The 57,920-nt window shown below is 37.9% G+C and overlaps 1 protein-coding gene across 1 annotated transcript; it reads right to left on the reverse strand.

Moving 5' to 3' along the window:
• Nucleotides 1-3,426: 3,426 nt before the first annotated feature.
• Nucleotides 3,427-51,491, reverse strand: DHX9 (DExH-box helicase 9). The gene is made up of 28 exons (XM_014866715.3): nucleotides 51,343-51,491; nucleotides 48,184-48,316; nucleotides 47,395-47,535; nucleotides 36,412-36,523; nucleotides 35,315-35,427; nucleotides 34,574-34,722; nucleotides 32,152-32,198; nucleotides 30,154-30,290; nucleotides 29,706-29,795; nucleotides 29,449-29,610; nucleotides 29,230-29,307; nucleotides 28,247-28,438; nucleotides 25,368-25,509; nucleotides 24,853-24,935; nucleotides 20,713-20,869; nucleotides 18,277-18,377; nucleotides 16,478-16,691; nucleotides 16,202-16,296; nucleotides 15,851-15,924; nucleotides 14,524-14,676; nucleotides 12,432-12,592; nucleotides 11,498-11,609; nucleotides 10,504-10,665; nucleotides 10,262-10,389; nucleotides 8,016-8,245; nucleotides 7,734-7,849; nucleotides 6,923-7,123; nucleotides 3,427-4,077 (listed from the first exon to the last, which is right to left on the reverse strand). The coding sequence occupies exons 2-28, from the start codon at nucleotides 48,292-48,294 to the stop codon at nucleotides 3,684-3,686; spliced, it is 3,855 nt and encodes a 1,284-aa protein (XP_014722201.1). The 5' UTR covers nucleotides 48,295-48,316; nucleotides 51,343-51,491; the 3' UTR covers nucleotides 3,427-3,683.
• Nucleotides 51,492-57,920: the final 6,429 nt, after the last annotated feature.

The raw sequence follows: 57,920 nt of genomic DNA on the forward strand, positions 1-57,920 counted from the left end.
CATCCTGGTTTGCTGAGGACTTTCCCAGTTTCAGGGCTTCGAGTGTCTCAGGAAACCACATAGTTTTGGGCAAACTGGGCAAGTTGGTCATCTCAGTTAGTTCCCAGGAAGTAGATTTTCTTAAAAGCTAAATTATAACCAAAGTAGTCTGATAAGTTCAGATGACATCAGTTAACTTTGAAAGATTCAATAGTAAATTTTCCCCACAATTCAGAAAACTTTTATACTGCAAGTAATAGGACAGTCCACAAATATTAAAGGTACACAAGTACACTTCTAATAACTTTCCTGTCTTCTGGCCAATTCAAATCTAAACCTTTCAGATAAATCCAGTGGAATTCAGGAAGCTTTTTCCAGTTAAAATCAAAACTCACAAGTCAGTTCCAGTCCAATCAAAAATTCAATTTCTGGTGTTCTTTACTATCCTCCCATCCCAATTCTGCTTCTAGATTCAGAGAGAGGGAAACTGGCATTCAAATATGTGCCTAACCACAGGTGATGATGTCCTCTTTCTAGTTGTCTGTGCTGACTCTGAACTGATACAACTGTTCATGTTCTCCTGGTCTGTTCCTCTGACATAGCTTATGTCCAGAGGGTTTTATGTGGAGCTTCACAGCACGGGAGATCCCATCAAGTTGTAGCTGATTTCTCAAGGACACTGTGCCAACATATTTTCTCTTGACACAGAGAGCTCTGCAGCCTCGCTTCCTGGAACTGGCACATCAGCTTACTCCCCCAGTTAACTTTTGGGCATTTCTCTGAGCCAAAGGAAATTTACATTTCTCTTCCACATCACTCTCAGGTTGTCACTGCTACAACCTTCAAACTTAGAAGTACACAGTGAAGATGCCAGTATATAAGCTGCCAATCACAGAACAGGTACAAGATGAGGCCCACACTCATCCGTGCCTGAAATTCTAGAAGGGCAGACCCAATTTTGTCAGTGCCAACTCTTACTATATTCCCAAACCCCAATGTATGTGTGTGGTGAGAGGAGGAGTGGTGAGCAGCAACTTGACACCTTTCTCCCAAAATTCTCTGCATCCAGCCCCTTTCACCTCCTGAATCTCCTATTCAGGGATGTAATCAGCCCTCATTTTGGAAAACCTTTCCCCAATCATCTCACACCTGCTGCACCATCCCTTAGACTGAATATTCTCTGTCATAGGCAGACTGTAGGAGGACGGTTGAGAAAGGAAGGAAATGCAACACACCGATGTCTCCAGGTATTAATATACCACAGAGTAACATTAAATGTAGCTTTCTGCTCTGTAAGTCTGATCATTCCTTCAAAGGAATCTGTGGATGTTAAAAACTGACTTAAGTTGACTTCCAGTTACAGCTATGACAGTCTGATACTTGAGTCCCTCCAATGTAAACAACTAGAAAATCAAACTATCTTAAAAAACCAATATATACACAGATGCACATACTCACATAATTATATGTTTACATATATATATTGTGTAGCTATGTGTATGTGCATATGAATCAACTGCTTTCAGATATCATACAACAGGCAATGCAGAACTATGATCCCCAAAATAAGGGAAAGAGATGAGATGAGCCCTAAGATGACTCCTTCTGTGTGGAGGCACTTTCTGGATCATAGCAGAGGAAGAAAGAACCAAGCAGAGCACAGACTCACTGAGTTGAAGAGAAAGAGATTGAAGTTTGGAGAGGGTAGCTAAAACTTGTGGGACAGTACAAAGAGGAGGAAGCTGCACAAAGAGTTCTAGAAATCTCCATAGGGATTTCCTTAGGTTTTTAGCTGAATACCAAAAGATTATTAGAACTACATCTGAGTGGTTCTTTCAAATTTTGAGAATGTAAGTTCACATCGCTTCTGGCCTTTTTGCAGCCATCATTTGACATCTCATTTCTAGTTGAAGTTGTTGGAAGAATGAGTACCAGCCAAGTACTAACACCTTTTATGGAAGTTTTCAGGACATGTGCAAAGGGCAAGAGAAAGCATGGTCCACTAATGATGCCAGAAGTTCCATATGGCTGTGGGAGTGAGGAGGTAAGAAGGGAGTTGAGCTTTACCCTGAAGGCAACAGGAAGCACTGGTTAAGCCAGGAGCGGGTGATGGTGGTATTAGATTTGTATGGGAATGTTTATTCCAGCTGCAGTGTGGAGGAGGGACTGCAGACAGGCAGGACCACAGGCAGGAAGATCAGTTAAGAGGCTGCTGCATCACTGTACATCCAAGTTAATGAGAGTCTGAATAGAACAGAGGCCATTGGTTTATAAAAGCACGACTAAAAGATGTTTTGGAAGGTGACCCGACTACATGTGGTAACATACACAGCTCTGGCAATTAAGTAGCTGAAAGCTTCTATCTGTGATTAAAAAACAAACAAAACAAGTGAACAGGGAACAGACTACAGGGCATAGGGTGAATTGGGGGTTTTCTTCAGTTTGCAAAGTGCTGAATTTTTATTTCTGTGGGATATCTAAGCAGAAATGTATGCCCAGTGAGCAGCTTGTTTATATGGTTTGATGCTCAGAATGGAAATGTCAGTTGGAGGTACAGATTTGAGAGTCCAAATAGATAGTCACCAGCTTAGTGACAGTAAGGTGAGGTGAAGGACATATGTGGAATGAGAAGCGGATTTTGAAAAGGACACTAAGACAAAATCTAACTTGCCCGAGATCACCCATGTGTCAGACAGCAGCAGTAAGATATGAGCCCAGTTCTGCCTAGTCTAAAACCTTTGTAATCTCTACTATACTGTGCTATTTCTCAAATGAGAAATATGTGAAAATTCATTGGGAACTGTAAAGCTTTATAAATGTATAAACATCTCTACTAAAATAAACCAGTTTAACAAATATCCTTTGGAATACATGTTAATGTAGACAGTTATTTGTGAAATATCCAAACTTTCTGCACTAGTAAAGCTTCACTTACCTTCATTCTTTGCCTAAATATAATCTTTATTCAAGAGTTTTGTGGATTAACTTCTAATTAAAATTAATTTTCTAAAAATTAATTTTTACACTGGAAACGAACATAGAAAAGAGAATGCTGACCTTGGTCTTAGATTTTTCAAAGATAAAGCTTGAGAAAAAGTCGAAATGTTTAGCCCTAGGTCAAAAATTTTATTCAGGTGCAGAGGTCCATGTGCATTGTGTACTGGCCAGTATTTACTGTAAGAATAACAATCCTATTCCGAGGTGATTTATTCTGACTACTACAAGAAATAATAGCACTTGGCATACTTTGAAACAGAGTGGACAGTTTTTCCTCTGATGTTTAAAACTAACATATAATTGGCATTGTAAAATTATTCTAACATGTAAGATCAACAATTAACTATATGGCCAGCATTCAGTGTAATACTGAATACTGTAATTAGTGTAATGCTGAATAAAATAACATCATTTCCTACTGTATTAAACTAAACTCAAGAAAATATCAAGTTAATTTTAAAGGCAAATCTTTACTTCTTAAAGAAAAAATACAAACTGTGGTACTTTTATAACAGGTCATTATATTTTACATAATATAAACAAAATCACTAACGTATCTATACGCTTGGTTTCCTTAAACTACAGTGAACCACAGAATGGGTGGAAAACGGGTTTACTTATCGGCAGCAAATAAACAACTTGGGGAAATAGGTAGCATGCATTTTTTTTTTTTACTCTCTATGCATAGGCACTGACATAACCAAGCTTTAATAGCCACCACCTCCTCTTCCTTGTCCAAAGTAGCCACTCCCATAGCCCCCTCTGCCACCTCCTCGCTGAAATCCCCCGGAACCTCTGTAGCCTCCTCCACTAGACCCTCTGTAGTCTCCTCCCGAGCTGCCTCCATAGCCACCTAGGGAACCTCCTCTGTAGCCTCCACCACCACCTCCACCATAGCCTCCCCGATAGGAGTTGGAGCCACCACCATAGCCGCTGCCACCATAGCCTCCACCTCCACCATAGCCTCTGCCACCTCCATAGCCTCTGCTGCCATAGCCTCCACTGCCATAGCCACCACTGCCGTAACCAGAACCTCCCCTTCTGTATCCACTTCCATTATCATATCGGGCCATCTTGGGAGGACGAGGACCATCTCCATACCTAGGAAAAGATAAAACCACCACTTTAGCAAAGCCTCCTTAATACTGGTCAACTAGTCACAAAATAGAAACCTTTAGTCATATTTGAAAATTTAATGCATAAACGGAATGAAGCCAAATGCACAAATACAAACTGAAATGAAATAAATCTGCTACTCCAAGAGAGACACAGGAGCTTGCATCAAATGGAACCACGTGCTTTTCTTACGTTCTTTCTGATTCATTCTCAAAGATTTTAAATTTTGGCAGTATGTCCTAATGGGGTTCAGGGTAGGCCACTCCAAGATGCGCCACACTGGTATGGGGCTTATTTCGAGCTGAAAACACTAAGGGCTCAGAAGACTCAGAAAGAGCATCAACCTCCCCCCGCCTCCAAACTGTCTAAAAGAATTTAACACAGAAGGCCTATTCCAGGAAGGAGCTCATCACATATGACAGCTATAGTATGATGTAAAATAAGTGTGATAGAAAGACACCAACACACACATTTTTTTGGCCCAGCAAAACCTATTTAACAAACATTTGCATTCCATCTCCAGGTAAATTGCCCTTCCCTCTGAAATCCCAAGTCACTACCCCCAAAATCCTCCTTGTCTATAGCTGAAGATATTTAAACAGGCAGCCTCAGTCAGATGGCTGAGTTACTCAGCTTCTCCTGGGTTTCTCCCACGCATACATGCTATTAAACTTCGTTTGATTTTCTCCTGCTAACCTGCCTTTTTAATTATTTGACCAGTCATAAGAACCTTAAGGAAAAGGGGGGCGGGGGAGAGAGAGGAATTCTCCCACTTCCCCAACAGTTCTTACAACTTTAAGATAGCTCTCTTTCACTGAGCTCAACTATAAAGCATTCTAACAAAGCAATAATACATTAGAATGAGGCTCCTGGAGCTAGCAATAAATTACTTGATCTTTATCACCAAATATTTTCCTGCATTAACTCTGAAATTTTTTTTTTTTGAGGATGATTAGCGCTGAGCTAACATCTGCTGCCAATCCTCCTCTTTTTGCTGAGGAAGACTGGCCCTGAGCTCATATCCGTGCCCATCTTCCTCTACGTTATATGCGGGAGGCCCACCACAGCATGGCTTGCCTGCCAAGTGGTGCCGTGTCCACACCCAGGATCTGAATTGGCAAACCCTAGGCCGCCGAAGTGGAATGTGTGAACTTAACCGCTGCACCACCAGGCCGGCCCTCAAATATGTTTTTGAAAAATGTCTTTGGTAATTCGTTTACAGCTAAATCTATTTCATGTGGCAAACAAAGAAAATGTGCAGAAATCATGATGTCTCACCAACTACTCCAATTCAACATACTCCAAACTGTATATTCCTCCTATGCAAACCTGTCTCATCTATTTATTTCTCCCCATTTCAATTCTCCCTACTGTAATTCAGGCCATAATTATATTCATACATCTTAAAATCTTTCTTGTATTTATCTCATCCTTTCTAGTTTCTGGACTTTTGCCCTTCACAGAGCAGATTATATGTGAAGCCTCCTCGATCACCATCCCTCCTGCCGAAAGTAACTTATCCTCTTCTCAACACCCATGAGCACAGCATCTGTATCTTCCTAGGATAATTACCTTCTATCTTTGTTTTTGTAGATTCTCCTTTTCTCAATAATTCCTCTACACACCTCACCCGCTGGGAGGAGCACAATGTAGCATCATAATTAGAGCACTGTTTTGGGAGTCATATCGCCTGAGTTGGACTCCAGTTCTACCACTCACTAACTCTATGACCCTGGGTCTTAACTTTTCTATATCTAGTTTATTTATTTATATTAAAGGGGATAGACCAAACATCAAAATGAGTTAATATCAGAAAAGCACCTGCATGGTGCCTGGCACACACTAAGTACTATGTGTTTGGTTAATAAATTTTAAAAAGCAATTAACTCAGTTATAGCCAAAATGGGAAACCAGAATCCATAAAGCACATAGCAGTTCTGTGTAACACAATTCTAACAGTTTATAACCAAATGCAATAAGTGATCCTTGATGAAGAGATTCAAGAACATTTTTAGGTAAGTATAAAAAGTTTTACACATTTGTGTATTAGGTAGTGTTACTGTAACACTTAAATTTTTTTAGTATGATCAGGGAATTGTAGGTATATTCTTAAAAGATATATGAAGTATATTGATGTAAATGTCATAATGTCTGCAACTTAATCACAAATGACTAAGCAAAAGAAGTAGGTGTGTGTCATATATATAAAAGCAAGTGTCACAAAATGCTGACAAATGCTGAACCTAAGTTAAAAGACTGTATGGCATGCTCACTGTACTATTCTTATGCCTTTTCCCCAGTTAAATATTTCCAAATAAAAAATTGTGGCCAAAGAGAAATTTAAAAGGTGAAAAAAACTAAAGCAAAGAAAACTTTTTAAGAATTAAGAGAAATTTCACACTTCTTTGCTTTAAGGTATCCACATTCTTGTATTTCCCTAAGATAAACCCTGAAGCTTTTCATCTGAAGCAGCAGCAACTTACCCCTCATCAACATTTTTTATTTAGAGATGGCAAAACAGCACTGTGCAAAGAGGACCGTCTGGGCTCCGTCACTTTCCTGTCATGTGACCCACCCTGGACTCTGTATGTACTTTTAAGGTCCCTTTCTAGCTGTAACATGCACTGATGTAACAGATTATTAACAGAGACAAAAGCAAGTAACATCCTTTTTTATGAGTGTGTTAACCAGAACTAAATTTCATATTCAGCGTTTGTCTAGATTTTTAACTTAAATAACAAGGCCTCTACCAACTAACTATGGGAATTTTAGGCCAGTATAAGCTTACTGTCCTCTGCTTGGTTCCAAGAGAAGTTCTTGTGGTACTCACCGTGTCGTGCCGATCATAAGGTTGATACCAGCAGCTGAAGGCCTAGAGATCTGGCGGATTGTGTTCAGCATACGCTCATTAACAGGGTCCAACTGGCTGATGATATTAGGCTGTTTGGTTACTTCAACAACCAGAGCCTCCATGGCTGCCCGGAGAGCAGTGACACAAGCAGCAGCTTCATGAGATATTTGCAATTTGATCCTAAAATAGAGAAAAACAATAAAAAACGAGAGGGGGTACACACAGAAAAAGACTATTACCTCTCAATTTTACACATGGCAAGTGATGAAATAAATTTAACTTCTTACCAAGTACCAATACTTCCAACTACTGTAACAGCCTCAGACTTAAGCAAACACAGGTATGAAGAATAACAATAATCTATACTACATAAAATTCACTGCTAGCTATTGGCACAAGTTGTAAACCACAAAATCTATCAAGCAAAATACTGTTAGCAATACAGATCTCTCAGGCTCCTACAAAAAATGAAACGAGACTCAGATTGTTGGAGTTTTTTAAGTTTTCAGGAATATGACTGTTCACTAAGCTGTATTCCCTTTTTGCCAAGTGCTTTCTACACACTTACCACCAGTCTCTAACCAATGTATAGAGTACATGAAAAAGGTACTCAAACTCCAGATTCTAATTCCTTAGTATAGTATTCATGGTGGTAGATGCAGTTCCAAGGCCCAATGCATTTGCTTCTACTGGTATAGCTGATTTAAGACTTACCACTAAGCATGAACCACACTACCATGATATACTACTCTAAGAATTCAGTCTGGAGTTCACATCTGAAAATGCATACCAGTCATCTACAAGCACAATCTGCCCATCAGATTGGACTTTCTTGGATGCAAAGAGAAGCAGCTGCAATGGGGTGACTAAGGTCATGCCTTTAGCAGAGATGGCCCGGGTTCGAATCTGCAGATGGAGAAAGAGGCAAAGAGAAATACGTGACATTCCAACTGACAGTCAACTGCCACATAATGAACTATGCTTTGAAAATTAAAACTCATATTCCGACCGCCCATTAATGAGTTAAGATGATTTGGATTTTCAATAAACTTCTAAACTAATCTTTTCTTACCTTTTCACCAAATACAAAGAAGGGAGACGGGTATTTCATGTCTTGGCTGCTAAAAGGACAATTAACAGATGACTTATGGATAAGTGCATTACGCCCTTCAGTGGTGAGAATCTTTCTCTTTTCCTTATGATAGCATACATTTGGGTATACACCAAAGGCCAGGAGAGAGATAACAACATCCAAATTATTATCTGGTCCAGTGTTAGTAAACACTTGTGTCAACAAACAATCTGTTAAGAGGAATGGGGTAAAAAAAAAATCAGATATCTGGCTGCTACTCACATTGCATATAAACTAAGAGAATTAGGAGAACTGACTCCTCCTCCACCCTCTTTTTTCAAATAATCTTCCTAACTTCCTCTCTTCTCAGAACTCTTGTACCCAGATTAAGTTCAAGGAGAAATTCTGCTAAGTTTCCACAATAAGAAAACTAAAATGTCTATAATCTCTTATAGACTCAACCATAAGATAAGCTTGGAGTGATTACTTTAAAAGAAAAAATCTCTCAATCATCTACTCTCAGAATAAGAGACTAACACGCCGCCAGTCTAAGTATTCCATCTGCTGTTCTTAAACAGCTGTTCCTTCTAGAGAAGATGGAGTACCGATCTAAAGGGAACCCACTGGAATGAGGGCTGATGTTTTCACTCAGACTGTTTTATGAGTACTTCATCACAGTTTGGAAAGTATGAGGGTTAAGTGCTAGGAATGTGAATATATTCTGTTCTAAGACAAACCTGAATTCTAGTCTTATAACCTCCTAATGGAACGAGTCTGGACAAGTAATTTAAACTTCTGTGTCACTTTCCTCTTCTATAAAATGGAGTAGTAATAGCTGCATCTTAGGATTGTCATGAAGATTCTATCATATAAAAAATGTTCTGCCCTTTTCCTTTGATTTTGATAAAAATATACTAATTTAGCCAATTTACAACAGATGAGAACTACAGTAGTCCCCCCATACGAACAATTTTGCTTTCTACAGTTTCAGTTACCTGTGATCAGCAGTAGTCCAAAAATACTAAATGGAAAATTCCAGAAATAAACAATCCATAAGTTTTAAAATGCACACTGTTCTTAGGCCATTCCACTCTGTCCTAACCCAAGACGTGAATCATCCCTTCGTCCACACTGTGTACACTACCCACTTGTTAGTCACTTAGTAGCAACTGCAGTTATCAGACGAATTGCTGAGACATGGCAGTGCTTGTGTTCAAGTAACCCTTAGTTCACTTAATGGCCTCGAAGCACAAAAGTAGCAATGCTGGCAATTCGGATATGGCAAAGAGAAGCTGTAAAGTGTGTCCTTTAAGTGAAGCAGGTACAAGTTCTTGACTCAACGAAGAAAGAAAATCATATGTTGAGGTTGTTAAGATTTATGGTAACTTTTATTACAGTATATTGTTATAATTGTTCTATTTTATTATTAGTTATCGTTGTTAATCTCTTACTATGCTTCACTTATAAATTAAGCTCTACCATAGGTATGTATGTATAGGAAAAAGCATAGTATATAGAGGGTTCAAGCATCCACTGAGGGTCTTGGAATGCATCCTCCTTGAACAAGAGGGGACTACTGTATTTAGATAATATCCCTTTAAAATTTGCCATCTGTCCAACTACTTTCTATCTCTCAACTAAACAGCTATTTCTGGTTATGTGTTCCAGCTCTCAATGTTTTAGGAAATAACTCGGTCTCTCTTGGTACAATAGCTCAACCACACACAAGAAGTGAGCAGTTAGATTACAATTTCTACATCACATGTTGAAGTCCTCTGTAACTGTCCTCGTACACCAAAACATCAAAGCCACTGAAAATTTAACAGGATAGAGTTTACTTCACATCTAACAATGAATATACGGGCACACTGATAAATCACTTCACAAACCACTATTTGAGGTTATTCAACATACTCCTGATTCTAAAGCACTAAAAGCTAGATCAGTACTCTTCACAAGATAAAAGAGATTTTTAAAAAACCTCCCCAAAAGTAGCACAATTCTTAAAACATCTAGTAATCATCTGTGTACTATGGTACAATCTCAGTATAACCTTTGGTTCCTTTTTTAAAAGACTGAATTAATGTGAAAAACTGATTAGCACCATAGTTCAAAGAACCAAGAAATAGCTGGGAACACAGAAAAGGCATAGGGTCCAAAGTTTAAAGCTAAAATACACTGCACTGCATGTGTGTGTACTACATAAATGTCACTTCAGATATGTCTTAAGAATGTGAGAGTTTTACCTTCTGGAAATCCAGAATTAATGAGAATCTCTTTGAGCTGAACTTTGGCTTCCCAGGTCATTCTTAGTGTAGCCATATTGAGTCTTTTGTGCTCACAAAAACGTATCTCTGCTTCTTCTCCACCCATTCTAAAACAAACAGGTATGCTGAGAGTCATTCTCAAAACCCAGAGAACTAGATAGAGATTAGCAACTAGAGACAGTTCACCCAAATTTTACAACTCTCCTCTTTCAAGCTCATACCTAGCATCATCCCAAGCTTGGAATACTGATAAAAGGGCCACATGATCAGAAAATCTGTTTCCAGCAAAATTTCGATGCACATAGCCCAGTCGCTTTCCTTCACTGATGAAAGGCTCTGGAAAGCAGGTGGCAGCAGAGATAGTACAGACAGCATCTCCCACACTGAAACACAGACAGATCACATCTTTTTTCTTTCTTTCTCTTCTTTTTGGGTGAGGAAGACTGGCCCTGAGCTAACATCTCTTGCCCAGCTTCCTCCTTTCTTTCTCTCTCCCCAAAGCCCCAGTACATAGTTGTATATCCTATGTCCTTCTAGTTCTTCCACGTGGGATGCCACCACAGCTGTGTGTAGGTCCGCACCCAGGATCCCAAACCAGTGAACCCTGGGCTGCTGAGGCAGAGCATGAGAACTTAACCACTACATTACTGGGCCAGCCCCCTAGATCACATTCTTGTTCCAGCAGCTCAAGCAGGATTGTCAACTGTGGGTCAGTCTTTATCGGCTATGATCCTGCTTTATCAGCACTGAAATTGGCTTAACAAAGAATTTTACCGCTGCTCTCTCCAAAAGGAGAAAGGGAAAAAATGAGTTCTTATATTAACGGATGAACATTTACCATAAATTATGATCAAAATTTATATTTTTCTTTCCCTATTCTCTTTCCCATCTTACCAAATGTCTTAATTTTCAAAACTTTCTAATAAGATACACCTGTTTTCCTAATGCTACTTCTCGTTCAAGGACAACTACTTAACCTCCTAAGAGGAACTATACTTCTCTTTTGAGAAATCTGTGCTCTTCCCTCAACAAGTTGGGCCTAGTGTTCATCTACTGGTTCATACTTTTTCTCAGTATCTAAAGTATGCCACTTCTCTACTTAAGAATATTTAATTTTTTCTTCTATCTGAGCCCATCCTGTTTTTGTGGGGCGTGGGATAAGATTTGTCAAATTGTTCTACCATTTAACTACCAGCAATAAAACAAAGCACTTACTAGAAAATACACCCCATTATCATCATTTTGCCAAGACGAGGCTCAATGGGGAGTTTCGCCAGGATTCGTCCCAGAGGAGTCAACTCATCATTGGCATCTAACGCATCAAGCTCTATGGGGAGATATTTCTTTGTGAGCAGAAACAGTAACAAACAACCCTTTAACCTAGGCAAAGATAAAACATTTCTTTATAGATTAAGGTTACAATCATATACTTAAGTTTTCATTATTTGTCAAGCCAACTGCCAGCATCATGCCCACAGCCAACAATTCTCTTAAAAATAGAAAAAAGCCAAATCCTGGAGCACCTAATAACAAGAAGGTACCAGAATTAGGCCCCGCATGTTGTAAAGCTAAAGAGGGTCAATGAGAAGTCTATAAATACAGTAATAACTATAACGGCAGCATAAGTACCTATGTGCTCGTAAGTCTCAGACTATCTACTGATAATTTTGAGAGAGAAGGAAATGAAATCTGAAGAACAAAAGTCTCAAGTTCATCTAGCAGATGAGTACTAGATTCAAAACTCAAATTCAGATCCCCCGGCTCCAACGCCCTTATTCTTCCTACTGAACTACACTGCTTCTATAGTAAGTGTGACTAGAAAACATAGATAGATGTTCTAAGACATGAACACAAAATACCATGGGGACCATGAGTAATTCATGTTCTGATCATTATATGTTGGTTAAGGGATGACATCCTGCCTTTTCTCCATTTCTTTCCGAAGTAAGACTCACGTTACCACTTTCTTACCTCATATTGTTCATTTGATAATACTGACCATACTAGTACATAAGGCAACTTTGGAAGCCTTATTATCACAGCCCTGTGGACTGTATCGTCTTCTTGATTCATTTGTTAAGTGTTACATGCCAGGACAAGACAGATGGTATAATTAACATGTGTTAGGTAGGTCTGTATTTGTGGGTACCTCTAAGAGTGTGCTCTGCTTCAATCACAGCATCCAAAGGTGGAGGTTCAATTGCCTTGGCCAGGAATTGGCCAATTGCTCCCAGACGCAGAAGTTTTATGCTCAAAGCAATTTCATGCAATGGTGTTCGGAACATCTCTGGTGTCATGTGGGTTTCCAGTCTAAGAGGAAACAAGCATAAATAACCATTGTCCCCTGTGTACACGTTTGTTTAATAAAATCTTTGCAGAGAAAGAATCAGATAGATATAGTTGCCTATCCTTCATCCTTTTACAATCATCAAAGAACATTTTATATTTACCACAAAGACTCTCTAACTGGTTCAGTATTGGCTTACGACTTTACACTTATAGCTTAATGGCATTTTCAGCTGAATGAAAGAAGATGAAAAAAATTATGCACAATCCTCATTTTCTTACTCCCACCTATGGGTGCTTGAGGTCCTGCCTGATGACAAACATGGGTCAAAAACGGTAGCGAGACCTTCTGTGAGAGATATGGGCTAATACTAACATTTCCCCACTACCCCCCCCCCACCCTTCCTGGTCCATATAAATTTAGTGCAACTGGAAAGGACCTTACAGATCATCTAACCCTTTACAATTTTAACAAGAAAAGTTATAATAAATTAACATCAACAATGATAATAGCTAACATTTACTGAGCACTTACATGTTAAGCACTGTTTTCAGTATTTTACACTATTAACTCATTTAGTTCTTCAACTAATCCTATGCATGAGGTATTACATTATTTTCCTTTTTCAACTGAAGAAACAGACACAGAAAGATTAAGTAACTTACTCTCATTTTATAGAATGGGGAAATAGGCCCAAAGAGTGTAAATGTTTAAGGGTATGCAATATATCAGGCACAAGTAGCATTAAAATCCAGGTCTGTACATTTCTAATTCAGACTTATTCCCTACAAATTATTTATGATGAAGATTCATGGGAACCATTTACAGGTGGTTCCAACACTGCTGGCAGGACTTAGATGAACTGAAATCAGGTTTACATAAATGCATATAGCATATCTATTCCTCACCCTACAGAGAAAAAAACAAAAATCCCTTCTTTAGGTCTATTCATGCCATTACTAATTACCAGGTGGTTTTACTCTAAGACGTTAAGAGTTAGTTGTTTCTTCAGTTCAAGGGACAATCTAACTTTTAAAAAGAACTAGGTATATCTTCCAAATGTTGCAGCCAGTCTCCTGAGTTAACTTCTGATGCTCAAATAAACTCACATTTATAATTACTAGGGAGCCATATGTTACCAGTATAAAAGTACATCAAAGCTGTTTTGATTTTTCTTCAGTGCATTATACACATCTGGTCATCTAAATTAGTCTGTCCCACAATTCTTTATCGTGATAAACATACACACACACAAAACCCCAACCTACCTTATCAAGTGGTTAAAGCTAATGCACACCATATGGATCTCTAGAAACACACACCTAAGTACAAATCTTAAATCTATAATTCAGAGAGATAAAGATTTTTTAACCAATAGGTCCCATCACAAACATTCCCAAAAAAGACTCTGTAGTATAAATGAAAACAGACAAGGTATTAACAGACTTGGATTTCAGTCCTGGACAAGTCAGCTATGCTCCTTGAGCTTTAGTTTCCTTATCCAAATAATACCCTCTGTATCTCAGGCACATAAGGAAAATCATACGAGACAGGTGATGCGCTAACAGGGAAAAAAAGAAACATTCTATATATATATATATAAGTACTATTATTTTAATGTAATTTGAGAAAGCTAACCACTCCATAAACATCAGTAATCCCAACGTGATAAAGCTATGTGGAGCCAAAATAATGTCCAGATAGCCTCCTTTAAAAGGTTATTAGTAAACCAATATTGAACATGCCACCATGAACTATTTCTGATTTCTTTTCATTCTTACCACAATCTCATTATCCAAGATGCTTCCTCCAATATACTTAACTGGTGGCAATTATGCACTGAGTTCATTAAGTTCATGGCAGGGCGGGGGTGGGGTGGGGTGTGGATATGTAAAGGGTTAAAAAAAAAAAATCTTTCTTCAAGAAAAAACCTTTACTCATGAACTAGCCTCACCTTTCAAAGCGGGCTCGGCTACAGAGGTGGAAACAGAATCCAGGCCGCACACGGCCAGCTCGTCCTTTCCGCTGCTCAAGGTTTGTTTTAGATGCCCATACTGTAGCATAGTTGGTCATATTGTTGTGAGCAGTGAACAGCTTCACTTTCTGCCTAAATAGGAAAGGGTGGTTAATTCTAAGACTCATATGTACTACCAATACATAACTATTATATTTCCACTAAGTGGTAGATGCTCTCCAGATAGCTATGCTTACTTGTGATGTCTATTTGTGAACAGCACCAATAAGAATTTGACTCCACACTCTCCTAGCTATCAACCTACTAAAAGGCAATAATACACACGTGCCACTTACTAACTTGATGGATGATCTTGCCCATGTTACTAACCTTTCTGTCCCTCATTTTCCTCATCGGAAAATGAGTATAACACTATTACTTTTCTCATAGGGTTTTTATGCATAAACTTTAAGTGAATTAATGAATGTAAAGCTTTTACACAGAATCTGGCACATATATGCAAGTAACTGATAACTATGCAGGCCAACTCTATCCCAAAGTTTAGTTTAACTTTTAGGGTATCTATGATCTAAAGATTATGCACTAAACCAGAATATGTGGCAATTCTGATGATATCACCAAGCAGTGCGTGTGTGGTCCTTTTGAACCTCTGTGCAATCTCAGAATCCTTCAATGTTACAGACAGGCAGCTAGCCCTAAACAATTGGGATTGGCATAAAAGAGCCACACCCTAAAGTGGGCACTGGCAAATCTGTTTCAACTGCCAGCAACGGCTGAGGGACTATACAGAGAACACATGGGACATCAGAACACATGGGACACAGGGGACATTTGACTTTTTTTGTCCCCTCCGTATATCAATTACCACATATTACTTACCTATACATAATGCCTCCCTGTGTATTTCTCAGGCTCATCTCATATCAAATATGAAGTCTTTTAATTCTTAAATGAGTGACCTACAGGTAGGATACTTGTCCTGAGCTAAATATTGGTCATCTTTATACATGCTATTGTATGGCAGTGGTCAAGGGAAACACCCAAGGCAAAATGAGCAAAACACCAGCAGAAGAGCAGTGGGAAGTAGCCAGAAGTTAGAGTTAAGCTTTGTCACTTTTTACCATGATAAGTGATTTGTGATGATCGATACCAAGAATTATCAATTAGCCTATTACCCAGGAAATACAGATGCACAGTAATTTTGATGATAAAAATAAGGTGTTTCTGATTCTCTTAACTGATATTAGATATTACATGGGACATTCTGAAGATTTATTCTAGGCAAACAGGTTCCTTGGGAACTTACTTGCAGGAGTCAATGACATAAACAACATCATTTATAGTAATGCTTGTCTCAGCAATATTTGTGGACAAAATAACCTGTGAAGAGACATTAAGGAAAATTACACTTCAGAAAATATTTTCCTGTTATGTACTTGAAAAGACTGATTTGCTTGTGTAACAACTAACACGGAGATTACAGAAGTCTTTAAAAAAATCACTGGATAATGAAAAATCTGCTAAGCTCAGGAAGAAAAGACCCTTTCTTCCTCAATTTATATGGATTACAATTTTTTGGATAGTTCTTTGAAGGCACGTAACATTTGTTTGATATCTATGTCACTTCCAACCCCAAAACTTAATGTTTATCATTTACCTTGGTTACTCCAGCTGGTACCGGATCAAACACTTTGCGCTGTTCCTCTCGAGGAATCTGAGAATGCAGAGGTAGAATCTGATACCTATGGCTTCCTATAACAATACAAAAAGGTTAAGGTCTAAAACTAGGAGCCTAGTTTAAAACTGCTCTACATTATGCATCTTTTTATTCAAAAACTGACACAACACTAAATTCTGTTTTCACATTTTGGCTACAGCACAAGCAAAAATACTCATTTTTCACTCTCAAATATGTGAGAATTCAAAGACTCACCAAAATGTGGATTCATTTCCAAATGCTTCTGCATAGTATAAATCAAATTCCAGCCAGGCAGAAAAACCAACACAGCTCCAGGAACATTAAGGGTCTCAATGTACTTAAGTAGAGCCTCAATGAGTTCAAAAGGAGTTTCCTTTTCATTCAATTGAGCCATGCTCATCTTTGTTTCTGGACCGTATTCATCACCACAGATCAGGTTGCAATTTGCCTACAAAAAATAGGGAGATATATTCTGGACTGTCTCAATTACTACAGCTCATGAGGTAACATTCAAATGACACCCAATGTCCTTATTAATTCTGATAAGTCACATCTAGCATATAGTAATTTAATTTCCAAAAATGTAGAACCTACTGGTTGACATACCAAATTTTTCTACTGAGTAATATTTCCCATAGAACATGACTAAAATTCAAGCACAAACTCTTAAATTTGCCTCTGAAACTTCTAATGGCTCCTTCTACCAAGAATATTTAACTCTTGGGACTAAAAACTCTCGGTTTTTCAAAAATACTTTCCTTACTGATTAATGAACTGTTCCTAGGATCCTCTCTGTGTATCAATTCCTATATAATTACTTCATCTATACACAATGCCTTCCTGTGTGATTTCCAGGCTCATCTCATGCCAAATATTAAGTCCTTTAATTCTTAGACAAGTGTCCTGCAGGCAGGGTATTTGATCATTTTCACCTATTTCTGAAATAATGTGGTATTTTCCAAAAAGTCTGCCTTAGAATCAATGATAAACCAAGCCTTCAGTAATAACAAACAAAGCTGTTAAAATTGGTCTTCTTTTCCTCTGATAAGCTTTCTATTTGCTATTTGTTTACATCCTTGAGGTCTTCTGATTAAAAATACCCAATCCCAGGTTGTTTTCTATCAAATTCTGCATTGCTGGCTGTCTTACACTATTCATTCTGTTCAAATTTCCAGCTCCAAGATGCATTTTTATATTATCCTGGGTCCAATTCTCAAGCACTACAGAGTAACTGTCGCTTTTCTTTACTGTTTCTTCTTAGGAACCCCCTCCTTACGCTCTAGTTTAAAACTCTCTCCATCTGATAATGTCATCACCATACAGTCTCTCTACTCTAGGACTACAGTTGCTGCTTCTTCAACTTTACCGTACACATGGATCATCTGGATTATCTTATTGAAATGTAGATTCTGATTTAGTAGGACTGGGGTGGGGCACAAGACTGCCTTTTACCTGTTTCCCAGGTGCTTCGGCCCATGGAAAACTGAGTAGCCAAAGCCTTATAAAATGGAGTTATCTCTAGCTGCATGGGGCCTTTAACCATCTTACCCTTTCCTCTTCTTTTGTTTTGATCTTCATGCCAGAGATGATTTAACTCAGAGTATGAAAAGAGCTTGTCATTGAATGTGGAACTCTTTGGAGTGAAATGAGTCAATTCAAACACAGACATTGTAGACAGTTTTTTAAAAAGTTTTTTTTTTTTTTGAGGAAGATTAGCCCTGAGCTAACATCCACTACCAATCCTCCTCTTTTTGCGGAGGAAGACTCGCCCTGAGCTAACATCCGTGTCCATCTCCCTCCACTTTATATGTCGGACGCCTACCACAGCATGGCTTGCTAAGCGGTGCCATGCCCACGAACTGGCAAACCCTGGGCCGCTGAAACAGAACGTGCAAACTTAACCGCTGCGCCACCAGGCCAGCCCCATTAAAAAGTTTTTTATAATGCTAACTCATTGTATGTTTTTAACTAAAATCATTCTCTTCTCTACAATCATTTGCCCAAAATCAAAGTTCTTCATGAAATTCACTTACATCATCATCCTCACCACCATCCTCCTCCTTATCCTTCTTCTTCTTGTCCTTTGGTGGAGGAACAAAGTGGGTCATCTGAATACAGTCTTCCAAAAAATATTCTGCCAGGACAATCCAGTTAGGTAAGTACTACCAACTTTCAGAATGCAGCAGTCTGTAAAACTCATTTTCGAACTCCTAATACAAAATTACCTTAATACCCTTCAATCTGATTCTTCAAAACTGCCAACAAATTCTAGTGGCAATAGCCTCTTTTCCCAATCAAACTCAGTGTTCCCACTTCTTGGACCTTGGAGGAGGGTGAGGTATCTTATTACACATTCCTACAAAGCCAGTCAGGCTATCCTCTATATACAATATTCAGTCAAGGAGTTCACGGAATGCCTATTGTGCATGTGCCCTACGTTGTACGCTCCCACGGTGGGGGAGGCACATGTACAAAGAAGTAATGTCAATACAGTAACATACCACAGTCCATCCTTCCTCTACCAGAATGTACACATAAAATGGGTTCCTTTTAGTTACTACTCTGAAGAAGGACCTCAATGCAAAGGTTGGAACATCTGGCTGATCAATTATGCTCCTGAGGTTGTCTGATGGGCCCAGATGTGTCCCATAATCTAAACATTTCACCTCTGTACCCTAAGTGCCCCAAAGTGCCATTCTCATCACAATACATCAAGGGTACATACTATCAACGTGACTCACCACTGATGATGTTAAACTTCCTTACCTGAGGACTGTAGTGTCTGTCAAGTTACTCCACTGTTAAGTTACTCTCATTTCCCCCATCAATCTTCTACTCTTTGGAAGCAAGTCATTAAGCACAGTACACTCAATGGATAGGGAGTTAAGCTTCACATTTTTTGAGGGAGAGGGAGAGTATCCATATAAGTTTTTTGGAATTCTTCCATATGAGAGGTTTGTCTTTATTACCTATTTATTTCTTCAACCATCATATAGATCCATAGGTATTTATATTTTATACTTAGGGTTATAATCCAGCACTATGTTATTTTGGTTTTTTGCTCAAATTATTCCAGCTTTGACCATTAACAGCTTTCAGGTTGGCTCTTCTGTCCCTTTGTTCCCATTATTGTGTGCTGTTTTAAAGCACTTTCTTACTTTCAGGCACTGCAAGATGCTCCAGGTTCATCTTGTATAGTCACTGCTTCAGCCTTAGAATCACCCATTTCTCCAAGGACAACTGGTTCCTTTAATTGGAGACCGTATTGGAAATAAGATCTGGATGTTGGGCATGTTCCCTACTACTGAGATGTCACTGCTTCTAGGCCTACTCAGCAGAGCTAGGAAATATGTATGTATACTAACCCATGTATCCACACACATCTATAATTACTTCTGTACCTATCCATTTGTATCTAAACACAAATTCTCACTGATGTCTCTAACTATAATCCAGTACCACATGGTTCCTTCAAGCCTTCCCTCCTTTCTTGTAACCTCTCACTCCAAAGATAAACCTGGTTCCCACCACCTAACATCCATTTACTTATTTTTTCAATCCCAGTATACACGTAAAGCAGTTTTAGAATTGTTAACCTGTACCCTCGTAAGATACAACTGCATTGGCTTCTCAGAGCTACCCTTACTTTCGAATTTCAAAAATCAGAACCCTTATGTACCTACTCATCATTTCATATCTGCACTGCAAATTTTTTAGCTTATTTTCAAGCCCTCAATTAGACTATTTTTTTATTTTTTGCTGAGGATGATCTGCCCTGAGCTAACATCCACTGCCAATCTTCCTTTTTATTTGTATGTGAGCCACCACCTCAGCAAAGCCACTGACAGACAAGCAGTGTAGGTCTGTTCTTGGGAACTGAACCCTGGCCACCAAAGCACTGTGTGCTGAACTTAACCACTAGCCCACCAGGGCTGGCCCTGTAATACATTTTTTTAACCAAGCTACTACATGACTTTCCTAGAAGATGGTGATGATAAAACTTCTAAAGGAAGTAAAGAAGCTCTTAGCTACTCAGAAATACTTGACCTTGAAACACTACTTAATCTCATTTCAAAATCTGCTTGCTCTGGCTCTAAGAATGATTCTCTTGTTAAGTCGGCCCTGGCTGCGTGAACTTTTAACAGTATTTCCCATGAAGTCTATAGGCCATATTGATTTACACTTGACTGTATATAATTTTAAAAGTTAAGTTTGGCTCTAAATAAAGGCCAGGAAGTTTACTGGATATGCAAATTCCTCAAGCAGTGAATGAAACTTGTTCTCCTCCTCAGATTGTACTCACTGCTGCTCAACTAAAATCCCAAGATACTACAATGCATCTAATAGTCCAATGTGGCCTGTATTTTAAATATCCTTTAGACTACTACTCCAATCTCCAGAATTAAGAAAATCCAAACACTACTGCACAAAAGATGTTCGCCCTCCCACCTGACTCCCACAATACTTACCTTGAACTGGGTAAGTCCTCCCAAAAACTTCAATGATAGGGCAATTGAAGAAATATTCACAGAACATGCTGGTATCAATAGTAGCAGACATAAGAACAATGCGAACTTCAGGATAAGCCTGAACCACATCACGCAACACTACCAAAAGGAAGTCAGTCTATTAAAACACAAACACAAATGAAACCAAAATTGCATAGTAAGTCTGTGCTAATGAGAGACCTAAAGGATTTCTTGTGCTATACAGCCACAAGACATCAGTGAAACTCGGTTTCTTAGGTGGCTTGTAGAAGTGTTAAGATAAAGGGTTACAATGGGATGCAGTTAACGGTATTTTTAAGAACACCTGTAGTCTAACAGCTGTTGGGATTAGAAATGAGTGCTATGTGGGTATGGGAAGGGAAGAGAAACAAACACTAACGAGAGCAAAGAATTCACCTAAGACTTTTCAAGGAAATTTATGTAGGCACAAACTTTAACTAGAGAAAAGGGGAAAGCCACGATGAGCCAAAAATCAGTTATCCAATCACCTGTAAAGTTAATCTTAAAAATACTGAAAAGGTCATATTTGGTTCAATCAAACAAAATAATGGCCAAGACATTTGTTATTTAATAACGCAAAGTATCCTTTAGCCCACCTAACAACACAGAAGCTAAAACTCTGATAAAACTTCTCTGGCTGTGTAGTCCTCTCGCCCATCACTCTCTGCCTCCTTCAATTAAAGAAAATCACCATCTTGAATCTTTTATTATTCCTTTCCATAACTTTCCTCTCATGTATACAGATACCTAAAATATATATATATAAACATATGTAGAAATATGTTTTTAAATTTACCTATTCTTAACTTTACAGGAACATATGATATTTTATATAATCTTTTGGGATTTCCTTTTCTACATACTATAGTACTGCTAAGATTCATCCATAAGTGTTACTACAGTTATTCTGATGACTGTTTAATACTCCAATGTGTGAATATAACAATTAATTCACCAGTCGGTATCTGGTGGTACCTACTCAAGGTATCTGAGTTGTTTCCAGCATTTTATTATTGTGAACATGTGCCACTATGAACATTTTGTTCATGTCTTCTGCTCGACATATGTAAGCTTCTATAGCTAAGTGTGGATATGGAACTATAAAGTTAAAGGGTGTGTAAATGTTGAACTTCAGGAGACAATGCTAAACTATTTGCCTAAGTGGTTCCATCAATTCACATACCACCATGAGCAGTGGATAAGAGATCCTGCTAATCCTCATATTCTCTAACACTTGGCATCACCACTTAAATTTTATTAGTCAAATTGATATAAAGTAGTAAGTACTTTATTATAGTCTTGATCTAAACTTTCCTATTCACCAATGGGACTGAACACCACCTCATGTTTATTAGCTAAATATGTGCTTTCTTTTGTAAAATGTCTGTTTGTATTTTTTGCTTATTTTCTATTGAGTCGTCTGTACTTTTCTTACTGATTTGTAGGTGGTGTTTACATATTTCTATATTAAAATTTTGTTGGCTACATTAGAATCTTCTAGCTTGCGGTGTACCTTAAATTATCTTTTGAATGAACAAATAATTTTAATATAGACAAATATATCAGTCTTTTATTTCATGTTTAGTGTATTTCACATTTTAAGAAATCCTTCCAGAAGATCTAGAACTATGTTACCTAGTACAGTGGCCACTGGCCACACGTGGCTGAGGATATGAAATGTGCTTAATCTGAGTTGAAATGTGCTGTAAGCATAAAATACACATATTTTGAAGACTTAAGATCAAAAAGAGTGTAAAATATCTCAATATATTTTTTCATATTGACTACATGTAGAAAATATGTAGATATACTGAGCTTATTTCACCTGTTTCATCTTAAAATACGTAACTAGAAAATTAAAAATTACTTATGTGGCTCAGAGTATATTTCTATCAGATAGTGCTGTTTAGATGTTTACTTGAATAGATTTTTCTATTCAAGAGTTAAAATTGCCTTGGCATTTAAATCCTTAATCTATCTGGAGTTGATTTCCGTGTTTGGTTACGAAGTAAGGATCCAATTTCAACTATCTCCTTATGGATGACCATGTTTCTAGCTCCATTTATTAAATAGCCCACTCCCTTTTCCACTGATCTGATATGCCATCACTCTTAGACCAAAGCTGCATACAACACACAATCTGTTTCTACACTCTGTATTATTCCACTGGTCAAACTGTCAATCCACATACTACACTACCTTAATTATTATAGCTTCAAATTAAGTCTTCATATCTGTAAAGCAAGACCTTCCATTCTGCTCTTATTCAGAAGTCCTGGTTATATTTTGCCATACATCTTACCCATAAGTATTTATAATCAGCCTATTAAATTCTGTGAAAAATCCGGCTGAGAATTTGATTAGAATTGCATTCAAACTGTGGATCAACTTGGGGACAACTGACATCCATATAATATTCAGTCCTCCTAGCCAAGAACATGATCTGGTCTTTTTTAATGTTCTGTAATAAAGTTTTATTTTTCTTATAGAGATCATGCATGTCTTTTTGCTGGATTTATTCTTAGGTACTTGACATACTGACTACTGCAATGGTATCTTTCTAGTTGTTTTCTAGCTGTTCGTTTATAATATATATAATGCAACTGAATTCTGTGTATTAATCTTCTATTCAGCCACATTGTTAAATTTTCCTATTCTCCCACTGTTTAAAATAATTGGTCTGTTAAGTTCCTTTGGGTGTTCCCCATAAAGTGACAAATTTAGATAAGGTTCATCTGAAAGAGAACATAAAAAGTTTCTGCAAAGGCATTTTTCACTGTGAATGGCATATTAGTATAGACCTGACAGTCTTTCCAGGAAAGTTGACCAAAACCACTTAATTTTTCTTACGAAAATTGCAATGATAATCCATTATGTTTTCAGTATGATTTGGAATAATTTAAACTTTAAGAATACTGGTATGTTACCATGCTAGTTAGACAATATTGAATAATTTTAACTAATTAGAAAAAAAAAACCTATAAAGAGTTCAAGCGATTTTGAATGACAAAAACAGCAAAAATTTTAGCCTCAATGACAAAAATTAGCAAAAATTTCTGATTTAAAAAGCCATCTGATAAACCATCCAAACTTTCTTACTTCCTTTAGCTCAATCATAAAGGTCAAAGTTTTGGCAAAACTAAAGATGATTAACAACAATGGCTGTAAAAGTATTTTCTAAAGAGGAGGCCTTCCGATGAATGTTTTGTGGAATAGGAGTCTGGTGACAGTTTGAATGACATACTGTCCCCATCCAATAACACCTGTTTGGATATGTAAAATAGTGGTATAAAAGCAAGTCATTGCTTTATAGTATCAATTTTTGAATTATACAATTATATAATAAGTTAATTCTATACAAGTTCTGCCAAGGACCAGAAGAAGAAAGGGGATGAAATTCTAGTTTTTTCCTAATTCTGGCAGGATTATCATTAACATCTAAAAAAGATAAGAGCTGTAAACATCCAAGACGACATTATTAATTATATTAAATTTTAAAACTATAAAATCTCCAATTCAAAGAAAAACTGATTATTAAAATTCCATTATCTATTCATAGTCATAAACATTAGTTCAGTTGCTGAATTATGCTAGTTCTTACTGAGCACTGCTATTATACTTTTTCTTTAAAGACTGGCACCTGAGCTAACATGTTGCCAATCTTCTTCTTTTTTTTCTTATTCTTCTCCCCAAAGCCCCCCAGTACATAGTTGTATATTCTAGTTGCGAGTGCCTCCGGTTGTGCTATATGGAATGCTGTCTCAGCATGACCTCATGAGAGGTGCCACGTCTGTACCCACAATCCGAACTCATGAAACCCTGGGCCACCGAAACGAAGCATGCAAACTTAACCACTCAGCCACAGGGTTGGTCCCTATACTTACTAATCACTTTTAGAATTGTGTGAGTTTAATAAAGGAAAAACAGGCTTAATGGCCTTGCTAAAAAAAAGGTGTCCAAGATCTTAAGTGACTGAAGTTCATAGTTTTGATAGAAAACGTAAGCATGAAGAAAAGGGAAATAAAACAAAGACTCTACTTTGATTTCTCTTTGTACAGAATATTAGGATCAGTATCTTACTATAACGCTCAAGTTACTCACATTTATGTCTCTTTCGTGTATTTCATCTACAATTACATGACTGATTCCTCGAATGCCTGCTTCTAATTTTCTTAGGAGCACACCTTGAAAAGAAAAACAACTGGAGATGAGTTTCTATTTTGATTAAAGTAGGGGGGCATAGAAAAGTGCAAAGAAACAAATTCTAGACAACTATGCTTCAACTAATATAACCCCAAGCATCAATTTAGGAAAGAAATAATCACTTGTATATTTAAATTATTAAAAAGGCTTTAGTGTACTCTGAAACACATTTGTTTAATGAACACATTTGTCTATTCAAAGATAGAACTCTAGTAACGTATTTCATTTTCTCTGAGCTATATCCACCAGCAGGTACATACTATCCATGAAGGAAAAAACTGCCAAAAGTTCTACTTAAGAATTCTGCGATTGGCTCCTGGATTTCCAGCCATTTTGTGTTGCTACCGAGTGTTCTTCACAAACAATACAATACAAAACACAAATGAAACACTAAAATAAAACTCATTACTGACCTACGGTACAAAACATTATACTGGCATGAGGGCGAGGAAGTACAGACTCAAATCGAACACTATAGCCACAGCTTTTTCCGGGCTCTTCTCCTCTCTCATATGCAACTCGCTCGGCCACAGAAACCGCACTGATTCTCCTGGGCTGAGACAAGGAAAAAGAAAACTGATATAAAAGCTACAAAATTGCAGTTACATTTGTTTATTAGAATTATTAAATTATTGTAGTAAATCTGTCCCAGTAAACAACAGAACCAATAGTAATGTTATCCTTAGGAAGCTCCAAATCTTATTAAAGAAAAAAATCAGGACAGAAAATGTTACCAGTTAATTCTATGGCAGACACTTAAAAAATGCTGTTGTTCATTTTGTATATAAAATGATTCCAAGGTTTTTATAGAAAATCAAATTTCTCCACCATTGGCCCAAACTCTTAATGATATGCAGAGTGATTTTCCAGTAGGGAAGGGGGCAGAGCGTGCATGTAACTTTTCTTGTAACTGCCTACCACAGTGAAGGCATACGTTTAGAAAATTACTTAACTGAGATATATGGGTATTAGGAAGGTGAACAATCTTCTATGCCAAATCTACTGCAGCCACCTTTCATTCACTTATTAACTCACAAGGTAAGCATTCATTGCATATTTGCAACAGGTGCCACAGAAGGTGCAAGAGAGAGGAAACTGAATGAAATCACTCCTGTCTTTGATGAGCTTACATATCAAGAAAAACTGTATACTACTGTTTCCAGCAACAAATATGCTGAACCCTAAAGGGAATGCTACAGGTTAATGTTTTAAGCTTTGGGCCTTGATTTTTCTGAAAACTGTTCCTTAGGGTTCCTTATCTTCTAAGTACACAAAACAATATTTACTTCGTGGATACTACGCCTATTACGATGCCCTAAAGGTACAGCTATGGAGGGACATACAGATTTATAAAGACCAAATGCTTCTAAGTTGTTTTGGAGTTTATTGTGTGAAAAAGTTCCTAATGTCAGGTTGTATTTTAGTTCCTTGCTTGAGAAAACTTTCTGAGTTTCATATTTAGCTCAGTACCTACATGATGACATTCCAAGTTACGACAAGACTATTTAGGAAATCAGAGGCTAACACAATCTTAAAAAAAACCAAAAAACCAAAAACCCAATAACTTCACTATAGCTATCAATATCCTTTGAATTAACACAAAATACAATTTATTAATTTCTATATCCCTAATACAAGGGTCCCTTAGGATATGGGGTTAGTAACAAATACAGGTAAGTGTACAATCAGCTAGTTCGTATTTATTCTGTCCACAAAAATAAGGGATTAAAAGATGCCTTCTTGAACATACTGTGTTGAATTTTCCTGACCTCGTATTTTGTCTGGTTTATGTGCCTTGACTTGCTGAACTATGCTAGCTTTTATTGACCACTCTGATAAGTACTCTGCACCTCACCAGCCCTCAGTAATAGTGTCACACGAAGGACTGAACTCTGTCTGTCCATCAAGAGAGTTCTGCTCATAGCTATGCGAGGGAATGTAAGAATGATATTTCACTAGAGATATAAAATACAAAGTTTTCTGGATCCTTTAAAGAAGTTCTTTGCATTCTATAAACAGGTAAATGCTCAATACTACTTTCTCTACTTTTGTTTTTCCTACAGTTTTCAACATGTCTACTAAATAACTGGCTTCTAGAAGAACTTGAAATTCACTAGGAAACTGGACTCTCCTGAGGTGTAACCATAACGCTACTGGGAATTCAGGGGTTGCTTTTATCACCTTGAAACAACCATCTTCAGACACCCTACTGACCAAATTTCCTTGAGTATGAACAGAAAACATTAATATCAAGACTCAAACAACAAAGAAACAAATGACCCTACAATCTCCTCCTCATATTTTATATGCTTCTCTGACTTAGCAGCTTCTAGTTTCCTCAACGGCCCTGTCTGTAAAACGAAAATATTTAAAATACATTCTAAAGAGAAGCACTTCTTTTATTTACAACTGACTCGACTGGAAATCTGTGTGATTTTTCCTGAGGGCAGTATGGCAAAGTGCAAAAAAGTGAAAATACGCACACCCTTTGATCCGATAATCCTACATCTAGGAATTTATTCCAATGAAATAATCAAACAAGTGTATAAAGATGTATGCGCAAGTACGTTCATCCTAGCGTATGTAATACCAAAATATTAGGAAGAATCTTTAAAAATCTTCCATCATTTAAGAATAAGGGTATAAGCATAAAATGGAAAATTATAAAGTCATTAAATAATTACGCTGTTGCTCTCAGGCCACACGTTTACGTAACAGGGACAGGTTAAGATGGCGTACGTGCAGCTTGTATACAATAAAGTCTGAAAGGATAAAGACTAAAAGTAAAATGATTTCTTCTGGATGGTGGGATCCTGAGTGGGCTTTCGTTTCTTTTAAAATTTACTCTATTGGCTAATTTTTTCCCAAGGCGTATGTACTATGCTCAGAAAAAAGGCAATTAAAAAGTAATCTAATCCTTATGATAATTCTTAGCTCATTATAAAGACTGGCAGGATAGGCATTTTGTGTGGGAGAACACTGCTTAATCTAAGACTACTAATGAATGTTTCAACACTTCCCAGACTGGATGCCACTTGACAGCCTATGAAGAAGCTGATCTTCGTATCCCTTGAATAATTTACCCCTTTTCCCTTGATCTCCTGTGCTTCCATAATTGTTTTACATACTGTCCCACAGTGAATAAATACAAAGCAAGGCTCACCGATAAAACATCTATCAGTACCTGCAGAGCCACCTTTTCACATACGGCTTAAGTAGCCTACAGGTATTTCCACCTCTCAAACTGCAGCCACACCAGATACACACCTTTGTAAGTTGGCTCGCTACTTACCTGAGTGACTACAATATTACACTCTGCTGCTCGGTCATTCTGGATAAAGTCATCTAGAATAAACTGGGGAACTTGTGTGGTTTTACCACATCCAGTAGCACCTCGGATGATGACAACTGAATTTTGACTAATCGCTTCCAGGATTTCACTTTCAAATTTCTTCACAGGCAGTAACTCCCTCTCCTGTAAGATCTATATTAGAAAAGTTACACCTCAGTCAGATTTCTACCAATATACACATTAGAAGTAACTGTCTTTTTTTTTTTTTTTAAAGATTTTACTTTTACTTGTTCTCCCTAAGCTCCCCAATACATAGTTGTGTATTTTTAGTTGTGGGTCCTTCTAGTTGTGACATGTGGGACACCATCTCAGCATGGCCTGACGAGCGGTGCCATGTCCGCACCCAGGATTCGAACCAGCGAAACCCTGGCCCACCGAAGCAGAGCGTGCGAACTTAACCACTCGGCCACAGGGCCGGCCCCCAAACTAACTGTCTTAACGCTAAAAAAATGTGCTGTCTCTGCAAAAACGTATTCCTTCCCACTGGCTTAGTACTCAAAATATACTTTTTCATAAAAGTATATATTTCTATCTCTAATAGAACTGCCTCTTTTTTACTAAATTTCTGAAGAATCTATCTTGCGGCCTTGTCCACACCCTTATTTTCCTCCTTTCTCCTTGAACATTCCATATACATTCCCTTTCTTCTAACATTTCAACATTGCTTTATTCATAAAATAGTGAAAAACACCAAAAACAAAAAAAGAGCATTACTCCAAATCTTTCCACTCATATTAACTAAAACTCACAGGCGCTTAACTGACAACAACTACCCTCAGAGGAAACTAGGATTAGAAGTTTAGAAAATATCTTTGATCTTCCTTCCTAGAAAGGGCAAAATACATTCTTCACGTTCCTTTTGCCCACACTTAGAAAGTTCTGAGGCTCTGGGCACCATATGTCTAAATACTTCACAGACTTACTGCTTGCAAATCATGATCCTGTTCCAGCTGGTACATTAATTCATTCTTGAGGTCCATGCTTATTTGTTCTGGAGTAGCCTGTAAAATGGGAAGGCAACAGTCAAACAAAAGCACATAACTCTGCCTCAAACTGAAGTTATTTTTGATCTAGACATCCTTTTGAAGTACATGCAAGAGTAAAACCCAAGAGTCTGATCTCAAAAACAATGCTGTACTTACATAAGCCAGGGGCCCCTCATCAATGTTGCTACTAGTCCATGGATTCCAGTTGGATTGTGGAGGTGACCAAGGAACCACACCCATTTGGTTTTGTCGCTGAGACGGCTCAAAGTGAGCCAATTTGCCAAGGTTGAGTACAACAGGCACAGAAGGATCATCAGGCTATTGAAAAATAAGAAAAACAAAAAAAGCAATACCAGTTGCTTATCTGACTAGAAAGTTCTATATAAAAGTGAACTAAATAGCTGTATCCTTACCGGGGGAATGATCTCAAGATTTAGCTCTTGAATGATGTTTTGCAGCTGATGCTCTAAATCCTGAGAGAGGTTAACTTTGTAAGGCTCCACCTAGAGAGAAAGCATGGTCATGAAAATCATGTGACACACACACGTGCACTACGCACATCTACTATGGCAGGGCTAAACATACGCAGTCAGCCCCAGGTCTACTCTACTCCTAGAGCCAATGAGTCAGCTCCCTTTCGTGAAAGAATTACTTCACCAATTATTTACTTGTTACCCACTATGAACACAAAATTACGCCATTTCCATGTCTTGAGGTAAGACTACTAAAACTATAAACTAAACTTGAGCCAAATACTTGAATCTTTTTTTTTTTCAGTTTGCTTTTTCTTGCCCTGTTTTGTTGTTTTCAAATACTTGAATCTTATAATATCTCCTTGGGCTACTAAGTCTAAAGACTCACTGTCTCTCCTTCTTTCTTCTTTGTAAGTCCAGAGTAAGCTTCAATCACTTCAAGATGGTAGAGTTGTCTGACAAGCGACAGAGCACAGGACTGTGCTGCCAGTTTTTTATTTGATCCATGTTCGCGTGCAAAAATCCCTATAATTTAAGGTCAGGATTACCGAGGACAGAAGGATAAATCATCTGAGTAAATAAATACCTTAGCATAAGCAACTAGGGGTTTAGGTACAAAAGCCACACTAAAATACAGAGTATGCCACGGGTTCTAAGTTCTTTTTCATTCTAACTGCTAACCAAAAGCAATTTCATACAGTTTATCAACTAAATAACCAACCATCTTGATTACACACAAACCATCATTATAACAGCAAATAACCTAGTTCACAAATATTTTAGGTTTTGCAGGCCACACGGTCACTATCACAACTACTCAACTCTGCCTTTAAAGTGTGAAAGCAGGGCCGGCCTGGTGGTGCAGCAGTTAAGTTTGCTCGTTCCGCTTCTCGGTGGCCCGGGGTTCATCAGTTCAGATCCCAGGTGCGGACATGGCACCACTTGTCAAGTCATGCTGTGGCAGGTGTCCCACATATAAAGTAGAGGAAGATGGGCATGGATGTTAGCTCAGGGCCAGTATTCCTCAGCAAAAAGAGGTAGTTAGCTCAGGGCTAATCTTCCTCAAAAAAAAAAAGTGTAAAGCATCCATGCACACTACTTAAACTAGAGTTTGACAAACTACAGTCCCAGGGACTAAAAACAGCTTTTCTGTTTTTAAAGAGCTGTAAAAATAAGACAAACATAACAAGTGATGTACGTGACCTGCAAAGCTTAAAATAGAAATGATCTGGCCTTTTACAGAAGTGTGCTACCCCCTGACATAAACAAATGTAGCTGTGTTCCAATAAAATGTCATTTATAAAACAGGTAATGGGCTGTATTTGGCCAGAGGGCTGTAGTCTGCTGATCCTGGCATTAGACTGAATCTAGTAGTTACTCATATCCTTAAAGAAAATGCTATATTCCTCTCCTCCAGTATCATTCAGCTTTAGGAGAGATGACACAGAGCACGGAAGGGGCACAGATACCTTCCTGCCTAATTAGCCAATTCAGTCAAATTAATGATGGTCAGATCAATGGGCTGTCAGAAGTCAGGCTGCCTTTACCCTCTTAACATTTCATCCATTCAAAATAACTTATTTTTAAAGTCTAGGATAAAGAATTCAACATCATCTCCTGATGACTCATTCAAAGGTTTGATTCTATCAGGAAAGTCTTTCATATACTAAATTTAAATCATCATTGTTAGTCATACAATTCTCACACTGGAAAGAATCTTAGGCCATTCCTCTCAATGTGCAGATAAATAAATCGAGTCCAGCAAGTAAGGTGCGATTTATTCAAAGCCACAAAACTTTGTTAGTAACAAAACCAGGTACACAGGGCTAGTTCCTTACTTTCAAGCTAACACACTGCCTGCTTTAAACTTAGATATTATCTAAGAATAAAGAATACACGCATCATGTCTTTGCTTTTTTATTTCCTTTATGAATAACCCCAATCTACTACTCAGGGTAACTTTCTCACCTTTTGTTCTTGACTCTATGACCCTTAAATGCTATACATTCACCTTTAGGCTTCTAATCTCATCACCTGATTCACTCCTTTCTAAATTTCACCTAGCTAGTTTTACCTGAATAAACTAAGGAACACTTTCACGTAGAAAGATAAAAAAGATGTTTTAAAGTTCTTTGACACTAGCAGGCTCCTAAGTAGTCTACCATCTCTTACTCTTTGAAATATGATGCTGGCATACTCTTTTCCTCACATGCAAACTGGGCCCTCTACTTCATATAATTACTAATATTCTACAACATCCTAGATGCCACCTTCTAACATGCACTCTTTCAATTAACAGAGCTTACATATATGTGGCTCAAGACTTTAATGTGAATATTATTCCACTATACAAGACTCAGAGTATCAGAGAAGCAGTAACACTTACTTCTGCCCAGCTGCTTGATATAAATGGTCATTTCTGCAATAAAGCTCCTGTAACAACATACACAAACAAGGTTAGGAATTTCTGTTAGAAATTACTAAATCCAGGACTCCCAAATCAGGCAGGTTTCCAACTGCTTAGGCAAATCACAGCAAAAAAACCATTGTAAACATTTATTTCTGTTCGATCCTAGAACAAATGAAGTATTGAAGTAAACTTCAAATAATGTATGACATGGCAGAAGACGGCTATAATCAAAGTCCATGAGCCAAGTGTTCACGAAAAGAAAATGTTAGGGTTTTAGATTCTGTATTTACTTACTCTTACCCTTATTGCAAAGGTTGCAGTTGAATAGCTATAATGCACTCGATGAAGAGGAATTTTCTACTTAGCTTGAGGCCAAAAAATAAAATAGCTCCAAAACTCTCAAAATTATAGTGATTATTTTAAGATCCCTTTGCACAGGCCACCTACTAATAACTTCAATCTGTTAAGCTAAGCTAAATATATGCATGCAGGCACACATACACATGGACACACAAACACTATGCATATATCAGTGGCTCCTGAGGCAGGGGTCTGGTATCTGCCTGCAGTTGGAAGCAGCCCTTGATAAAAAATTTAGCTTATTTATATCACATTTATTTAATTCAGGTTCTGGAGAGCAAAGTATTTTTGAAAATTATAACTAAAATTGCCAGCAGATTCTAGGAAATGAATTTAGGTTTTAACGAGGGAAAAGCTACCCTCTGAAAACTACGCTTTCTGGTCCTTCCACTGTTCAGGTATACTCTAACCTTGACTTTGTGCTGTGAATAAAAGGTTAGGTGAGGCTTAAGAAAAAAATAAATGTTAAGACTCCTTCCTATACCTCTTGTGAACTGACCTTCAGGCACAGCGGCTTCAGGGGTCAAAGGCCACTGGCTTTCAGGGGAACAACGTCCACCCTTTCATTAATGACACCGATGCCAGTATGTTTCTCAGCCAGGCTTAAAGTCAGCACTCAATCTCATTCTCCTCCACCTAGGGGGAACAGCGACACCAGAAATCAGTTTACAATAGTTTCCCATGTGATTGCTTAGTTCAGCCTAAGCAGTAGCACATGTGTGTATGAACACAGACCTCTGGTGTTGCTGTCTGTTATGCCTTTAAATAAAAGACATACAAGGAGCAATGCTGTCCTAGCTCCCCCAACTGTCTTTGGCCTCCCTCATCGTCATATCCTGAATTCTTCAATTCTTTGTATGAGAAGTCAATGGTAAGATACTGTTAAAAAAAATTTACAACAAGCTTCAGCCACACTTATCTAACTGTTCTTAAGGTCACCAAATGCTACTAAACCCAATTGGTTCAGAAAGACAAAATATTAAAAGTAAAATCATCAACAAATGTTATCTTTTCTTTACAACCTGTAAGGGTTTTTAAAAGTCTGACATCAGAATTAAGTATTTGAGAATTCAGGATTGAACAAAACAGTGGGCAGCAGAGGGAACCATGCTCTGAAGATCATTTTGACCACAGTGTCAAAGTTTTATTTTAGTAATAATTATTTTAGGGTTACTAGATGTACCCAAGGGAGAACACTTTGATTTTCAAGGAAAATACTTTTAATGTATTTTGAATAATTTATTTCATATAAGTAAAGGACAGCAAATTAAATCATCAAGAAGGTTTCCATTATAACCTTCCCTCCCTTCCAATGAAAATATAGTGCCCCCAGAAGAGTCTAATCCATATGAGCCTTCCTGGGAGTAATAATTACTACACCCTGGAACGCTCTCAGGAAGAACAGCAAGCAGGCTGAGAAACACACTGTCACTGTTACAACAACCTCCCTTTATGTTCAGTTTATAAATTTAACAATAAAAGTAGGTTAATTTAATTCACAGACTGAGGCTGTCCTTCAGCTTTATAATAAGCCCTTAAAACGTCAACAACAGAACTCTTGAGAGCTGGCAACTTTCAAAGCTGAAGGGAAATTCTGAGACTGCAATCTACCTCTGAGACTCTCAACCTTAAGTGTCTAACTTGACCCATTAAAGAAATAATCATAACTGCCTCTAACAATACCACGGTGAATAAACTCACCACCTCAGGCTGATTTTTAAGTTAATTACGGACAAATCACCACTTGTGGCTATGACTTTTGCCTCTCAAATTCAAATGAGAATCTTAAAAGTTTAGCAACAACAAACAGCATATTTTTGCAGAACAACTTAACACAGCTAAAATCACACTCATAAATGAAACTATAGTAAACTGCACATTACAAATCAATGACAAATTTTCTTGTGCAAAGTATATACTTTTTCACAATTTGTTGCTAATTCACAAACTCAACCAGATAACATGTACAAAAATAGAACAATGAATAGACAAAACAACCCTAACTTATTATAGAAGGGAAAGAGTGAAACAAGCAAACCTGTTGTGATCAGGACCCACTTGGGTGTACTTATATTCTCCTTGGATCTTTTCTTTTTGGAAATATTGATTCAGACGAGCCTTAGCATTTTCCAAGGTCCAGTTTCCGTGAAGCCCAGCATTTAAATCCACTTCTTCTGATTCTAGTGTCTGTTGAATCAATGATAATTAAATTTGGCTGCACTAATTTTATTTAGTTCAGTTATGCATATTTAAAGTACAGAAATTTATAACAATACCTTCTTTGTACCATCCTTTATAATGGAAAAGCTATTTTACTAGTCAAAACTGAGCCAGAATTAGTTTTTACTGCATCTCATGGCCCCAATGTACAAACAAGCTATTTGTTAATGTACTATATTTAAACTGTTACTAGGAAATCTCTGACAATTTTTTTTGTAGTTTTAACACTTGAAATATATTAAGTGGAAAAGTAAGCTGTCCTATCAAGACCTTTTCACTATGAGTGCTCATGAAATGAGGTTTACTGAGGTGACTACATTTCCAATAAAGCACTTGAGGAGACCTTTTATTACTACCAGGAAAAATACTGTTTTATTTCATATGTAACGCTAGTGACCAGATTTAATGGTTAGCCTAGGTTTATGGTATCTTGTGTGTACAAGCAGTCTCAACCACTTAAAACAATCATCAAATTACTAAGTTGCAAATATTTTAAATACTGCTGTGCACTAAGTCCTAAATCACATTCCTGGAGTTGAATATAGGGTGATAACCTTACCGCTTGTACTTCTTGCTCTTCCTTTCTTGAGTAATAATCCTTCAAGTTGGCTCCTCGATCCCAGGTGGGTCCAGGAACACCATAGCCAGAGGCCCCAACTCCAGAATTATTTTCTATTAAGGAAAGAAAATGCTTGTTCTCTTGATGAATCAAACTAAATATTTTAAAGGATGGTCCTAATTTAGTTTTTGGCACTCCACAATTAGAAGTTCGAGGTTTCAATTATTTAGAAATGGACCCAAAATTTCCATGACTTATTTGAAAAGTGTTACATGACTGAAGTAGAGGTCAAAATTGCTAATTCCAAGGCTGGTATGCAGGCGAAAGCACTAGTAATGATCATAAGTGACTGACAATCCGTCATACATTATCAATGTAGCTTTGGTTTTCATTTGCTACATATGTAATAACTGATTAAATGATAAAACTGTTTCTTTGCTAAATATGATCTTGAAAGAAAGCTAACTGCTAGTGCTGATGACAGAAATAAGGAGAAGCTGAAAACGTGTGAGAAAGTGATGAATGAGACAGTAACTAAAAACAGTAGTTACTATTAACTTTACTAAGTTTATTACAAGCTTTTAAAAAAATTTACTCCTCACAACAATCTTATAAAGTAATTACTACTGTTATTCTCGTTTCATATATACATGGATCTGAGATTTAAAGTAATTTGGCTAATATCCTAGTTAATCTACCCTACAGTGGACATTCCAATAGAAGTTTTGATAATATAACAAATTCAGCAATGGCTTGGATCCACAAGGTAAACAAGTCTATATAATATATTCGGTAGGAGTAAGTTAGAAACAAAAAAGGGAAAAAATAAGACCCTTTAATCAAATGTTTTAGCCTATGCAAAATCTATCCAGAGATCAAAAATTAGTAAACGCTAATGACAGCAAGGATTTAAGCTGTACCACACTTTATAAGAGAAATTAAATGATCTGATGGTATCTGCAAATTTATGAAGGCCTTGGATTCTCTCGGCATTACAAGTTTACTGTAGCTATTTCTTTCTATACTATTGAGATGATGACCAAGCAAGACTGTGTATATCTTATTCTCAGTCATGTGGAAACATGCAAGTCCCTTACCTGCCTTGAGAGCCAGATGTGGAGGAAGTGGCCCTCCCATGGTTGTTGGTAAACCTCCACCAGTATTTGCTGTGTCAGGTATATCAGTAAGTGGGGATGGAGGAGGTGCTACCTGCAAGAGGAAAAGTCAAGGTAGTGTCAGTAATTTCACCTTCACAGGGACTAGTAAACTATTTTATACTTAAAAGAGGCCCTTGTGTTACCCCTCTTCTTCCCATAATATTAACATCTTTGTTTTCAGTGATTAAAAAATATGACATTCTCATTTCAGGAAGAAAAGAATAAGGGTAACAAAATTATCCATAATTCTCCATCTGGAGATTATATATACAATATGTACACAAATATAAAATTTTCCACAAAAAGAAGGAAAGGTTTATGCTGTATAGTTAATTGACTTTTTCCACTTAATATCTTTATACATATATTCAACATTCAAGAAGTATGTTAGGAGCCCTTTACATGGTAGACATTGTTCTGAGTACTGAGGATAAAACAACGAACAAAACAGACAAATGTTCTGTACTTGGAGAGCTATATTCAAATAGTTATATTCTAATTCTATATTCTGATAGATAGACAATAAATACATACATAATATGCCAAGTATGACATAATACTCTAGAAAAAAAAAAGCAGAAAAGAAAAATAAGGACTGTGAGAGAGCACTATTTAAATAAAGCAAACAGTGAAAGCTGCATTCATTAGGTAACATCTGAGAAGAGATATGAAGCAAGTTATCCGGGAAAAGAGATTTCCAGAGAGAGAGGGAACATCAAGTTTCAAAACAAATGTAAAATATTTTATGTATGTCATCTATTTCTTTAAATACTGATCTACATGAATTTTTTTTTCCTTTGGTGAGGAAGATTAGCCCTGAGCTAACATCTGTGCCAATCTTCCTCTATTTTGTATGTGGGTCACTGCCACAGTGTGGCTTGACTATTGGTGTAGGTCCATGCCCAGGATCCAACTCCATGAACCCAGGCCATCAAAACACAACATGCCACACTTAACTACTACGCCATGGGGCTGGCCCCAGTCTACATGACTTTTAATGACTTACTACTCCATTGTACGGATGTACTACATATAACTCAAGTAATAACATGTTCATGGACATTAGACTAGTCAATCTTAAATTATAAAACAATACTACCATAAACTCCCTGTATTTTGGCTTATTTCTTTCAGGAAAAATTCATAGGAGTGAAATTCCTGGGTTAAAAGGCATCAAACTTTTAAAAAGCACCTTAGTGCTCTACAGAAAGGTTGCTTACTTCCATACTTGCACCAGCACTATCTATGAGAATCTACTTCCCCACATCCTCTCCAATTCTGGGAATTATGGCATGCATCTTACATCTTTATCATAATATACTAGTTTCATTTTTTGTCATAGCAACCTATTATTTTAATTTACATTTTCTTTGTCCATTATTCTATCTGGACATTCACTGTTCTCATCAATTTCTAAGAATTTAACATTTCAGTGCCATTCATTCTTTGTCAAACAAGTTACAAATAATTTTTGCTTGCCCTTTTCCTCTTAACTTTATTAATGATGCTTATTGCCCCCCCAAAATTTTGTTTCTGTAGTCAAATCTAGTTTCTGCCTGGTCATCCTGCATAAAATGGCCTTCACTATCCTGAACCCTATTTGGCATTGTCTTCTAATATGTATTTTTTTTCATTTTGGAGCTAGTATTATGAAAACTACTTTTAACTTTCTCAAATTCTTCTTAGCTATTCTTCAGTAATAACTTTTCCCAATTAACTTTTTAATCTAATTTATCAAATAATATATTAAATTTATATAATTGACTCAGGGAGAACCGACTTCCTTATAATGAACTGATTGACACCTTATTATATAACCTTTCATCCAGAAACATGGTATGGCTCTACATTTCATCAAGTCTTCTATCTGGTGAGACAATTCTCCATGGATATGTTGTGTTTCTCCAAGTCCTGTTTAACCATCTTTTCAAGGATGTTTAAAAAGCAAATAACCTTGCAAGACAGAGATAATATCTTCCTCCAGGGTAGGAGGCAGACTGTTTCCCAAGGAGGATAATAAAGACAGGTGGCAGGTTTGCCAGCATCCTCCTTTTAAGACTAGGGTTTTCCTAAGCTCAAAGTACCTCAGTTGTGATACAGACCCACTGTGTCCTCAGCATTTTTCATCCCTTTGCTACTTTCTCAATTTATCATTTTAGTTTTGCCAATATATACACTAGCATTTCTAATGCTAGGTGGACTGGTACATTGTGAACTGACGTCTTTTCTGCTTTCTTCCTTAAAGTTGATTTTGCTATTAGTTTTGCTAGTATTTTATTTTGTACTTCATTTGCCTGCTATAGCTTTATTCATGTCTTTATTTTCAATCTTCCTCACTGAAAGATTTATTTATTTTATACCAATAGCATATGGCTTGAGGCACAGTGCTCCTCCAAGGGCAGGGCTGTGGAGGTGAAGTACAGCCTACTCTGGGAAGAGCCTAACAGCCAGGTCCCACGAAAAAACCAGTAGGCAGCACTGGTACCACAATGTTTACTTTTCCTCTTTCTACCACTTTGCCCACTCTAGGGCCACAATTATGCTCTACCTCACTCTCTATCTATATCAACTTAAAAAATTTCTTCCTTAAGACTTGAGGAAGTAAACAACTTCCTATTTTCCAGTGATGAGAAGTGCTATGAATTGGATGCTCTGTCTCCCCAAAATTCATATATTGAAATCCTAACCTCCAGGGCTGGCCCGGTGGCATAGCAGTTAAGCGCACACGTTCCACCTCAGTGGCCCAGGGTTCGCCGGTTTAGATCCCGGGTATGGACATGGCACTGCTTGGTAAAAGCCATGCTGTGGTAGGCATCCCGCGTATAAAGTGGAGGAAGATGGGCATGGATGTTAGCTCAGGGCCAGTCTTCCTCGGCAAAGAGAGAAGGATTGGCAGTAGTTAGTTCAGAGCTAATCTTCCTCAAAAAAATTAAATAAAGAAAAATAAAGAAATCCTAACCTCCAATATGATACTATTAGAAGGTGGGGCCTTTGGGAGGTGATTAGGTCATGAGGGCGGCACCCTCATGAATGGATTAGCGCCCTTATAAAAAAGACCACAGAGAGCTCTCTGGATTTTCCACCACGTGAGGATATAGCAAGACAGACTTGTATGAACCAGGAAGTGGGCCCTCACCAGACAGTGAATCAGCTAGAGCCTTGATCTTACACTTCCCAGCCTCTAGAAGTGTGAGAAATAAGTTTTGGTTATTTATAAGCCACCAGTCTACAGTACTTTGTTACAGTAGCTCAAACTAAGACAGGGAGGATTTTCTTTTTTACATTTCTTGATCAATTAAGATAAAAGTGGAAGGAAAGAGTGTATTAAAAGTGTGTCATGGCTCTGCTTAAAGAAGAAGGTTTAATGACATGACAAAATGTTTATTATATTTTAAAAAAGCAGGTTATAAAACATACATACAATACATATTCTATCACGTTAAAATACACATTTAAATACTTAAACATTTAAATAGTAGATTTCAGCAACACTGGCAATATATTTGACTTCTTTATAATTTTTATGTTGCCCCAAATTTCTACAATGAACATGTATTTAAATGCTGTAAAATTGATTTTTTTAGTTCTAGAAGGAATTATATATAGTCAGTAAAACATGAACTAGTGAAAAGTGAAGAACAGGCAAGTCTAAGGAGGAAATTAGAAATAGTTAACATTGAGAAGTGTTCCAATTATTAACTAAAGAAATGCATAATATTAAAACAAACTATCATTTTCTCTCTTAAATTGACAAATAATTTTTTAAAGACTACCAAAACTAGTAAATCTATTGATATAGATACACTGAAATATAAAATTATTCAAGTATTCTCAAAATCTTGCAATATTACATTAAGAATTCATACTATTCAATATATACTTACTGACAGATTGATGTGACCAACCCCCCCCCAACACAAGTGACGAAACAGGTTCACTATTTCAAAGGGCATATTGTTTCTATGAATAAATCAAACAAAATCCCCACAAAAACCAAAAACGTTTTCATCTAACAGAAGGAAGCAAAGCCAGAAAAACTGCTTAGTATATATAATTTAAAAATTCAAGTTTTAAGAAAGGAGAAGAGTTGTATAAGGAAGTCTCATGAATTCTCACTGTAGTCATTCTTATTTTTACTTTTGAAAGCCTGTTAGATTAAAGTTGATCTATCGAAACAAAAGGTCTTGTTCAAGATGAAGAAATATATATAGCTCCCTGTCAAGTAGTAATAAAAGATTAATCATGTTTTAGTCTAAGTAAAAGTCAAGAACTGATGAATTCATTACAAAAAAGATACAATTTCCAATACCTAACAGAATGTGAAGCTTACAGAATAGTATGAACAAAGGATGCGATAATTATGGTATGCAAGACTTACATTTAAGGGTATAGGGCCAAACCCTACTGAGTGAGGGGAAGATGAAAAATAAAATTAAGGAACAGTCAGAAAGACAGGAAGATAATCAAGAAAACTGGGTGCTAGAAAAAACAAAGGAACAGTGTGTTGAGATGAAAGATGTGAACAATAAAGCTGGAACACTGATGCGGGTAAGAACACCTTTTTTTTGGTATAGAAGAAAACACATCACAAACAAATGCAAAGAAGATAACAACTAAGAATCCAATAGAAAAACGGGTAAGACATATGGAACAAGTTCATTGAAAAAGAAATGCAGATGGCCTTTAAATGTCAAAAGATCTTCAACTTCACTTACAGTAAGAGAAAGGCAAATAAAAGAGACACTGAGATATCTACCACAGATTGACAAAAATATGCCAATGGTGAGGTTGTAGACCAAGGTTGCTCTTTGACACTACTGACATTTTGGCTAGTTAATTCTATGTTGTAGAGGACTGTTCTGAACATCCTAGGATGTTCAGCAGCATCCCCGGCCTCTAGCCACTAGATGCCAGCAGCACACTTCCTCCCCCTCAAGTCCTGAGAGTCAAAAACACATCCAGGCATTGCCAAACACCCCCAGGAAGGTAAATTCACCCCTGTTGAGAACCACTGCTTTTCGCAATGCAAATAATACAACTCCTATGGAGAGAGAAATGTAACAGCTTGCCAAATCACATACGCATATATCCTTTAACCTAGCAATCTTATTTCAAGCAATCTTTCCCACAAAGAAAAATACATATGCATAAGGCTATTCATTTCAGCATTATTTGTAACAGTAAAAGGAAAAAAACCAAAGAAACAAATGTCCATCAACAGAGGCTGGTTGAGTAACCTATGGTACTATGCAAGTAAAAAATACGGTAGGTGGAGAAAAAGAAAAATATGTACAATAAGATAGTGTTAGCATAAGAAATGAGAGCTGGGGTAAAGGATATTAATATATATACATAATTTGCTTATAGTCAGAAAAAGGAATATTGATCAAAAATTAAAAAACAAAAAACTGGAAGATGTGAAAAAGGATGGAAGAGGCAGGACAGAGGCCAGATTTTTCTAAATATACTTATTTTACTGATTTAAAGTCAAATCTATGTAAACGTTTTATATAATTATCTGATTTTAAAAAGGTGATCCTTGATGTTCCTCTGCCGCAGATGCTGTCACGCTGTGACCTGTACCAAATCACAGGAACGATGCCGGGGGACCCAGGAAACTCAGAAATGGCAAAATAACTCGTGAAATCAATGGACTGAAGTTCTCCATTACATTTTTCATTTTAGATCAATTTTTCTAAGTGCATGTCCCTAGAGAACATTGAAATTAAAAAACACCTGGGCTGGCCCAGTGGTGTAGTGACTAAGTTTGGCATGTGCCACTTTGGCAGCTGGGGTTTGTGGGTTTGGATTGCAGACATGTACATACACCCACTCATCAGCCATGCTGTGGTAGTGACCCACACACAAAAGAGAGGAAGATTGGCACAGATGTTACCTCAGGGCCAATCTTACTCACAAAAAAAAAAAAAAAAAAACCCAAAAAACAAACAAAACCTCAGGGATCAATCTGAGCCAAAAATGAGACAACTTAAACATCTAGCCAAAAATGAGACAATTTAAACATCAAAAAGAAGATAACAAATGAATCAAAATACATTACATATTTGAATCAATGAGTTCCTGATGATTCTGGAAAAAAATAAAACTAGTGATGACCTTTGGAAAGTGCTAGGAACCACTTTATTATTTTTTTAAATTGTTAAAACAAAGGGAAAGAATCAAACATTTATCTTGCTTGTCCTGTATAAATTATACCTCAGGGTGACTAAATTATTGATAAGGAAAGGTTTAAGGTTATAAAAGCATTCCAGCTAAAAATCAAAAGAATCTGCTAACAAAATAATAAATCTACACAATGATCACCAGTGGCTGCTAACATCATGTGCCTCCTCCTAATGGAAGTATAGAACATTACCTTTGGTGATTTCTCGTTCCTGCCCCTCCACTCCAATCAAATTGGAATCTGATCAAGTCTCTAGATCTAACTACCAATTATGGGAAATGGAGAGGCAGGGAAACATGTTTCATAATACCACAGCAATGTAATCTGCAAAATCCAAACTGTGGGAAACTAAATGATGTGCTTTCTTCAACAAACTGCAAAGAAAAATGAGAGAGAAAGCAAGAGGAAGAGAGAATCTAGTAATTAAAAGATTAAGAGATATCAATCAACAGCAGAATATGGACATCATTTAGAGCATGATTTAAACAAACTAAAAAATAGATTTATGAAACAATCAGGAAAATCTGAATACTAATTGGCTATGCTGGGGCCCAGGACAGGCCGCCCCAACACATTCATATAGAACGGCATACTGATTATTTTCAATTAAAGTCACTTCAGAAATAGCCAGTACAAGAAGGGCACTCTGACCCTTCTCTGTCTCTCTGAATGCAGGAAATAAATCTCACACGTTAAAGGTGTTCTCCCTGCATCCTTATCACCTGAGCTAGGGAATTCGGGGCTGAAGCCCGTATAAACAAACCTTTTACTAATTTACCACTTCAAGCCTAAACTCTGCTTAAATTCTTCACTAACTATGTACCCTAAACCTAAGTTTTTTTGTCCTGTCAATTCCTCATGAACTTATGGTTTCTTTGTGTAAAATATATGTGAACTGCCTGCTTTGTTGACTCTTGGAGCATCATTTTTATGATCTCCCATATGTACGCATTAAATTGACTTTTGTTAATTTAGTCTTGCATCAATTTCATTATTAGTCCAGCCACAGGAACTCAGGAGAGGTGGAAGGGGGAAATTTCCCCCTCCTTGAGAGATATTTGAGGACATTATGTGTTTTTTCTGTTTTGTTTTAGGTTTGATAATGGAATTATTATGCCTTTAAAAAGGATTATCTTTGAGAGCTACAAACTGACATAGTAACAGACAAAAGATAGGATGTCTGGGATTTGCTTCAAAGTAATCTAGAAGGAAGGAGGTAGACAGAACTTGGAGATGAATCATAACTGGTCATGCTGAAAAGTGTTGCAACTGCACTATGGAAACACTGGGGTTCATGATATTATTCTTACTTTTATACATATTTGAAATTATCTACAATAAAAAGTTTTAAAAGTATCCTTTTCATTTAGAAACGGGTCACTTTTGGCAAGTGCATTTTGTGGAGTGAAATGTCAAGTGCTAGATGAAGTAAGTGACATGAACAAGAGTTTGGCGGAGACAGGGAGGTAAGATAAAGATGATAGTTAAAAGTAGAGATTGGCTTGTAATATGATTTCTTCCCAAATACATCCACTTATCATTCATTCATTCATTAAACCAAAAAACATTTACATGCCTGCTATACAGACCAGGAACTATTCTAGATGCTGGGAACAGTATAATGAACTAAAATGAGACAAAAATCCCTGCTCTCATGAAATATGAGGATCTAGGGGGAAAAATTAGGTTAGAAGAAGGTTTTTCAATCTCAATACAACTGACATTTTGGGCTGGATAATCCTTTGTTGTAGGAGGCTGTCCTGCGCATTGTAGGGTTTATAACATCCCCAGCCTCTACCTCCCAGATGTCAGTGTTACCACCACCCCTTTCCAGTTGTAACAACAAAAATGTCTCCATGCACTGCCGAGTATCTGTGGCAGATACAATCACCTCCAACTGAGAGGTTAGAAGTTAGTCAGTGCTATGGAAAAAATGAAACAGTGAAAAGAAATAAAAAGTACCAAGGTGAAGGTAGCAGTGGATTTGCAATTTTAAATAGGATGGCTGGGGAAGAGTGCTCAAGGCACAAAGAATAGTTAAGTACAAAAGTCTTGAGGCAGAAAAGGACTGGCATATTTGAGGAATGTAAGGAGGCCTGTGTAGCAGGAACAAAGGAAGTGAGGGAGAAAGCAGGAAATGCATAGTTAGAGCATTTAATGGGAAAGATGTGAACGTGTTAAAATGCTAATAAGAAAAGGACAACAGGGTATTGTTTCTGATATGGCCAAGTAAGCTCCTACTAGACTGACCCCTCCAGCAAATAACCAACATGAGCTCTAGGGAAAAAAAAACACAACCCTCTCACCTCCCACCCTGTCCCGCCCCGCCCCAAAGACCCCCACAACTATATGCAGGCACTGAAAAATAAACAAAAGCTGTCAGATTCTCGGGGGAACTTGAAATGAGAAAGCAAGGAATCGCAAGAGTGTAATTCCTGTTTATTACGGCTTTTAGCTTAGGGGAAACCATGTGAGGTAGCTAAATCTCCAATAGAAAACTCAGTCTTTCTGGCCTGAAGAATCAGAGGGTAAAAGTTTGGGAAAACCAAAGCTGCAAGGAAGTGAGGAGGGAATCCTGTAAAGGAAAGGAAGAACCTCAAATTCTGTGTATAAACTCTGCCCAAATCTCTGGCTAACCCTTGAACTACACATATACAGGACAGACTCCAAGCCAGCTAGCAAAGGATCAGAAACTGAAGTGAGATTTGAGCTGTTACTCAAAAGATAGTGTTTGCGGTTTGAGCCCAACCAAATTAACTGCTTGACACCAAAACAACAAAAGCAATACTTTTTTAAGAAATATAATTTAGAGTCTCTACAACATAATATTCACAATTACCCAGGACATAAACCAAAATTACTTTACATACAGGAAAAGGCGATCTAATCTCAAGAGAAAATACAATCAAGAGAGCCCAACTTTGAGATGGCCCAAAGGTTAGAATTGGTAGCCAAGGATGTTAAAAGCAGCTATTATAACTATGAACAATGACATCAAGGAAATTCACATTCATATTATGAGCACATGATTATAATGAATGAAAGGTAAGAAATGTCACCAGAGAAATAAAATCTGATAAAAAAAAAAAGCTGAAAATTCTAGAAACAAAAAACAGAATCTGAAATAAAAAATTCACTGGATAGGCTTAACAACAAATGGAAGTGACAGAGAAAACAATCAGTGGATTGAAGATAATCAACAGAAATCACCCAATCTGAAGAATAGAGAGAAAGTAGGAAAAAAAGAAGAAAACCTCAGGGACCTTTGGGATAATGTCAGAAGGTTTAACATATATGTTAACATACAAACCCCAGGAGAAAAAATGAGGCTGCAGATACAATAGCCAAAGTTTCCCAAATTTGTGAAAGACATAAATTTACATACTAAGAATCTTAGTAAACCCCAAGCAGCATTAAGTACAAAGAAAACCATATGTACTCACATTACAGTCAAACTGCTGTAAATCAAAGATAAGAAAAAAATGAAAGCAACCAAAGAAAACAACACATTACTTATAGAGGAAAATAATTTGACTATAGTTGACTTCTCATTAGACAATAAAGTAATAATGGAACATTATCTTTAAGGTGCTGAGAGAAGGAAACTGGCAACCCAGAATTCTATATCCAGTGAAAATATTCAAGAAAAAAGGTAAAATAAAAAACATTTCACATAAAAGAAAATTAAAGAGAATCTGCTAAGAGCAGATCTATACTACAAAAGAGGAAAGGCTAAAAGATACAGAATAGGTCGTAACAGATGGAGCAAATGGCAATGGTTTCAAATATTTGAAAGATATTTGCAACATTCTTTTCAAAGAATCTTCAAGATCATCTTGTCCAATCCCTTCACTTTACAGATGTGCAAACCAATGTAATCAAAATCCTATAATCTTTTAGTGGTACAATCTACTAGAAAGTAAGTCTCTTGACTTCTGGGTCAAAGCAATGGAAGAAATACAGGTGTATCTCATTTTATTGCATTTTTTAAAAAGACCCCCCACCAGCAAAAAGATTACAACTTGCTGAAGGCTTGGACAATGGTTAGCATTTTTTAGCAATCAAGGTTTTTTTAGTTAATGTATTTATTGTTTTTCAAGACACGATGCTATTGCATACTGAACAGACTACAATACAGTATAAACATAACTTTTATATGCACTGAGAGACCAAAAAATTTGTGTGACATGCTTTATTTCGATGTTTGCTTCATCAGGGTGGTCTGGAACCGAACCTGCAGTATCTTTGAGCTACGCCTATAAAACATTTTTACCTTTATAAACAAGTCAGAATATAAAAACTCAGTGAAAACAGTTAAAACTGACACAGATATCATTCCTGAAGGTTTTATGAAAACTGAATCTTTCATTTAAGTTACCTAAGGAATTTACTTAAGTCATAATGTACATCTTTTTATAATGACAATCCCTCTATTTTTGTGAAAATTCAAATTTTCATCTTTTAATTAAATGAGAAATAAAACATTTCTTAAAAACAGTACTAGAGAGGGGGCTCTGTTGCATACTTACATAATATAATTAAAGCTAATAAAAAACACAATAATGATATTCCATTGCACAAAATACTATTTTCTCCCTGCTACCTAAGTGTCAATGGGAGCAAACAGTGTCTTAAATTGTTCCTGACTTTTATATGTATGGGCCACTATGTATGCATCACCATACATAGTGGGTTGGCATAACCTTATACATCTCAAGTGCTTAGCCATAAGTACTTACCCCAATAGCTGGGACTTCTTCACTCTTTACTTCATTTATTCGAACCAAATAGTTAACAAAGTCTCTGGCAGCATTGCTCTGTGCATCTTTTTTATTGGTGGAATTGCCCATGCCAGTGTAATTATATCCTTCCACTCGAACCTTTAACAGACAAGGAAAAAATGTATTGAGATTGACCTGGGTAATCCTGGGATTTAAAAAGTTCATAATTCAATAGTCCATTAAGGGTTAACTGTTGGAGACATACTCTATAAACACACTGAAAATAACACACCTATGAGACTTCACAGGCTAGCTTATGAAAAAGCTTGAATCATGCTGCCCCTCGATAAACTAATCCAAAAAGAAGAATATTAACTTATGTGGCTTAGATATTCTCTTCTCACGTAACAGAATGTTCCACATTAAAATCCAATTTCATAAGATCCAAGAACAAGCTCTCCATTTGTATTTATTTTAAGCACTTCAACTTGAAGCGATCAAGAATTGCTCTACTTTCTACAGGAGTCAGTAGAAGTGCAAACAGCAGATGCAACTTTTCTAATCTGCACTGCTGGTAGGTATGGAAGCTGAGGAAGACGCATGTTCTAATTAGAACAATCTACCTATCAGATTGTTCTAAAAGTAATGTTCACTTGAAAATGATTTATAATGAAACAACAGCAGGCAAATCACAATAAAGAGCATTCTCTAACATGCAACACTTTAACATTTCCAAATAGAAAATGTTCTTTTAACACCAAAACAAGCCTCAAAAATCACATAAATGTAAATGTTATTCTTTATTACCTCACATGTGAATTTCTGCCTGTTTTTGTTCCCCACTGCTCTAATTTCATAGGATGGGGTCATCTTCCTTTTGCCACACCAGGCATACAGAAAATTTTTAACATCACCCATGATTCAAGTGTCTTCTTCAGACCTAAGAAAACAAAAGTTAGTTAAAAACAGCATTATTGGGCCCAACCCGATGGTACAGCGGTTAAGTTTGCACGCTCTGCTTTGGGTGCCCGAGGTTTGGACTGTGGGCACAGACCTACAGACCACTCATCAAACCACGCTGTGGAGGCGTCCCACATACAAAATAGAGCAAGATTGGCATGGTTAGCTCGGGTCAATCTTCCTTACCAAAAAAATCCAAAACAAACAAAAATCCAGCATTATTTATAAGAGCAAGTATTGGAAATTAACAATCTGGAAATAACCAATAATTGGAATTTACTGAAAATCTAAGTTAAGTACAGAATAGTCTATCATGCTGCTATTAAAATTGCCTATGAGGAAATTTTAGACATGATTGGAAAGTCATGGCACATTAAAAGAAAAACTGTAAGATTTGAATTACATAAAAAGCATATATGCATAAATCAAGACTAGAAAGAAATAGCCCCCAAAATGGTTATCTTTGGGTGACTATGAGTGATTTTTATCTTTTTGTAAAAAATATTTTATGTAATGTGTCCCCCTACCCCACCCCATTTTTGTTTTTAGAATAGGCAGCTTATGTGTTTTAACTCAGTTCTCACAATGGTAGATAACATTATATGGTAGATACTATTATCATCTTTTACAGAGGAAGAAACTAGGGCATAGAAAGTTTAAGTAACTTTTTTCCAAGTCACCCACCATGGAGGCCTAAATTCAAATCCAAGTTACTACATTATGAAATGGTTACCAATCATTTTGTGCATAAACCCAATAGTTTATTCTCATTCCGATCACGTCTCCTTGGTAGACTGTCCTTAAAGTTGTAGGTTATATATTATATTAAGTCCAAATGTATTAAATATTCAGTACTTGAACCGAAAACAGTAATGTTAAATATTCTGTACCAATCTCTCCTTTATGTTTTATCATTAAAACTCGAGGATATTATGTTTTCTAGAAGCGCAACATAGTTGGCATTCTCCCTCTACTCCAATTATAAGATACCAAAACATACGGAACCCATGAATCTAAGTCTAAATTATAAACAAGGTATCTGAGATCAAATTTAGAACCAATGAAAATATGTTATGAATTTAGTTTGCTGTGAGAAGAAACCCCATTACTAACATTAAACTTTGGTCTTCTGTTAATGTTTAGTGCATTCTGTTAGCACATAAGTCTAATGTCATCACACTGGACCCCCTAGTATAAACTTGTTAATAAGTCTATTCCGTAGTCACGGGCTAACCCTGGGGACATCCTATTAACTGAAAAGTTATGGAAAGCTGAAGATGTCTATATATAAACTCCCCCCGAATAATTAATTCAAAAAACAAGTCCTCAGGATGAATGAGTATCATGACATATGAAGGACTACACCATCAAATTCCCTCCTCCCTAGTTTCACCTAACTGTAATATTCAATATCAACTGTATGCCAATGATTCCCAAATATATATATGTTGAAAATTCAATCTTCTCTCTTCAAATTTCGAAATAAAGTTCATCCAGAGGCAGCCTCCTGGCATAGTGGTTATTAAGTTCAGGGCATTTCCTTCAGAGGCCCTGGGGTTTGGGGGTTTGAGGGTTCAGATGCCGGGCTGCGACCTACCCACTTATCAGCCACGCTGTGGTAGCCACCCACATGTAAAGTAGAAGACTGGCACAGACGTTAGCTCAGGGTTAATCTTCTTCAGCAAAAAAAAAATTAAAAAATTAAAAAAATATCACGTTCATCCAACTGCAGCAGTAACATACCCAGGTGAATACTAACGTGGCATCTCAGTCAAAACAGAATTTTAAATTTCTTCCCAAACCTGTTCCTCCTCCTCCTAATCCCCAGTGTTCCTACCTCCTTAAATGGCACCACCATCCACTCACGTCACAATTTGGGAGTCATCCACTCCTTCAAGATCCTCCATAGCGATCCCGTGTGGAGCCCTTCCTACGTGCCAGGCAGTAAGAATCCTTACAGGATCATCTACGCGAACTACTTTACATAACCCTTACAACAACTATATAAATAAGCATTATCGTCATCTCCTTTTCACAGGTGAGTAAACTGAGACAAAGAACAACTTGCCCAAAGGACAGAGCTCTACGTGGGGGGGACTCAGAATTCCAAACCGGGTAATCCGACTGCTAATCTACTACGCAATTCTGCCTCCAAAACACGTCAGTAACCCATTCGATTCTCTCCATCTCCCCGGCCACCGCTACTGCACACCTGGAGGACTCCAATAACGTCCTAAGTGATTTCCCCGTTTCCACTCTGGCCACCCTAAAATCCATTCTCCTCTTAAATCCATCTCGCCACACTCCAGTCACATGGCCGCCTTTCAGCGCTCACTAATCCCTGCTGCCTCTGCAGTTCAGCTTTCCCTCCGCATCCTCACAGCTGACGCACCCTCGGTCTGAAGGCCGAGATCCCAGCCCACAGGGCTACCTCTTCGGAAACGCCACCCCTTTCCATCCCATCTAAAGCAGCTCTCTCCCTCTCCCTCTGTAACTCCTCTTTCCCGAAACCCGCAGGCATTTGTTTTCCTGGAGTCCCCCTCCCCCACCAGGCCCGCGACCTCCGCGAGGGAAGGGGAGGGACTGCGCCTAACGTGTGCACCGCTCCGTCCACAGCGCCCGCGGGGCAGCGCCCCGTATTTACGGCCTGAACGAATGAATGAAAGGCCCTGGGCGCGTCCGCGTCACGGCGGGCTCCCCACCAGACCATTCACCCCCTTTCGATCGGCGGCGACAGCGCCACCGCCGCACGAAGGTCGGAGGAGAAAGTGGGGTTTGTCTGCTTCGGACACAGGACTGGGGATGGCCGGGAGAAGGAGTGGGGGCCACAACGCTGCTCCCAGCAGCGCCAGCGCCGTGCAGCTAGAGGCTCCCAACCCGCAATCCGGGAACCCGGCGGGCGGCTCCCCTTCCCCCACCCGTCGCCGCGCTCCGCAACAAAGCCCGGCTGCAGGGCCGCGGGGCTCCACGCCGCCCCAACGGGTGGCGAAGACGCCTTGCTCTTACCGGCCTCCGCTTCCCGGTGCCGGAGAGCACAGCTCTCTCCAGGCGGCCCTTGACGCCGGCCTTCCTCACAAACACACGGCAAACGCGCCGCAACTAGCGTGGAGGCGGCGACGAAATGGCTCCGACCGCGGCGCCAGAGGGGCGGGGTCAGTGGGCGTACGCATGCGCAGGAAGCCAGCCCGGCCCGAGGGCGTCCCGCGGGAGGGGCGGGGCCGCCGCAACCTCGCGATGGGGAGCGTCCCGTCGCCTGGGAGATCGGCTGACCGTTGCCCGCCGCTCCCTAGGCCGGCTTTTTCCTGTCGTGCGCTAGCTGCTTTGGAACATTTTGGGTAGTTTTGATGCTGCAAAATGTTTCGCACCTTCTGTCATAGGGACAGATGAGGTTCTTTGAAGCCAGAACTGGAAATCTAGGGTGCTAGCTTCATAGGGTTGTTGAGATGATTGAGATGGCACGTGAAGGGGGCTTAGCGCAGTACCTGGCACATGATAGATGTTCAATAGGTGGTATTGTAGTGATTTCGATACTCTAATGCGAACATCTCCTGAAAGAGAAATAAGCTCATGAACGCAGGACCCCTGCCTGGCTAGCTTAGGCCACTCACCGCAGTGCTTGGCACATCCTAAGTGCCTGGGAAAAACTAGTTTAATGAGTAGATAAAACGTGCAGGGTTGTCTTTGCTTAAATTGGATATCCTTTGTCTTCAGAGTCTTTGGAATAATTTGTATCCTTAACTATCATATAATAGTCACTGTTAAAATTTTTAACTCTAATTCTTCCCATGAAGGCAACATTACAAAACATTTCAATTTGGGTTTGTTCCAGATAGTGGTTGTCCCATTATCTGGGCCCATCATACTATCCATCCTTATTTTCCATCTCTTTCATTACATTTTTTCTTAACTCTTCTTGCTCATAGTAATCAATCCCTTTCACTTTGTGGCTCTTACAATCAGAACAACACAGTTTATCATTTACTCATCCTTTTATTTTCTCCATATATTTGCTGTCTTCAATTAAGAATAAAATCACTGAGGGAAAAACCTTAATTTTTAATTTATTTTTTACCCATCAGAGTAATCAAAGCAGCAGGTACCTGATAGTTATTTGTGATAAGGGAAACTCGATTAGCATAAATGGATTGCAATTGTTTTGTAGTAGGTAATGAACACAGCAAAAGTGTCAGCATAGTAAGTGTGAATAAAATTTTCACAGGTGGATCTTTACCCTCCAAGGACTAAGGAAAATTTTATTATTGATTTGGTTCTTAATTTAGGCATTACATCTGAGACCTACAATCCCCAGGTCATTACATTTGTAGGTTGCCCCTGGCGACTAGCATCCTCTAAGATCTTCCTTAACATTTGCAGATGAAGCTTCAAAACATGCTCCAGAAATAAAGAAAGTGGAGATTTCAATCCAACTATTAACTGTTCCCAGTATATGACTATCTAGAAAACTACAGAGGTTAGCAAAGCAGGACAGAGAAGTGTGGGAATTTATTTTAAGCTATGATAAGGAAATAAGTAACATTCTTTCTACCTAAGAATGTGGAACTGAGGCTACAGATCACTCTTAATGATCAAATAATAAAAGGTCTGTTTCAAATGGGTTACTTAACATTTCAGATGTACCTTTCTGGCTAGAAATGACTTAGTTCCTGAGGTTGGTAGATAATAAAGGTTATAAAGATATATATTAAATTTAATCTGTAGATTGTATGGGGGGGAAAACTGGCAAGTTTTCTCAGACCATTTGTTACTTCTGCCAATCAACTGGACTGAGGCAAAGTTTCTGGCAAGGAGGATGGGATGGTTATAACTGACATTTATGGTTAAAATGGATGATGAGAAATGGAAGAGGATGCTTTGGCTCATCACTCTTTCTGTTTTTCAAATACACAAAGAGCTGGGGAGAGGGAATGAAATAAGAAAGCCTGATACCAGAACTAGCATTTAAGCAAGGTCATGGTGTCTTGAGGAGGCCAGGGCTGGTGAAGTTGGAGCCCACTCAGAAGCTTATGAACACTAATGACACTTGTGCCCTTCATCACTCTTGTACTAGCATATACAATGTTGTACCCAGACAGGGATGAAAGGTTTTTTAATTAAAAAAAAAAGTCTCACAGAGACTTCCTGACAGCTGGGGTGGCTTGACTTCAGACTCTTAGGAAGTTGCTTATGCTGTTGAATAGGTTGAAGTCCTTGTATTCAGGATTCTTCTTGAATTATACAACCTTGTGAAATTTCAGTTGTACATTATTGTTAGTCATGTTGTCGGTGCACAACTTCACCCTTTGTGCCCTCCCCCCACCCCCTCTTTCCCCTGGTAACCACCAATCAGTTCTCTTTGTCTCTATGTTTAACTTCCACCTATGAGTGGAGTATTACACTCTTTTCACTTCAAAACCCAGAATAAATTAGGTTAAAATTGGTAGGTTTACATTAAGAGCATATAAAAAGGCAAAAGAAGTGAAATTTCACGGGGGGTAGAGAGAAAGGCAAAATGAAGGCAGGCAGGCAGAGAGGGTGGGTGCTGTCTGCATTCCAAGAAGGTATCCAGTCCAGAAGGTCCTGTGGGCCAGACTCTTCTGGTGGTCTTATCAGTGCACCCGTGGAACCTGGATGTCAGACAGGTTGATGAGAAAGATCTATAAAAAAATAGTCCCCTTAAAGAAAAGTTCGAAGGTACAAACCATAAGGCAAAAAACTAAAGGCATTGATTATATCTAAATTAAGGATATCTGCTCAATAAAAGACACCATGGCCCAGCGGTTAAGTTCTCACATTCTGCTTTGGTGGCCCAGGGTTCGTTGGTTCAGATCCCGGGTGTGGACATGGCACTGCTTGGCAAACCATGCTGTGGCAGGCGTCCCACATATAAAGTAGAGGAAGATGGGCATGGATGTTAGCTCAGGGCCAGTCTTCCTCAGCAAAAAGAGGAGGATTGGCGGCAGATGTTAGCACAGGGCTAATCTTCCTCAAAAAGAAAAAAAGAAGAAGAAGAAGAAGAAGAAAAAAAGGCACCATGAATGAAGTTAATAGATAGTTGACAGAGTTGGGGAAGATATTCATGATGTTTGAGGTTGTCAAGAGATGATTAACTGTTCTAAGCTATTCAAGGAACTCCTTCAAATCAATAAGAAAAATGTAGCAATCCTCACAGAAAAATGAGCAAAGGACACGAAGCAGCAGTTTTCAGAAGAGGAAAACCAAAAGGTCACTAAGCATACTCAAGGTGTTCAAAAGAATTAGTAACAAGAGAAATGCAATGAAAACAGCACTCAGATGTCACCACATATCCATTAGATTGGCAAAAATTAAAAAAGTGAATAAATGTCAAGTGTTGGTGGTGATGCGGGGATAAAAGATTCACCATACCCAGCTGGTGAAAAAGTAGACTGGTACAGTCATTCTGAGAGAAATCTGATACTACTTAGTCAAACAAATTGTGTAAGTGGGTAAAATCAAAAGACTTTACTCTTGGATATATATATACCTATATATATTTATAGTGATTATATATATATATACACACATCAAATTCTAATGAATTTGATTCTAATGAACACATATATAGTAAGATATATATATATATACATATCAAAGAAATTCTCATGTAATTCCAAAAGAGAACAATCAGATATGTTTATTACAGTATTATTTGTATTGGCAGGGAGCTGTAGGCAATCTGGGTGTTCCTCCCTAGATAGATAAAATGTAGTGGACGTTAACCATGGAATCAAATGCAGCAGAAGAAATGAATTGGATATACATAGACCTTGAGGGTACAGGGATAAGTGAAAAGAATAAGGAACAAAATAAGTTATATAAGATCATTTATATAGATTAAAAATGACAATACATATTTTGCATAAAAAATTTTTAAAGATACACATTAAACACATTAGAATGGATGTATGTTATGGGGGAGAGGAATGGGAGGGAGGGATTATTTAAAAAGGGAGATTTCAACAATTCTAGACTCAGATAGATATGGAAGATTGTAAATGATAAAGATGTCAAAGACGGACACATGGTCTAATTCCTACTTATGTTAATTAAAACAATTATTTGTTGAAGGCTTTTTTTGGTACTAGGCACTGTTCTAGAGGAAACAGCCATAAACAGGATAGATGAGATCCTTTGCTCATGGAGATTACACTTAGAGACTTCTGCGATAGAATAGCTTTTATCAGACCAACCCTCCTGCCAAGAACAACTCTAAAATCTGAAGGAAAAAAAAAGTCGAAAGAAAACAGCTGTTTCAAGCATTAGAAAGCAATCAGGGCAGCTAACATATGAGGGGCCAAAATCCCGGGGAAGAGAGAACAACAGAGATTTTGTGTCACTTCTCACTTTGAGGCATTTGCTGAATCCCAAGCTGCCTGGGGCAAAAGATCAAGATGCCAAGTAGAGAACAGTGGTAAGAGGCTGAAAAGCTAAGCAGAGCTCTCAGCAGTCTCGTGGTACTGGAGAGACAAGCCTGGAGTCCACCAGGGAAGAGAGGCCCTGGTAAACGCTGCAGGCTTTCATCTGAGACCCCCTGCAGAGCTACATTCTAAGGGGAAGGACAGACTCTGGAGAATGAAAGCTAGCCTTGAATCCTCTCATTTTCTGATTAGACCAAAGTGCTCTGCTTTACTCTTCCTGCCAGAAGAGGAAGATAAAATAATCTACAACCTCTCAATTTTTTTTTTGTAGAGTTTTCCACATTCTTTAGAAAAAAAAATCTCCAGGCAAGCCAGGAGACAGGCCAAATGACTGAAAATCAAGAGAAAAAATATAATAGAAACAGAGCCATAAATGATTCAGACATTGAAATTATCAGAGACTGTGTAAGACTTGTGATTAATATGTTTAAGAAAATAGATGAAAACATTGGAGATATTTTACAGAGAGCTGGAATAAATGAAAAAGAATCAAATAGAAATTTTAGAAGTAAAAATACAATAACTAAAATTCAAAACTCAATTAATGAGTTTAAAATAGTTTGTACATAGCAGAAAAGAGGATTAGTCAATGGGAAATAGATCAGTAGAAAAGATCCAGATTGACCTTGCAGAGAAAGACAAATGATAAGTACATAAAAGAACCTAAAAGATGACTCAAACATGGTACAAAGGTCCATGTAATTCAAGTTTCAGACGTAGAAGAGACATTGAATGGAACAAAAGCAATATATGAAGAGATATTTTCCAAAACTTATGGAAGACACAAAGTCACAGATTCAATAAAGAGATTGCATTTTAGCAGAGAGACAAACAATAAACAAAGAAGCAAGTAAAATATTCACTGGTAATAAGTGTTATGCAGAGGATTAAATATAACTCTGGGATACAATTTGACTGGGTGGCTATTTTACAATGGCTGCTCAAGGAAATCCTCTCTGAGATGGTAATATTTAAGCTAACATCTGAATGGTGGACAATAAAACAACCATGTGGCACCCTCGACAGGAGCAGCTCCATCTTGGGCCTAGAAATTTATTTCACCAGGGACGGTCTGGGACCCAAATAACTGGATATTTGGGAGGAAGTGATGGTGGGGGATAAATGGCTATTGTTTCTCCATGTGATCCTGATGTGGGTCAAGGCTGCCCCAGGTAGAGAAGCCCAAGGTGTCCTGGCTTACATGCTGATCTATATGACCTGATGGATTTTATGGTGTGGATCAGGGTTGCCCCAGGGAGAGAAGCCCAGGGCATCCTGGCCTACCTGCCGATCTATATGACCCAATACATATCTAAAGTGGTACGACCACACAGTAACCAGACCCCACCTGCACTGATACCATTTAATGACTTTTTACATCATCTTTCCTTTGTCTAGTAAAAATAACTCACACACAAATGCCTTATAAATTTAGCCCTAACCCTCAACACATTGCAGCTCTTCACTGCTCATAGGTTCCGTCCCCATGCTATCCTCTGAATAAAGGAGCACTACTACGAGATCTTAAGAATCCAAGAAATCTTTCTTTCGACTCTTTGGCTCTCCGAGCCCGCATCAATCCTAACTCCTGCCTTGGAAGCAGACCTAGTGGCCATAGTTTTTGTAGTTTATTTCATTTCTTCTGATCCATTTTCAGACAGTGCCCTGTAAGAAAGTTCTGTGAGTCTTCTGTCTGTGTGGCACCAGCATGACTCTTTCCTGAACTCCTCCAAGGGGGTAAACTGTTGGGGCAGATCAGCATGTTTTCAACTAGATGCAGACTAAGCTGAAGGAACTCACCCCAAATTTTCACATGTAATCAATTCAATTAATTCCGGTCCTTTCTATTTTTAAAAAAAATGGAGGTAGTATTTACATACATAAAGGTGAACGTGAACAACCCTTAAGTGCACAGCCCTCGGATTTTGTACCTATGTGTAACCAGTGAGACCACCCCCAGAGCCAGACACTGACCATTTCCATCATCCAGAAAGTTATCTTGTGTCCCTTCCCAAAAGTAACCACTATTCTGACATTTATCACGATTGTTTTGCCTGTTCCTGAACTTCATAAAAGTAGAATTGTGTAGTATGTACTGTTTTGTGTCTGGCTTATTTCACTCAATAGAGTATTTTGGAGATGCATCCA

Source organism: Equus asinus, chromosome 25 (assembly GCF_041296235.1).
Source record: "Equus asinus isolate D_3611 breed Donkey chromosome 25, EquAss-T2T_v2, whole genome shotgun sequence".
In the NCBI taxonomy this organism is placed as follows: domain Eukaryota; kingdom Metazoa; phylum Chordata; class Mammalia; order Perissodactyla; family Equidae; genus Equus; species Equus asinus.

Bases quoted from the DNA above. Each gene is read 5' to 3' on its own strand.
- DHX9 (XM_014866715.3), bottom strand. From the start codon at position 48,294: ATGGGTGATGTTAAAAATTTTCTGTATGCCTGGTGTGGCAAAAGGAAG. The intron at 35,428-36,411 runs GTAAGGGACTTG...TTTCCTTAATAG, and splicing joins ACATCTGGCTCTCAAGGCAG to AAAATAATTCTGGAGTTGGG. The intron at 8,246-10,261 runs GTAAAACTCTCA...TCCTCTTAACAG, and splicing joins TAATTCTGGATTTCCAGAAG to ATTGTTTGTTGACACAAGTG.